This window comes from Arachis ipaensis, chromosome B2 (genome assembly GCF_059453495.1).
Source record: "Arachis ipaensis isolate K30076 ecotype BB chromosome B2, ASM5945349v1, whole genome shotgun sequence".
NCBI classification, from domain to species: Eukaryota; Viridiplantae; Streptophyta; class Magnoliopsida; order Fabales; family Fabaceae; genus Arachis; species Arachis ipaensis.
This window is the reverse complement of record NC_142437.1, coordinates 47340248-47412336: the sequence shown is the minus strand read 5'-3', so window position 1 is coordinate 47412336 and position 72089 is coordinate 47340248. Positions and strand designations below refer to the sequence as shown.

Here is a 72089-nt window from a genome sequence, read left to right as displayed (position 1 = left end):
TGCCATTTGGGCTGTGCAATGCCCCTGCTACTTTTCAAAGGTGTATGCTTTCTATATTTTCTAACATGGTAGAAAAATTTTTGGAGTCTTCATGGATGATTTCTCTGTCTTTGGCAATTCATTCGATACTTGCTTGCATCATTTAACTCTTGTCTTGAAAAGATGCCAAGAAACTAATCTGGTCTTGAATTGGGAGAAATGCCATTTCATGGTTCTTGAAGGGATAGTTCTTGGGCATAAGGTTTCAAGCAAAGGTATAGAAGTTGATAAAGCTAAGATAGAGATCATAGAGAAGCTTCCTATACCAGTCAATGTAAAAGCAGTGAGAAGTTTTCTTGGGCATGCTGGTTTTTACAGGAGATTCATCAAAGACTTTTCAAAAATAGCTAAATCATTAAGTAACCTGCTAGTGGTTGACAGTCCCTTCGTCATTGATGATAGCTGTAAGCATGCCTTTGAAACTTTAAAAAATAAACTCACTACAGCACCAATCATCACACCTCCAAATTGGGAATTGCCTTTTGAACTCATGTGTGATGTAAGTGACTTTGTAATTAGTGCTGTATTGGGGCAAAAGAAAGACAAGCTGCATTATGTTATATACTATGCAAGTAAGGTGTTGAATGAGGCACAGAAAAATTATACCACCACTGAGAAAGAGCTCTTAGCAATTGTATATGTATTTGATAAATTTAGACAATACTTGATTGGTTCAAAGGTTATAGTATATACTGATCATGCTGCTCTCAAGTCTAAATAGGATTCAAAGCCAAGGCTTATTAGGTGGGTGCTACTGCTGCAAGAATTTGACATTGAAGTAAGAGATAGGAAAGGAAATGAGAACCAAGTGGCAGATCATTTGTCAAGACTACCACAAGAAGCCAACCAAGATACACCACATCTAGTGAATGAAAGCTTTCCAGATGAACACCTCTTGCAAATTCAACAAGCCCCTTGGTTTGCAGATATTGCAAACTACAAGGTTGGAAGGAAAATCCCCCAAGAATTCACCAAGCAACAAGTGAAGAAGCTACTCAATGAAGCCAGGAAATTCTTATGGGACGAGCCATTCTTATTCAGGAGGTGTCCAGATGGAATGATTAGAAGGTGTGTTCCTGAAAATGAAATGAAAGATATACTGTGGCATTGTCATAGCTCAGCTTATGGTGGTCACTTTGGACCAGAGAGGACAGCTGCCAAGGTGCTTCAAAGTAGATTTTATTGGCCAACCATATTAAAGGATGCCAGAGAGTTTGTTCACCAATGCAATGAATGCCAAAGAGCTGGAGGATTAACAAGGAGGAATGAAATGCCTCAAAACTTCATTCTGGAAATAGAGCTATTTGATCTTTGGGGCATAGATTTCATGGGCCCTTTTCCCCCATCATACTCCTTCAAATATATACTAATAACAGTAGAATATGTCTCAAAGTGGATGGAGGCCATAGCAACAACTACATGTAATGCACAGATTGTCCTTCAATTCCTTAAGAAGCACATTTTCACTGGATATAGAGTGCCTAAGGGTCTAGACAGTGATGGTGGTAGTCATTTCTGTAACAAAAAAATGGAGAACCTATTTCACAAATATGGGGTAATTCATAAGGTAGCTACACCCTATCACCCACAGACCAATGGCCAAGCAGAGGTTGCAAATATGGAGTTGAAGAAGATTTTGGAGAAAACAGTGGGAACCACTGATAAACTCCAATTTTGTGGTTTATGTTGTGCTTAATATGTGGGGAATTTTATCACCCTTTCCCACATTTATTCAATGAAATAGCATGGTTTTGCAATTCTCCCTTGATTTGTGCTTAAATGTGAAAACATGCTTTTTAGGCCTTAAAATAGCTAAATTTAATTCACTTTAATTCCATTCGATGCCTTGATATATTTGTTGATTGATTTCAGGTTCATAAGTCAAGTATTGGATGGAAGAAGTGAGGAGAAAAGCATGCAAAGTGGGAGAACTCATGAAGAAATGAAGGAACCGTAAAGCTGTCAAGCCTGACCTCTTTGCACTCAATCGACCATAACTTGAGCTACAGAGGTCCAAATGAGGTGGTTTCATTTGCGTTGGAAAGCTAACATCCGGGGCTTCAAAATGATATAAAATTTTCCTTATGTTGCTTTGCGTATAAGGGCGCGCACGTGCCATGTACGTGTGCGCACCGATGTTGCTCGTGGCCCACTAAAGATGAAATCGCTGGGGCCGATTTCTGAAGCACTTTGGGCCCAATCCAACCCATTTTTGATGCTATTTCATGCAGAATTCAAGCTTGGGAAAAGGGGGAGCAATTGTTTGGTAGTATAGCATCTTGTAGAGTAGTTTCTAGAGAGAGAAGCTCCCTCTTCTCTCTAGAATTAGGTTAGGTTAATCTCTCCTAGATCTAGGTTCAATATCATCTTTTCATCTTGTTTCCTTTATGATTTCTTGCTTCTACACTTTCATTCTCTTAGTTTGTGATGTTAATTTTACTTTTATGCTTCTTTTATGTTCATGGACTCATGTTGGATTTGGATCTCTTTAATGCAATTTAATATTTGATGTTCTTTTAATTGTTGAATTGAGTTGTGATTTACTTTCCTTACAATTGGTAGTTAGTAGATTTTATTGATTCTTGTAATTTATGATGTTTACTTTTATTGCACACTAAGTATTTGATAAAATGTTCACACTAGTTTTTGAGTAGTTTTCTTTACTCTTGGCCTAGGCTAAGGGAATTGAGTGACCTTGAGTCATTGGGTCTCAATGATTTGGTGATTTGAGAACCTTTGGTGATCAATTTGATACTCATTGACACCAACCCATTACTAATCTAATTAGTAGATAGGTTGGGACTTATGGGTTGATGTGATCAAACCTATTTGACGTACTTCAAGCCTAGGAGTAGATATTACGTACTTAAGACTTTTGGAAGTAGATTTAATAGGTTGGTCTCTCATAATTGTCAATATATGGTTTGTAGACAAGGATGGTAATCTCAATTACCTGTCTTAGCCAAGTGTACTTTCCTTTATTTTATTAGTTGTTGTTATTTTACCTTCTTGTCATTTACTTTGTGCTTTTATATTTTCTTGCAAATTACAAAAATCAAAACCCCTTGATCTTCATAGCCAATAATTGAGCACTTCATTGCAATTCCTTGTGAGACGACCCGGAGTCTAAATACTTCGGTTTTTTCTTATTTGGGGTTTGGTCCTTGTGACAACCAAAATTTTTTATGTGAGAATTGTTTGTTGGTTTGGAGCTATGCTTACAACGAAGTTCTTATTTCTATAAGAGAAATTCTAAACCGACACGACAATTTTCTTAAATCAAAATGGCGCCGTTGCCTGGGAGTTGTAATGGTGTTATATTATTGGCTATTGCATATATGTTAATAGGCTTCTTTGTTAGTTTCACTTGTTTTAGGAGTTAGTTTTTATTAGTTCTTACTAGTTTTGTTTTTATTTTCTCTTGCTATTATGAATTCTCACCACTTTGGCTATGAGTTTGGTTCAAATTATGTTATAGAAAATGGGAGCTACAATGAGGATGTGCATCAAGGATGGAACAATCAAAGGTGGGAGGAGCCTCAAAGGATTGATCATCCTTCTTGGCAACAACAACCTACGGATTCTTATGTGTATAATCCTAATCCTAATGCATATCAATCTAATGGATGTAGTGACCCTTATTGTGATTGTCAACAACCACCACCACATGCCTATGAACCACCCCCTCAACCTAATTTTAAACCACCTTACTCACAAGCCCTCTACCACCAAACACCTCATTATGACCCTAATTCTTATCCACCATACCAACCACCTTATGAACTATATGAACTATACATGGAACCACCACCATTCTAACACAATTACTCTCAAGAACCACCTCAATATACGCCATCTCCATACCCTTGTCAAGATGAACCAACTTCCAATTATGAAACCTCTTTCCCAAACAATGAAACTTCTTTTTCCACACCACCTCCAATGGATGATCCTCTCCAAGAATGTGTTAGTTCTTACATTCGAAGGCAAGAAGAGAACCAAAAGAAGTTTAAAGAGCTAGAAGCCAAGATGGCTATCCTAGCGGAAGTCGTTAGCAATATGGTCTTCTCCCGCCTAAGCCTATGCGGTCAAGGAACTCCCATTGTTGAATGTGGAGAAGCAATTAAGGAGCATAGAGAGGGAGTGAGTTTAGAGCTTCAAGGTGAAGAAGAGAAGTTGAAGCAAGAATTGTCACAAGGGGAAAAAGTTGAGATAAATGAGCCGGGAGAAGTGGTTGAAGACCTAGGAGATGTTGGAAGTCTATGGGAATGTAGAGTTAAAGAGCCCTCTTCCAAGACACTTGATGTTGATGTTGAGGAGGGTGTACAACCTCCAAAGCATATTATGATTGAAAACTTTGAAGAGGTTGATCAAGAGATGGATTCAATCATTGAAGAGTTCCTATCTACAATTGAATCCTCTCCCATTGGGCTTGAAATTGAGGTCAAAGAAGAATATGCACAACCTCTCATGCCTTTGGTGAGCAATGAAGAAGAAATTGAATTGGAAGCAAGCCACCAAGAGGAAGAGGTTGAAGTTGAAGAAGCTCGCAAGGAGGTGGAGGTAGCCAAGAAGGAGCACAAGGGCTAGACCTCGCATTGGCTAAGTGTGGGGAGGTCCCCCTTCCTAAGTCACCATCATCCAACACAACATTCAAGTGGGTAAAATTCTTATCCCTAAGCTTTTCTTTTCCACTTGAATATGGATTGATTGAAAATGATGGTCAACTTAGAGCTCTTTGTGGAGTTAAGAGTAGGAGAGAGTTGTGTAGTGGTTGGAAACATCACTCTAAGTTCATAATTGTTGCATGCTCAAAGTTGAATGGCAATGGTTGGTGTAGAACCAAACTGCATGGGTCTAGGAGAATGTTTGGATGCTTAATTGAGAATTCACAAGCCTTGTCACCCAAATTTAACTATGGTAGTCAATGGGAAGATGGGTGCAAGAACAAGGTTTGGGACCCTGGTATTCATCTCAAAAATCAGAATTCTTGGGGCCTTGTCATCTACCTAAGTGGTGCACGAAAATTTGTATGTCAATGTCAATATTACTATTTCTCACAAATTCGCACAACTAACCAGCAAGTGCACTGGGTCGTCCAAGTAATACCTTACGTGAGTAAGGGTCGAATCCCACGGAGATTGTTGGTTTGAAGCAAGTTTTGGTTATCTTATTATTCTTAGTCAGGATACCAACAACAGTGTTTTGTAAGTTCAATTGTGAAAAGTAAAAAGGCATAAAATAAATACTTATTGTGCAATAATGGAGAATATGTTGGAGTTTTGGAGATGCTTTGTCATCTGAATTTCAGCTTTTCTCTTGTACTCCTCTTCACACACGCAAGGCTCCTTCCATGGCAAGCTGTATGTAGGGTGTCACCGTTGTCAATGGCTACTTCCCATCCTCTCAGTGAAAATGGTCCAAATGCTCTGTCACAGCATGGCTAATCATCTGTTGGTTCTTGATCATGTCGGAATAAGATCCATTGATCCTTTTGTGTCTATCACTACGCTCAACAGTCACGAGTTTGAAGCTCGTCACAGCCATTCAATCCTTGAATCCTACTCGGAATACCACAGACAAGATTTAGACTTTCTGGATTCTCATGAATGCCGCCATCAATCCTAGCTTATACCACGAAGATTCTGATTAAGAAATCTAAGAGATACTCATTCAATCTGATGTAGAACGGAGGTGGTTGTCAGGCACACGTTCTTGGATTGAGGAAGGTGATGAGTGTCACGTATCATCACCTTCTTCATAGTGAAGCACAAATGAACATCTTAGATAGGAACAAGCGTGTTTGAATGGAAAACAGAAATAATTGCATTAATTCATCGAGACGCTGCAGAGCTCCTCACCCCCAACAATGGAGTTTAGAGACTCATGCCGTCAAAGAGTACAAAGTTCAAATCTAAAATGTCATGAGTTACAAAATAAATCTCTAAAAGTTGTTTAAATACTAAACTAGTAACCTAGGTTTACAGAAAATGAGTAAACTAAGATAGATAGTGCAGAAATCCACTTCTGGGGCCCACTTGGTGTGTGCTGGGGCTGAGACTTGAGCTTTACACGTGTCTAGACTGTTTCTAGAGTTAAATGCCAGGTTGTAACCTGTTTCTGGCGTTTAACTCGAACTTGAAACCTGTTTCTAGCATTTAACGCCAGAATGCAACATGGAACTAGCGTTGAACGCTAGTTTACGTCATTTATCCTTGAGCAAAGTATGGACTATTATATTTTGCTGGAAAGCTCTGGATGTCTACTTTCCAACGCAATTGAGAGCGCGCCATTTGGACTCTTGTAGCTCCGGAATATCCATTTCGAGTGCAGGGAGGTCAGAATCCAACAACATCTGCAGTCCTTTTTCAGCCTGAATCAGATTTTTGCTCAGCTCCCTCAATTTCAACCAGAAAATAACTGAAATTACAGAAAAACACACAAACTCATAGTAAAGTCCAAAAATGTGATTTTTATTTAAAAACTAATAAAAATATAATAAAAAGTGACTAAAACATATTAAAAACTACCTAAAAAACAATGCCAAAAAGCGTATAAATTATCCGCTCATCACTAAACTTGCTTGAGAGCATTGTGCGCCTAATTTGGGATCCCAGTGGACATTGGAGATGCAAACAATGGTGGGGATTCAAGGATGAATTCAAGCATAAACCACCCTAGCAAAGACCCCCACCAAATGTCTAACTTAAGGACTTAAACTAAAAGTGCTAGGTGGGAGACACCTCACCATGGTAAACTCTTTCTATTCTCTTGTAAATATAATCAATGGATGAATTGGGTTGCCATTGTTAGGTAGTTTTCTTCTTTGCATACTCTTGTTTTAATATTTTGGTTGTTGGTTTGATTGATTAGATTTGTGCCTTAAGTTGTAGCTTAGTTGTTGTTGAGTAGTGTTTTGCTTGTAGTATAACTTTCATTTTTAGTGTGTTTAAACATTTTTTCAGAAACCAAAAAGATTTGTTGTTAAATTTTAGCTTTGAGTGTTTTAGAATGCTTGTAGATTAGGAGAGTGCTCTGTTTCTGTAAAAAAATAAAAAAATAAAACAAAAAAAGCGGCATCCGCGCGCAAGCGTACTGCGCGCACGCGCGTCAGTGGTGCATCTCACACTCCTGGTACAAAAACCAGAGAGTTGTGCCAAAGTTGTGCATATTCTGTGCCCGCGACCTGACGCGCAAGCGTACGTGACGCATCCGCGACGGTTGCCAACTTCACATCCACGCGTATGCGTGCTATGCGTGTACGCGTTGCTTGTCCCGCCTACCCACCCAGGCGCACGCGCCGCCCTCCGCGCCTTGTTTTTCCCCTATTCTGCGCTGTTTTCTTTCTCCTTTCTTCTCTTCTTTTCCTTCTATTTTCTTCCTCTTTCTTTCTTCTTTTTTCTTCCTTTCTTACTTTCTTTTCAAAATTTTCACTCTTTATTTTTCTTATTTTCATCTTCTTTTATATGTTGCATTTGCATATTATCATTCGTTGCATTTTAATTTTGTTTTTATAGTTTGTTCTTATTTTATTTTCTAAGTTTCTCATTTTAATAATTGTGATGAATTTTCTTACTCAATTGTTGAGAATTTCTTGGTTAATCTTGGTGCCTCTTGACTTGTTTGATATTGATGGGTAATGAAATTTCAAATTCAATGCTTAACCCTTGATGATCCTTGTATCCTTTGTGCATTGATATGAGCTTACATGTATTTCATGACCCACTCTTTCTTGTTTGAACTTGATGCTTGACATGATCTTCATGTCATGTACCCATGCTTTGACTTTTCTCTTGCATCAAGTATTAGTTGTTATGCCCTTTGCCTATATTGCTCTCTCACTTACATGCGTAGCTAACATGTAGTGAGAACCCTACTCTTATTTGGCATTAGCCCCCGCCTATGTTCTACTTGCTTTGATATCTTTGATGTAGGCTTAATTATCCTTCTTTCTCTTTTCTTTTAGGTTGGCCACCAAGAAGGAAAGAATTGGAAAAGCTTCTAATGGGGCAACAAACAAGCTCACCACACAACTTTTTGAAGGAGCTCATCAATAGTAACAACCCGTCCACCTTGCTCTTCTTTGCATGCACCAAGGACGGTGCAAATTTCTATGTGTGGGGAGGTCATCCGACCGACCTCCATGGGTAACAATTTCTTTCTTTCAACACCAATTCTTGATTTCCTTTGTTAATTAGTTGTTGCATTGCATGATAGCTTGCATGTTAGTTAGAATTTGTACATATTTCACCATTTCTTTTTATGTTAGGACTACTTGGTTAGGGTGATGATTTATTTTCCAAGAAACTATTTTTAGGCCACCCTACCAATTTGAAAAAAAATTTTGTGATGAACTTGCTTGAAGAATTTATTTTGGAACATGGTTTTTGAGCTAAGAACACAAGCATGTGAGTTTTGAGCCTAATTGTGTGGTTACATCATATAACCACTTATTTTCATTCTTGTGTGCATTATTCTTTTTCTATGATTGTAATCTTTGATTTGTTTGATTCTTTATGTCCATTGTTCCATGTAGACATGCATTTATATGATTGAGGCAATTATTTCATTTAGCTCACTTACCCAAATAGCCTACCTTTCATCAACCATTGTTAGCCAAATTTGAGCCTATTTAATCCCTTTTGTTCTTAATGTTAGCACATCACTACCCCTAAGTGAAAAATAATAAATGTCCTTGATTGGTATCTTTGATTAGCTTAGGCTAGTGAGGGTGTGCATTAATTGGGTATGGAAAACTTGGGACATTGGTTGAGGTAAAAGTGTATTTTGTATTTTTGTTGAAGATTTTTGGGATTGGGGACATGGTTATGCATTAAATATGTAAAACTATATGTATTGATACGTTTGTATATACTTTTGAAAAAAAATGTGTGTAGAAAAAAATATAGAAAAAAATAAAAGAAACAAAAATAAAAAAAAGAGAAAAAAAAAATAAAAAGGGGACAAAAATGCCTCAAGGTAAAGTTCAATAAAAATCAATGCATATGGAATGTGAATTAAAAAGAATGCAAGAGTTTGTGAAAAAGTGGGAATCATGGGTAGCTAGGTTGTGTATAAGAACTGTATAGGTTGGTATATGTGTTTAGTGAGAGCTTAGGTTAATCAAAGATTCAAATTTCAATCTCACTTGACCATATCCATCCTACCTTAACCCTAGCCCTATTACAACCTATGAACAAGTCCTCATGATGAATGTATGCATGCATTGAATAATTGTTGATTGTTAGATGAAAAAAAATCATGGAAAGCATGATTAGAAGAGAATTGAGTGAATCGACCCTATACACTTGAGCGACTAGAGCGGATACACTTTCGGTGAGGGTTCGATGCTCAATTCCTTGTTTCCGGCTTTCATGAGCTTTCTTCTTGCAAGTCTATTTGAACCTTATTTTGATATTTGAATTGGTAGGATTCATGAAGCATCATATGATCTTAGCCCAACTTATTCATACATGTTCTTGGGGATTGATTTACTTTTGACCAAGTAGGTAGAATCATTTTGCATTTAGTTATATTCATATAGACAGATGCATATAGTTTATTTGCATTGAAAAAATGTTTATACCTCTTTTCTTGTCCTTCTCTATTCTTAGCATGAGGACATGCTTAGTTTAAGTGTGGGGAGATTTGATAAAACCCAATTTTGTGGTTTATCTTGTGCTTAATTTGGGGGATTATATCACCTTTTCCTACATTTATTCAATGAAATAGCATGGTTTTGCGATTCTCCCTTGATTTGTGCTTAAATGTGAAAACATGCTTTTTAGGCCTTAAAATAGCTAAATTTAATTCACTTTAATTCCATTCGATACCTTGATATGTTTGTTGAGTGATTTCAGGTTCATAAGGCAAGTATAGGGTGGAAGAAGTGAGCAGAAAAGCATGCAAAGTGGAAAAACTCATGAAGAAATGAAGGAACCGTAAAGTTGTCAAGCCTGACCTCTTCACACTCAATCGACCATAACTTGAGCTACAGAGGTTCAAATGAGGCGATTCCAGTTGCGTTGGAAAGCTAATATTCGGGGCTTCAAAATGATATAAAATTTGCCATATGTTGCTTCGCGTATAGGGGCGCGCACATGCCATTTACGCGTGTGCGCCGATGCTACTCGTGGCCCACTAAAGATGAAATCGCTTGGGGTGATTTCTGAAGCACTTTGGGCCCAATCCAACCCATTTCTGATGCTATTTCATGCAGAATTCAAGCTTGGGCAAAGAGGGAGCAATTGTTTGGTAGTATAGCATCATGTAGAGTAGTTTCTAGAGAGAGAAGCTCCCTCTTCTCTCTAGAATTAGGTTAGGTTAATCTCTCCTAGATCTAGGTTCAATCTCATCTTTTCATCTTGTTTCCTTTATGATTTCTTTCTTCTACACTTTCATTCTCTTAGTTTGTGATGTTAATTTTACTTTTATGCTTCTTTTATGTTCATGGACTAATGTTAGATTTGGATCTCTTTAATGCAATTTAATGTTTGATGTTCTTTTAATTGTTAAATTGAGTTGTGATTTACTTTCCTTGCAATTGGTAGTGGGTAGATTTTATTGATTCTTGCAATTTATGATGTTTACTTTTATTGTACACTAAGTGTTTGATAAAATGTTCATACTAGTTTTTGAGTAGTTTACTTTACTCTTGGCCTAGACTAAGGGAATTGAGTGACCTTGAGTCATTGGGTCTCAAAGATTTGGTCATTTGAAAACCCTTGGTGATCAATTTGATATCATTGACACCAACCCACTACTAATCTAATTAGTAGATAGGTTGGGACTTATGGGTTGATGTGATCAAACTTATTTGACGTACTTCAAGCCTAGGAGTAGATATTACGTACTTAAGGCTTTTAGAAGTAGACTTAATAGGTTGGCCTCTCATAATTGTCAATATATAGTTTGTAGACAAGGATGGTGATCTCAATTTCCTATGTCTTAGCCAAGAGTACTTTCCTTTATTTTATTAGTTCTTGTTATTTTACCTTCTTATCATTTACTTTGTGCTTTTATATTTTCTTACAAATTACAAAAATCAAACCTCCTTGATCTTCATAGCCAATAATTGAGCACTTTATTGCAATTCCTTGTGAGACGACCCGGAGTCTAAATACTTCGGTTATTTCTTATTTGGGGTTTGTTCCTTATGACAACCAAAATTTTTGATGTGAGAATTGTTTGTTGGTTTGGAGCTATGCTCACAACGAAGTTCTTATTTCTATAAGAGAAATTCTAAACCGACACGACAAATCTCATCTATCAACCACAATAATGGATTGGGCCGGAAAGCTAGAAGATGCTTTTTGGGCATAAAGGACAATATTTAAAACTCCTATTGGGAAGTCCCCTTTTCAGTTATTGTATGGCAAGTCTTGTCACCTCCATATGGAGCTTGAACATAAAGCTTTATGGGCCACTAAACTCCTCAACCGTGATTCTCAAGCAGCAGGAGAGAAGAGACTACTGCAACTAAATGAGTTGGATGAGTTTAGATTGGAAGCTTATGAGAATGCTAAGATATACAAGGAAAAAGTTAAGAGATGGCAGGACAAAAGAATCTCAAAAAGGAGTTCAAACCAGGACAGCAAGTACTCTTGTATAACTCCAGGCTAAAGGTTTTCCTTGGCAAACTCAGGTCCAAATGGAATGGCCCCTACTTGGTGACAAGGGTTCATCCTTATGGAAGCCTTGAACTTCTAAATGAGGCTACAAAGGATACATTCATAGCAAATTGTCATAGAGCAAAGCATTACTTGGTAGACCCTTGCAACAAAGAGGAAAGCATTCATGAGCTGGGATGAACAATGATGAAGGACGTCAAGCTAATGACGATAAAGAAGCGCTTATTGGGAGGCAACCCAACCTGAGGTAGTTTCTTTTCATGGTTATTTCAATAAAGAGTGAAGTAGATTTCTCTACATTGCAAGGAGCTAAGTTTGGTGTTGAACACCAAAACAATGTAAGAGTGAATGTGTGGTTCTAAGTTTGGTATTCCACCAAGAATTTCATTAAGAATGCATTACAGTCTTCTGCAAGATTTATCACTAACTCCAAACAATCAGAGAAATTACTTAGCACTTGCTTAGTTCTAGTTCATAATCTGTTTTCTTTAATAAAAGCACAAGTTTCCATGTATGTGATTGATCTGATGCATAATATAACAGACAGTGGCAAGAAACTAAGTTTAGTGTTCACATACCAAAGTAAGTTCAAAAACTTACCACAATGCATGCATGCTAACCGTCTTTCAAGTGCTTGGGGAACAAGCAACTTCCAATAACTTTGCAGGAATTCAATCAATCTCTTGGAAGAACTGTGCACCATCATCCAATGACACTAAGAAGGATACAAAGGCTGTAAATGATAATGACGAGGGGAGAGCTAGAAGATGCCACCAAGAGTTTGTATTGTTAATTAATTCCCTCTAATTTGAAGTGCTCTAAATTGGAAGTCTAAATGTACCCTGCTCACTAGTATTAGTTTAATTTGATTGCATTATGTTTTTGATTACTGAATGTGCTAGTCTAAGTGTCTGATTCATTCCCATCCTACTTGAATTGATGTCTTGTGCCCTTCTGCATAAATAAGAGAAGTGTTTGAAACAGAAAGTAAAAGTCCAATGTAGTAGGAACTAGAATAGGGATCAATGGTGGTATGTGCTTGAATAGATTAGCATAATAAAGCTACAGGATAAAGAATGTCTGTTTTTGGTTTTAACTTAAGTGCTGATGCGAATCTTTTAAATATCCTTGGAAGAGAAGAAAAGTAAGAAAGAAAGAAAAAAAAAGCCTAGAATTGGCAACAAACAAATGAAAGAAATAAATAATAAAGCTAGACACCAATAACTTGGACCTTAAGACACATGCCTATGTTGTCTATGTACTAGGATCTGCTTGGATGATTAGGTTCTAAGGAGTGTTTCAACACTTGGTAACTTGGGTTAACTAACTTGGGATTATCAACCAAAAGTCCACTATCAAGAGCAACCTAGTTACAAGGTAGTTACTAACCCAAAGAGGTGCTGGGCACCAATGTCTTAAGAAGAATTGTGAGCTAAGTGTGATAAACCCCAATTTCGTGGTTTATCTTGTGCTTATTATAGGGGATTTTATCACCTTTTTCCACATTTATTCAATGAAATAGCACGGTTTTGTAATTCTCCCTTGAATTGTGCTTAAGTGTAAAAACATGCTTTTTAGGCCTTTAAATTGATGATTTTAATTCACTTTAATTCCATTCGATGCCTTGATGTGCTCGTTGAGTGATTTCAGGTTCATAAGGCAAGTATTGGATGGAAGAAATGAGGAGAAAAGCATACAAAGTGGAGAATGCATGAAGAAACAGATTGGGAATGTATCAATGGGCGTGCACGCGTACAAGGTGCGCGCGCAAAAGTGGTTTTGCATAGAGACGTGCACGCGTACAAGACGCGTCCGCACGGATGAAGAAACAGCCAATCGACGTGCACGCGCACATGGCGCGTACGCGCCGATACTAGCACGTGACCCATTTAAAGGCAAAATGCTGGGGGCGATTTCTGAGCTACCCAGGCCCAAATCCAACTTGTTTCTGAGTGTATTTCATGCAAAATTAAAGTCCAAGCAAGGGGGGAGCAATTAGTTAGTCAACATGAGCCCTTAGTGAGTTTGCTAGAGATATAAGCTCCGTCTTCTCTCTAGAATTAGGTTTGGATTAGGTTAATTTGTCTTGGATCTTGAATTAATTACTTGATTTCATCTTGTTTCTTCTACAATTTCTCATTTCTACATCTTGATTTTCTTAGTTGTAGTGTTAACTCCTCTTTTTGCTTTCTTTTGTGATGATAAACTCATGTTGGATTTGGTTTATATTTAATGCAATTTGATGTTGATATTTCTTTCATTGATGAATTAAGTTGTTGATTTACTTTCCTTGCAATTATTAGTTGTTAGATTCGTCATTCTTGCACTTCTACCATGCTTTCCTTTATTACCCACCAAGTGTTTGACAAAATGCTTGGTTGGGCTTTAGAGTAGACTTGAGCATTCTTGGCTTGGAAGGAGTAATTAGGCAATCTTAAGTCATGAAAACCCAACCTATGTTGGTGATCTAAAATTGTTAGTTAATATCAATTCCATTGACTCTAACCTCTTACTAATCCAATTGGTGAGTTGATTAGGACATTTGGATTGAGATTAGCTAATCTTGTTAGACCTTCTCTCATGGAAGATAACCTATATCTTCTTCCATCATTGGGAATGACGTAATAAGATAAATTCTTGTTAAGCATTGCTATGATTAATGACTAGGATAGAAAGCTTATGATCTCAACCCTTGCCATGAATGTCTCTCTTCACTTATTGCTTTTCTTTATCTTGCTTCCTCTAATCACATGCTTGATTTACCTTTTCTTGTTCCTCTTATAAACCAAAACCCCCTTCCCCCTTCTTAGCCAATAATTGACCATTGATGCATTTGCATCTTTGCTATATTAGCTAGTTAGTTTAAGTAGTTTTAGCTTAATTTCATTCATTTTCTTTGAAATAAACAAGCATTTTAATGAGTTTCATCTCCATGCATTCAAGTACTAAGAACTAGGTGAATTTTAGCCAAATTCATGCAAATAATTCAAGGAGCTTATAAATGAATTGATGTGAATGAATCTCTTGAAATTGATTGCATAGAATGGCAAGACTTTGAGGAAGTTTCTTTGGTTAATGATAGGTAATGAAGCAAGAAGGCATTGGAGCAAGAATTGGAGCAAGAAAGATTGGGAAGACAGCAAGCTCGGCAACTTGGGAGAGGTATGCACGTTGCCAACACTGGATACTATTGGCGTGTTCAATGGCAACGCCAGGAAGCCTTGGATGGAGCTAGGAGGTAGCCATGAGCATGTTGCCAACTTAGAGTTGCAAGGGCGTGTTCATTGGCAACGCCAGCAACTTAGGCAACCTTGGAGGGCAACCCACATTGCCAACGTGAGAAGAGGAAGGCGTGTCCAACAACAACGCCTACCACAGGAGGTCTTAGCCCTGGAAGGAGGCAATCCACGTTGCCAACGTGAGTGGGTGAAGGCGTGTTTGCCTCCAACACCAAGCAAGCTTGTCAAGCCTTGGAATGAAAAAGCAAGTTGCCAACTTGGGATTGCATGGGCATGTTCATCAACAACTCCAGCAGGCTTGGCAACCTTGGAATGAACCTGCACGTTGGCAACTTGGTGGAACAAGGGAGTGTTTGCCAAAAAACGCTGGTGAGCTTGACAGCCTGACCTTACCTCCTTCAATGGAGTATATCTTGAGCTACAAAGCTCCAAATGAGGTGATTCCAATAGCATTTGAAAGTGGACATCTAGAGCTTTTCAACGATATATAATAGTATGGGTTTTACATTCGTTTGAAGCTTCAAAAGCTGGCTTCATTTATAGCTTCAGAATTTGAAGGCGTTGGCAATTGGAAGAACGAAGGCGTGTTCACCAAAAACGTGTGTGATTTTGGCAGGCTGATCTGACCCTCTTCAATGGAGCATAACTTGAGCTACAGAGATCCAATTTGAGTACTTCCAGTTGCTTTGGAAAGCTGACATTTAGAACTTTCCAACCATATATAATAGTCTTTAGTGAAGCACAAAATTGAAGCTCAAATCATAGACAACTTTAAGCTCCAAAAACAAAGCACAAGAATTGAATCCAAGGAGCAGGAAGCACGTTGGCAACTTGGAAACCAAGTTGGCAACGCCCTTGTAAGAAGCTCCAGCCCTGGGAAACTTACATGCACGTTGCTAACTTGCAATTGCATAGGCGTGTTTGCCAGCAACGTGCTCATTAGGCCAGAATTGCCAAGACATGCCCCAACAACGCCTGCTATCCTAGCAGCCTGACCTTGCCCTCTTCAATGATACATAACTTGAGCTAGAGAGATCCAATTGAGGTGCTTCTAATTTCATTAGAAAAAGGACATTAAGAGCTTTCCAAAAATGTATAATAGTCCATATTATATTAGAGGATTGGAGCTCAAACCATGGACAACTTTAAGCATCAAAACTGAGTTCAAGAGGGAGGAGGCCAAGTTTGTGGCAACAACTTAGGCTAGCAACCCCCAGCACTAAGCCCCAGCCCAGGAAACCAAAAAGCACATTGCCAACATGCTATAACACTAGCGTGTTTGCTAGTAACGCCGCTCACTGGGCCAGAATTGATGACAACTTGCTCTGCTTCCTCTATTCTTTACAAAAGCTAGCAACTCCACTATAATGAGCTAGCAAAATCAACAAGAGTGAGGCCCAAATTGCTAACCCAAATTGAGGATCTCTAGGAGCTCTTTGGACTAGTATAAATAGAGAAGGATTTTGTACTTTAAGGGGACTTTTTGGAGACTTAGAAATTTTTACTTTTTACACTAGCACTTGAACTTTTACTGCATTCTCCATTTTCGGGAAGAGATACCCGAAAGCTATTTTGTCTTTATTGCAACTTACAATTTCAGTTTTAAAAAGTTCTTCATACTTCTTCTACTTCTTCTTCTTCTTCTTCTTCTTCATTCTTTTACAATTTTTGCTTCATGTCAATTAATGCATTTACTAGTAAATTTAGAGCTATGATTTATTAAACCCCATTTTCATTAGGGGGAGGAGCTCTTCTTAGTTGAATGAGTTGATAATTCTTCTTTTCCTTTTCAATTCAAGTGGTTCATCCAAGAGGAAACTCTTGTTCTTCAAAGATTTAATCACCATCGAGAGAGGGATTGAATCTATGTGAATTATGTGGTGAACTTGAGAAAGGAGTCACATAACTCAGTTTAGAGTTCATCCTTTCAGAATTTCCTTGATTAACATACTTTGGATTGGTATGTGAGATGTAACCACCCTTAGTTGAGATCCTGGAAGTTGTGTGGCATGAAGGATTAGTTAATTGAGCTTCATCTCTTCTCATGAGCAATTAGATCACGAGAGTGGTAATTGATTATGTGGAGAGAAATTGAGTTGCCAAGAGATTGGAACTCAATTACCTACAATGTGCCATGGATCTTTACCCATGATTGAGAAGGAATTGAGTAACATCAATTTAGGAAACTTTGCATCTCTAATCCCTAATGATCTCTTCCATCATTAATTCTCATTTCTTTTGTTCTTTAGTTATTTTGAATACCCATTACCCAATCCCTTTTTACATTCAAGCAATTTAACATTCCCGCTATTTAGATTCAGTTTCAATTACTTGCAATTTACTTCTCTGTTCTCTACAATTCAGCACTCTAATTTCTTACACTTTACGTTTTATGTCATTTAAGTTTCTTGCAATCTAAGTTTCTATTATTTACTTTCAGTCATTTAATTTTCCTTCACTACTTTAGTTCTTTAAATTTCTTGTCATTTAATTCTTTGCCATTTCTGTCAAGTGTTCAAATCTCATGAATCAAAACAATGTTCTCTTAACTAAAATACCATTTGCAATCCTCGTGAGACGACCCGGAATCTAAATACTTCGGTTAATTCTTATTTGGGGTTTGTACATGTGACAAAACCACATATCTTAATTTGATGTGAGAGTTGTTTGTTGGTTTGGAGCTATGCTTACAACTAAGTAATTCCTTTCTTCAGGAAGAAAATCTAGACCGACAACAATTTTCGCAACCAAATTAAGGGCGCCGTTGCCAGGGATAGCAATGGTGCTATGTTATTGGCTATTGTATATATTGTGAATAGCTTGATTTTTGGTTTGTTTGTTGGCATTTGCTAGCTGTAGGACTTTGTTTTCTGTGTTTCTTGTTAGTTTTGTTTTTGTCTTCTCTTATCACCATGAATTTTCATCACTTTGGCTATGAGTGTGATTCAAACTATGTTGTAGGAAATGAAAGCTTCAATGAGGATGTGCATCAAGGATTTGGAAATCAAAGATTGGAGGAGCCCCAAGCTTATGGACAACCTTCTTGGCAACAACAACCTTCGGATTCTTATGGGTATAATCCTAATCCTAATGCATACCAATCCAATGTGTGTGATGACCCTTATTATGATTGTCAACCACAACCACCACATGCATATGAACTCCATCCTCAACATAGACCTCCACCTTAGTCACAAGCCTTTTACCACCATTTACCTCCATATGACCCCAACCCATACCCACAATACCAACCACCATATGAACCGCATCTAGACTCACCACTTTTCCAACACCAATACTCCCATGAACCACAAAGTCCATACACACCACCTCAAGGATTTCACCAGTATGAACCACCTTCCAATTATAACAACCTTCCCTCAAACAATGAACCTTCTCTTCCACCATCACCTTTCGATGAAGCCCCCATGTTGGAATTGAGAGATCTTGAATCTCATATCTTAAGGCGACAAGAGGAGGATGAAAAGAAGTTTACAGAGTTAAGAGCAAAACCGGCTATCATGGTAGAAACCATTGGTAACATGGTCTCATCCCGCCTAAGCCTATACGATCAAGGCACTCCCCTTGTTGAATGTGGAGAAGTGATGAACGGATAATTTATACGCTTTTTAGCATTATTTTTAGGTAATTTTTAGTATAATTTAATTAGTTTTTACTATGTTTTTATTAGTTTTTATGCATAATTCACATTTCTGGACTTTACTATGAGTTTGTGTATTTTTCTGTGATTTCAGGTATTTTCTGGCTAAAATTGAGGGACCTGAGCAAAAATCTGATTCAGAGGATGAAAAAGGACTGCAGATGCTGTTGGATTCTGACCTCCCTGCACTCGAAATAAATTTTCTGGCGCTACAGAAATCCAATTGGCGCGCTCTCAATTGCGTTGGAAAGTAGACATCCAGGGCTTTCCAGCAATATATAATAGTCCATACTTTGCCCGAGTTTTGACGATACAAACTGGCGTTCAAATGCCAACTTCCTGCCGTATTCTGAAGTTAAACCCCAGAAACAGGTTACAAACTAGAGTTAAACGCCACAAACAGGCTGCAACCTGGTGTTTAACTCTAAAAGAAGTCTCTACACATGTAAAGCTCAATGCTCAGCCCAAGCCCACACTAAGTGGGCCCCGGAAGTGGATTTCTGCATCATTTACTTATCTCTGTAAACCCTAGTAACTATTTTAGTATAAATAGGACTTTTTACTATTGTATTCAAGGTCTTTCTCATTCTGGTTCCCCTCTGGGGCCGAAGCCAATGAACACCATTATCACTTATGTATTTTCAACGGTGGAGTTTCTACACACCATAGATTAAGATGTGGAGCTCTGCTGTTCCTCATGAATTAATGCGGAGTACTATTGTTTTTCTATTCAATTCAAGCTTATTCTTATTCCAAGATATTCACTCGCACTTCAACCTGATGAATGTGATGATCCGTGACACTCATCATCATTCTCACCTATGAACGCGTGCCTGACAACCACTTCCGTTCTATCTGCAATTGCTTGAGCGTGTATCTCTTAGCCTCCATTCCGAAAGATCGGAGTCTTCGTGGTATAAGCTAGAATTATTGGCGGCCATTCCTGAGATCCGGAAAGTCTAAACCTTGTCTGTGGTATTTCGAGTAGGATCTGGGAAGGGATGAATGTGACGAGCTTCAAACTCGCGAGTGTTGGGCGTAGTGACAGACGCAAAAGGATCAATGGATCCTATTCCAACATGATCGAGAATCGACAGATTATTAGCTGTGCGGTGACAGCGCACTTGGACCATTTTCACTGAGAGGATGGACAGTAGCCATTGACAACGGTGATCCCCAACATACAGCTTGCTATGGAAAGGAGTATGAATGATTGAATGAAGGCAGTAGGAAAGCAGAGATTCAGAAGGAGCAAAGCATCTCCATACGCTTATCTGAAATTCTCACCAATGAATTACATAAGTATTTTTATCTTATTTTATATTTTATTTAGATTTTAATTATAAAAACCTAATAACCATTGAATCTTCCTGACTGAGATTTACAAGATGACCATAGCTTGCTTCAAGCCCACAATCTCTGTGGGATCGACCCCTACTCACGTAAGGTTTATTACTTGGACGACCCAGTGCACTTGCTGGTTAGTTGTGCAGAGTTGTGAAAAAGAATTGAGATTATGAAAGTGCGTACCAAGTTTTTAGCGCCGTTGAGATCACAATTTCGTGCACCAAGAAGCAACCAAAGAGCTTAGTGAGGGAGTGAACTTGAAGCTCCATGGAGAAGAGTAGGAGTTAAAACAAGAAGTACAACAAGAGGAGGAGGTGGAAATTAGTGAACAAAAGGAAGTAGTGGTTGGATGTTTAGGATATGTTGAGCACATAAAGGAATCTCAAGTTGAAGAGCCCTCTTCCACGAAGTTTGGAAGGGATGTTAAAGAGGAGAGTGACGTTGAGGAAGTGGATAGAGAGTCGAAGGAAATTGATCAAGAAGTGGATTCCATCATTAGTGATTTTTTGTCCACATTGATCAATCCCCTTGATGATCTTGTTGAGCCTTCTTCAAATGAATTAGAAAGCAATGTTGAGGAGGACGTGCAACCTCTAAGGCATATTGTGAATGAAGGATTGGAAGAAGTGTCCCAAGCAACAAGCCCCCCTATATATGATGATTCCGCATCAACATTTGACCCTTTTGAGCTTGAAGAGTCCTTCCCCACTATGCTTGGAATTGATGACGAGGTAGACTTCACTAAACCTCCTATCTATGATGAGAGTGATGGGGAAGAAATAGAAGAAATTGGTGAAGAAGAATGTGAACTTGAGGAAGCTTGGCAAGAGGAGGAACTTGAAAAACCTTGCCAAGTGGTGGAAGCCTCTAGAAGAGGATGGACGGGAGTAGAGCGTGCTTTATCAAGATCTTTGGGAACTCCTCCACCTAGGTTGTCATCCAATCCTTCGTTTGAGTGGGTAAAACTTCTAACTCTCAGCTTTATTACCCCACTTGAATATGGTTTGCTTGAAATGGATGGCCAACATAGGACGATTTGTGGGATTAAGCGAAAGAGGAGGATGTTTAGTGGTTGGCATTGTAAATCTAGACTTGTTATGGTTGAAAGATCAAAATTGAAGAGCATGGATTGGTGTAGTTCTCAATTAAATGGGTCTAGGAGGATAGCTTGGTCCTTTCATGAGAATTCGGCTTTCTTATCACCCGGATGGAATCAAAGCGATCAACTAGAAGATGGGTGCAAAGATAAGATATGGGACCCTGGATCACACCATAAAAACCAATTTTGGGAACTCATCTTGGAGAGAACCTCACCAAAGCTGGGTGAAAATGGTTGGAACTGCTGACAACCCATTGAAGGACAAGCACTCTTGGAGGTTCAAGGATGAATACCGGCATAAACCGCCTTGACAAGGAACCTTCCAATTGTCCAACTTAAGGACTTTAACCAAAAGTACTTGGTGGAGACACCCCACCATGGTAAACTCTTTCCATTCTTTTGTAGATATAATGAATGAATGAATTGGGTTCCATTGTATATAATTTCTTTACTTCTTAGTATATTTTGCTTTGCTTGCTAAGGTGTTTATAAATTCTATGCTGTAACTAGGGATGATTCTCTGATTTGAGTTTTTGCTTGGATTGCAAGTTTTCTCGATTTGTCTGAAAATCCCCGAAAATTCAAAAAACATGTTTAATTTTGCATCTTAGCTAGTTTTAGAGTCTTAGAGGAGATTGGGAGGATTATGAGCTCTTCTTGGTGCTCTTGAAAAAAAAAAAAGAGAAAGCCAAGCACGCGCAAGCGCACAATGCGCGCGTGCGCGTGGCTGTGCATTTCGCACTTTCTGGGCCAAGGACCAGAGAGTTGTGCCACTTTTGGGCCAACTCTGGGCCTAAAGCCATGCGGACGCGTGCATGGTGTCCGCGTCCCTTTGTGCTCCCCTACCCACGCGTAGGCGCACCCGGCGCCTCCGCGTCCCATCATCGTTCAACTCATCCACGTGAAAGCATACAGTGCGCGTGCGCGTCGATGCGTTTTTCATCACCCAGGCCAAGGACCGGAGAGTTATGCCAACTCTGGGCCCGTTTTGTGCCTTTGGCACTGCTCACCCGCTCGGACGCGCACCGTACGCATCCGCGCCCATTCCCAATTCTCCCATTCACGCGCAGGCACATATGACGCCTCTGCGCCACTTCATTATCCTCTCACCCACGCGGACGCACACAGTGCGCGCTCGCGTGGATTCAAAACTTACTACCCCATGGGCGCAAGAGCCCTAGCGCATTTGCGCAGCCCTTCATCCCTCCCCAACATCTCTCCCTCTTCTTCCCTCACTCTTCCTTCCCTCCTTACTTCTCTCTTTTTTCATACATTTCTCACTTTACCCCCCTTCTCTATTCCGACCCCAACTCCACTGCCATCAACAGCCGCGACCCCATTCTCGCCGGCAAGCACCCAACAACCACCACCGACCCTTCTTCTTCTTCCTCCACCCAAGGACCATACTCAACCTTGCTCAAAACCCTGTTCACCCATTCCCCTCTCCTCTCTGTTCTCACGGATCACCACCATCCATCGCCGCGAGCTCCACTGTGCCGCCACCATTCCTGGGCAGCGTCACCGCCCTGCTGCTTCTTCTTCCCTTTCTTTTCCCAAATTCTTTTACCCTTTGCTTCTACATTTCAGGTTCCATACCCTTCCCCTGTTTTGTTCTCTATTCCTTTACTGCTTAATTGATTTTGTTAGTTAGTGTTAGAATAGATTACTGTTTAAATTTTGTATGCTAGGTTAGATAGAGATATATGCTGTTAGGTAGTTAGGATGTGGTTAGAAGATTCTAGGCCTGATAAGTGTGCCGTTTGTGTTTACTTGTTCAATTGTTACACGCTGCATGATGAGTGATGTGCTCTGTTTTGTATGTTTGGTTTCACTGCTGTGTTGATTTTGCCTACTGCTTAAGCCTATTCCTTTTGTTTCTTGTTGATGTTTTGCTGCTGAAAGACTGGCTTATTTGTTCAATTCATATGAACTCATATATGGTTTTTGTGTTTTTAATTGTTAATGAATTCATATGGAATCTGAATTGATTGTTTGGATTTGGGAAATGGCCAATTCACTACTGAAATGCTGTCGGATTTTCCCTAACCATGTTTCATGAAATAACATTGTTTTAATTGATGCAACAAGCTTCTATTTGACAAAGTTCTGTGTAAATAGAATCTTGTTCGCTAAATGGATTTGGAAATTTTCTCTTGAGCTTCCCTGCAAGTTTTGGTCATGCTTATAACTTTCCTTGCTTACTTGTGATGTCAACTTACTTCTATGCATTGAATAGTTCAAGTGAATTTTCAACTTGACTACGAACTTGAAATTCCTTGGAGATTTTGTGCCTCTTTTGAATAAACTCGCAAGTTTAAAGGTTTTTAATCTATATGGCTAATTGATTCATCATGTTCATACCTAATTTGCATTAAGTCACATAGATCATGAGCAATTCCATTCTTGTTTCAACTTGTGATTTTTATGCCTCACTGAATTTGGTGTTTGAATGTTTCTTGATTAAATTGTTTTTCAATGTTAATGACTTTAACAACACCAATTAAAGCGAGCCTAGTGACTTTTGCATTGATTGTTGATTCACTTTTAATAAATTGCTTCTTCTGCAATCTTGTATTTCATCATCAATGACTAAATGTCCCTCATGATTTTAAGTCTGATTACAACATACTTTGTGCTTTTCTTTTGAATTGAGCCGGTAGCCATCATATCACTGATTTTTAAACTCATTTCTAACTCTAACTTGTTTAACCAACTAACTTTTCTTTTTGTTTTTTTTTCAACTTAACTCTTTTGATCATTCTTGCTTTGAACTCTTGGTTTGTGACTTGGTTTGAATTCTGAATTCTGTTACTTGCATTCCAAGAATTCTATTTTTTTCACTCACTTCATGAGTATGCCTTACTTTAAGTGCTATACATCTACTTGGCTAATTGCTTATATCATATCATATCTATTTTTTAGGATGTCAAACAAAGGAAAAGCTATAGCCACTACTTCAAAGAAGAGAAAGCGCTCTAAAGCCTCTACCCTTTCTCTTTATGCTAATTATGCTAAGAATCCGCTGAATGATGTGGACAAAGAGAATCAGATGCTCCCATCCACTGACCCAATCAAGTTTCCCAACCTCTACTGTGAGCTTCGCTTCCCTAAATACCAGAAGACGAACCTGAACATTGAAAAGAAACAAGTCCTTCCTAATGATGTGAGACGCGCCATCAACAGCCGTATTCTGGAGTTAGGCTTGGACTTTGTTGATAGAGATTTGGGGAGGATAAACACTTCGTGGGGGAAGGAATTCTACTGCAACTTCTTTCGTGCCACTCTTGATTCAGTCCACCTGAGGGGTAGAGAGATCATGATCGCTGAGGCAGCTATTGGGGAGGCATTGCTTTGCCGACCTCGTACTGGTAACCCATGCGCCTGTCAGCAGGCAGAGGTAGCTATCCACTGCATGATTTTTGATTATGAGGCACTTAAGTGCGTGATTGCCACACCTGACGCCCCTTGGGTGATGGATTTTAGGAACAAGAAGCCCAAGGGGATGCTTTTCACTTATCTGTCGAGAGAGGCTAAGACTTGGCAGCATATATTTGCCCATTATATCTTGCCCACCACTCACTTTTCAGAGATTCCGATGTATATGCTAGTTCTTATCGGCTGTCTCATTGAGGTGAAAGAGGTAGACTTCCCCCGGTTGATCAGCCAGAGCATGTGGCGCGCTCACATTTGTGGCCTGCTGCCATTCCCTACATTGGTCACCAGCATGGTTGAGCTAGCTGATGTCCAGTGGAAGGACGACGACGTGACACCACCACCCCCAGATGATGACGACAAGGAGGTTACTATTCCATGGGGTGGGTGGGTGCACGAGAAGCCTCCACCCAGACGCCGTTCTTGCGCCAGAGTAGTGGTGGAGGGAGCTCAGCCTTCTTCATTAGCAGCAGCAGGACCCTCCTCTACTTCAGCAGCCGCAGCACCCGTGCCACCACCGCCAACACCTAAGCCGACATACCTGTTGGTACAGTGCCTATTTCGCTTCATGGAGCGCAACGAGCGTCGCATCATGCGACGTCTCGATCGCATAGACCAGGTGTTCGTATCACAGGGTATTGAGTTACCTCCGCTCCCAGCTCTCCCACCTCCGACGAGCAGGATCAGGAGGAGGAGCATGCTGAGGAGCTGACTCATCAGGATGCACCACCAGAGACATAGGCCACCACAGAGGCTCAGCAGCCCCCTGAGGACTCACAGCTAGTACTACAGCCTGAGCCCGAGCCACAGCCCGGCGCGACTGTTGACCCCCATCCCGAGCTTCAGTAGTAGCATCGAGGACGATGCTTCGTCCTAAAGTGTGGGGAGGTTACCGTTCGTGACCGGTGGATAGCATTTTTGTGGTGAACTTTCAGACATTTATCTTCTAGTTTCTGCTACTTTATTTTATTTTGCACTTTATCTTTGAGATCATTTTGGGATTATTGTACATATTTGCTATTGTGGATACCCTTATTTTAGTTGTTGCGCACCTTTATTATATATGTGTATATTACATTTGGGCTTTTGATTGTGATTAGAAAAATATTTTGGATTGTTAAAACCTAGTTGACCCTTTTTGTATAAGAGATGTCTTTTGATTAAAAAGAGGGTAAACTAGGGAAAATTTTTTAAATATTGTAAATCACAACCTTGCATTAGAATAAGCTTAGTCAATATGATGAAAACTAGTGAGAGTGTTCATCATTAGATTTTGGGAAAGTTGGGTACATTGGATAGAGATAAAAGCATGCTTTGTAGTTTTGTGAAAATCTTGAGAATTGGGTATACACTCATATATTAATCATGTGTAAACCATATACATTGATACTCTTGTACATATTTAAAAAAAACAAAAACAAAAGAGAAGAAAAAGAGTTACAATAAAAAGGGAACAAATTGTACCAAAGTTTAAAGTTCAACAAATTCAATGCATATGTGTGGTGATCAAAAAGAGAATACATGAGTATGTGTGGAAAAGTGAAGAATGGATAGCTAGGTTGTTTAGAATCATATAAGTTGTCATAGGTTAGGTGGGAAGTTTAAGTTAATCAAAGATCCAAATCTCAAACTCACTTGACCATATACACCATACCTTAACCCTAGCCCCATTACAACCTATGGGAAGTCCTCATGATATTTGTATGAACTCATAAAGTAATTGTTGATTGTTAGATGAAAAACAAATCTTGGAAAGCATGATAGGGGGAGAATTGAGTGAATCAACCCCATACACCTGAGGGCCTAGAGCGGATACACATCCGGCGAGGGTTCGATCGCTCAATTACATGTTTCCACCCGTGATCATCTTTTCTTGCAAGTTTGTAAAATCTTTCAATGATTCAATCCAATTGTGGTTTACTTTGATTTCTATTGCCTTAGCCCTTGTGCTTGCATTTGTATTCTTGGAAATTGATTAATTTTGACTAAGCCATTGCATTCATGTAAATAGGTTGCATATAGATAGATTGCATTTAGTTAGTTTGCATTGAATAAATGTTGATACCCTTTGCTTCTTTCTTGATTTAAGCATGAGGACATCCTTAGTTTAAGGGTGGGGAGAGTCGATAAACCCCAATTTTGTGGTTTATCTTGTGCTTATTTTAGGGGATTTTATCACCTTTTTTCACATTTATTCAATGAAATAGCATGGTTTTGTAATTCTCCCTTGAATTGTGCTTAAATGTAAAAACATGCTTTTTAGACCCTTAAATTGATGATTTTAATTCACTTTAATTCCATTCGATACCTTGATGTGCTCGTTGAGTGATTTCAGGTTCATCAGGCAAGTATTGGACGGAAGAAATGAGGAGAAAAGCATACAAAGTGGAGAATGCATGAAGAAACAAAGATTGGGAATGTATCAATGGGTGCACATGCATACAAGGCGCGTGTGTGCAAAAATGGTTTTGCATAGAGACGCACACGCGTACAAGACACGTCCGTGCGGATGAAGAAACAGCCAATCAACGCGCACGTGCACATGGCGCGTACGTGCCGATAGTAGCACGTGACCCATTTAAAGGCAAAATGCTGGGGGCGATACTAGCACGTGACCCAACTAGTTTCTCAGTGTATTTCATGCAGAATTGAAGTCCAAGCAAGGGGGGAGCAATTAGTTAGTCAACATGAGCCTTTAGTTAGATTTCTAGAGAGAGAAGCTCCGTCTTCTCTCTAGAATTAGGTTAGGATTAGGTTAATTTGTCTTGGATCTTGAATTAATTACTTGATTTCATCTTGTTTCTTCTACAATTTCTCATTTCTACATCTTGATTTTCTTAGTTGTAGTGTTAATTCCTCTATTTGCTTTCTTTTGTGATGATGAACTCATGTTGGATTTGGTTTACATTTAATGCAATTTGATGTTGATATTTCCTTCATTGATGAATTAAGTTTTTGATTTACTTTCCTTGCAATTATTAGTTGTTAGATTTGTCATTCTTGCACTTCTACCATGCTTTCCTTTATTACCCACCAAGTATTTGACAAAATATTTGTTTGGGATTTAGATTAAACTTGAGCATTCTTGGCTTGAAAGGAGTAATTAGGCAATCTTAAGTCATGAAAATCCAACCTATGTTGGTGATCTAAAATTGTTAGTTAATATCAATTCCATTGACTCTAACCTCTTACTAATCCAACTAGTGAGTTGATCAGGACATTTAGATTGAGATTAGCTAATCTTTTTAGACTTTCTCTCAGGGAAGATAACCTATATCTTCTTCCATCATTGGGGATGACGTAATAAGATAAATTCTTGTTAAGCATTGTGGTGCATGGCAGAAGTTAGGCCAATTAAGAGATTATAATATAATAGAATAGCATTGCAAGTATAGCTCTTAACCAGCTAAAATCCGCCTCACCAGTTTAAAAAGAGTGCCACAAAAAATTTTTAATAGAAAAATACTGGGAGTATGAATCCCAGGTCGTCTCCCAACGAGTTGCAAGAATGTATGCTATTTTATTAATTAGGAAATTTCCACGAGAGTTTGAGAGTTGAATAATGAGCAATTAAATAATTGTAAATTAAAGTAATAAAAACTAAGAATGATTATTAATATTCTGAATAAAAAAGCCTTGACTGGGGGAATGATTAATTGGAAGTTCTATCCCTGTTGGGATCTCTTAAGTGTAGTATTAAAAGGGTTGTTGTTTTCACTTAGTTAACCCTTACTAAATAAAGAAAAGTCAAGCGATTGAGCTAACCCTTATTCGCAAATCCTAGTCCTCTCCCTTAGGAAGGTCTAGCATTAGTGATGGGATATTTTTGTGGAAAAACGAATTTCTCCAAAACACCCAAAACTAACCGGCAAGTGCACCGGGTCGCATCAAGTAATAAAACTCACGGGAGTGATGTCGATCCCACAGGGATTGATGGATCAAGCAACTTTAGTGGGTGATTAGTTTAGTCAAGCTAACACTGAAGTGAATTGTGTGAAATTGTAGCCAACAGAAAGTAAACGACAATGAATTTAAAGTTGCAGAATGTAAATTGGCAAGTAACTTAAAGAGCAAGAAATGTAAATTGCAAGAATCTTAAATTGCAAGAAAGACAAATTTCATTAAATGTAAAGGGGAGTGGGTGCAGAGAAATTAAAGAGAGCAATAGATCAAGCAACTGGATGTTTAAATTGCAGAAAATGTAAATGTGCAGGAAATGTAAATTGGAAGCAATGCAACAGGAAGTAAAAATTGCAGAGAAGGGAATTGTAGCAGAAAGTAAATCAGCGAGAAAACTCAAATCAATTGTGAAATCTAGAAAGACAAGTGAAGATCTCAGGGGATCCAAGAGACTAGAAAACAAGTCTAGATCTCAAGCCCTTCCTTGATTTAACAGCAGGCAGATTGAAGAAGAAATGAAAATGAAAGCAGTAGGAGAACTTTGATTTAAATTGCAATTCACTGAAAATATGGAGCAAGGCAAAACGAAGAGAAATCTCAAAGGGAGAATGAAACAGAATTCCTTCAATTCTCCACCCAAGATTCAAAACAAAGATGAAAATTAAAGAGAGAGTTCTCTAATCCTAATGCTCCCTAGTGGAGCCAGCCTCCCCTCCTCTCTATTCGGCTTCCTTTCTAAAATGAGAATGATGCTTTATATAGGCATTTTTACAAAATGAAAATGAAATTCAAAACAAATTACAATTAAAATGAAATTTCTATTCTAACTATCTCTTGTGCCTTTGAGTGGTGTCAATTGGGCCCTTGCTCTTGATGGAATTGGGTTGATAGAGGCCTTGGTTAATTGCTCTTGGAGTATGGAGAAGAACCGAATTGAACCGGGTTGGAATCATGAAAGCTTGAGTAAAAGTTGGAGTAAAAGTTAGGGTCTAACTTTTGCTCCAACTTTTCACATCAGCACCCTTGTTTTGCTGATACAAACGTTGGGGCAAAAGTTAGGGGTGTAACTTTTGCTCCAACGTTGGCCCCCTTGTGTGCATGTGTGGGGTGCTACTTTGTCCTCTTGTCAACGTTGCCAATTTCATGACAACTATAGACTATTATATATGGTTGGAAAGCTCTGAATGTCAGCTTTCTAACCCAATTAGAATCACCTCAATTGGACATCTACAACTCAAGTTATGCTCCTTTGAAGAGGACAAGGTTGCTGGCCTTGGTGTGCAGCGTTTGAGGTAAAGTTTGCCTCAAACGTGGTCGAAAATGCCAGTTCTGGAGGCTCAAACATATTGTCCACCCCATACTATTATACATTGTTGGAAAGCCCTGGATGTCTACTTTCCAATGCCATTGGGAGCACATCATTTGGAGCTCTACAGCTCGAGTTACACTCCGTCGAAGGTGCAGAGGTCAGTTGGCCTCACTGCCGGTTGCCACCATGTTCATTTATGCTTATTGCGGGGCAGTTTTCTCCCTCAATTTTAGTGTCCACCATGCAGTGCCATATATGCTTGGAAAGCTCTTAATTCCTACTTTCCATTGCTTTTTGAATCACCTCATTTGGAGCTCTGTAGCTCAAGTTATTCTTGTTGGAAGTATACCCCTTGCACACTCATGGCGCCAACGTTAGCCAAAAAGTTAGAGGCTAACGTTGGCGCAAAATTTTGCTCCCCTTTTGTATTCTTCATGTGCCAACGTTAGCCCAAAAGTTAGAGGCTAACGTTGGCGCAAACTTTTGGTGGCCAGGGGGTGTTTTTCTCATGCCAACGTTAGCCACAAAGTTAGGGGCTAACGTTGGCGCAAACTTTTGGTGCCCAAGGAGTCACTTTCATGTGCCAACGTTAGCCCAAAAGTTAGGGGCTAACGTTGGGGCTAACTTTTCACCCAAAAGTTTGTGCAAAAGTTTGAGGCTAACTTTTGGTCCAGCTTTTTGCTTCCTGGTTCATTTTCACTTATTCCATTGTCCTCTCTTTACTCCTAGCCATTCCTTCTTGCTTCAACCTTTCTCCAAGCTTTCTTCACCTATCATTAATCAACCAAACACATCAAAGCTATGCTCAAAATCATGAGATATTCATTCTTTCATAATATGTGACAATTATAGCATAAAACCTCATGAAATAGCATGAATTCATACATGGTTGATTAAATCAAAGGAAGCATGAAAATCTACCCAATTGGCTTGCTTATGGCTCAAGAAAGTGCATAATTCAATTGAAAACAAAAGAAAAAGGCTAGTGAAACTAGGCTAAGATGACTTGTCATCAGTTAGTAAATACAGAACTAGCCAACAATTTCCAATTTAATCAACACTTAATCCTTCCAACTCAAATGTCTCCTTTTAATCAACCCCCATGTCAAGTATGGAGTCTACTCCATTGACATGAATATAACACTCATAAAAATAACAGAAGACATGATGAATTAAATTAAAATAAGGATTTAGATTGATTAAAAATAAAAGTAATTCTTTGCACTAACAATTCATGAAAATAATCCAATTACTGCTTTAAAAAAGAATTAAGAATATGGAATAAATAAAAGAGTAAGTAAGGAAACAAACTAGAATAATGTCTTCAACGGAGGTAATGACTTCTTGAATATCCAAAAGCAAAAGCAATAAACTATGAATGTAAAGAGAATCTAGAGGGGAAGTAATCCTCTCTAAATTTAGATCTAAAAACCTAAAACTATCCTAATGAGAAAATGTGAAATTGTCTAAAGTTGGGTATCTAATCTCTGTCTACGTGTAAAGAGGTGTGTTTCGAGTCTCTGCATGTTCCCTGGCTTTATTCTGTGTTTCTGGGCCAAAAACTGGGTCAAAACGCGACCCGAAATTGCCCCCGGCGTTTTCTGTTAATTATGCAGATCGCGCAGGTCACGCGTACGCGTCGTCCACGCGTTCGCGTCATTCAGTGATTTTTCTTATCACGCGATCGCGTCGTCCACGCGTTCGCGTCATTCGTGCAGACTCCAATCCACGCGTACGCGTCACTGCATTTTTCTCTATTCCACGCGTTAGCGTGGCCATGCGTGCTCGTCGGTATCCGCTGGTCATCTCCTTAGTTTCTTGTGTTCCTTCCATTTTTGCAAGCTTCCTCTCCATTCTCGAAGCCATTCCTGCCCTATGAAGCCTGAAACACTTAACACACGGATCACGGCATCGAATGGTATAAAGGAGAATTAAAATATACTAATTAAAGATCATTAGAAAGCAAGTTTTCAATCATAAAACAATACTAGGAAGGGATTGTAAAATCATGCAAATCATATGAATGAGTAGGTAAAGGCTTGATGAAACCATTCAATTTAAACAGAAGATAAACCATAAAATAGTGATTTATCAACCTCTCCACACTTAAACATTAGCATGTCCTCATGCTTAGCTTAAGGAGATAAATAAATAAGTAGGGAAAAAGTAAGACTCATGCAATGCAATGCAACCTATGTATATGAATGCAACTATATGATTTTGTCTACTTGGTTAAAAATATATAAGTAAGTTCTTCAAGACAAAAATAAATTAAATTCCACTAATTAAAATTCATACAGTAAAAGTAAGTAAACTTGTAAGAAGACAGCTCATGAAAGCAGAGAACATAGAATTAAGCATCGAACCCTCACTGGTAGTGTATGTGCACTCTAGTCACTCTAGTGTATAGGGTAATCACTCTACTCTTCTCTAATCATGCTTTCTAAACCTTGTTCTTCACCTAACCAATCAACAAGTATTTAATGTACCAATGCAAACATCATGAGGTCTTTTAAAGGTTGTAATGGGGCCAAGGTAAAGGTGAGGGTATATATATATATGGCTAAGTGAGCTATAAATTGAATCCTTGATTATCCTAAGCTTTCACCTAACATGCATACTCTATTTTCTTCTTAAATCATCCTTAGGTTTCCCAAAATTTTCCCACTTTTTGTTTTACACACTCATGCATCAACTTTTCTCTTAACTTGTATCACATATGCATTGGTTTTTATTGAGCTTAACTTAGCATTGGGGTAATTTTGTCCCCTTATTTATTTATCTAATTTCTTATTTAATTGGATTTTTTTGCATCATAAAAATAACATTGCCAATGCACATGGATTTATGATTTTTCTTAGTTTCACATGAGTATGTACCCAAATTTTCAATATTTTATCATGACACATTCCCTTATTAACCCATGATCTCACAATTTTCCCATACTTTATTAACACACAATTCCTATCTTATGCTAACCAAAGATTCAATTTGGAGTATTACTTGTTTTTCTACTTAAGGCTAGTAATGTGGTAAAATATAGAACAAATGGGATTAAATGGCTCAAAGTGGATAACAAAGATAAATGGAAGGGTAGGCTATTTGGGGTAAGTAGGTTAATAAAATAATGGCCTCAATCATATACATGCATATAACACATTAAATATTGGACATATAGGAGGGAACAAAATATAGATTACAATTATAGAGAAGTAAGCACACAAGAATAAAATTTTATGGTTAAATAATGTAACCATGTCATTAGGCTCAAATCTCACATGTTTGTGTGTTCTAGCTTTAAACCATGTTCTAAATACAACTTCCAAACAAGTTTAACACAAAAGTTTTTATTTAAATTAGTGAAAATTTTTTTTCAAAAATAGGGTCTTAAAAAGAAACTTTATTGATTTTCAACCAATTAGAACATGCATGCAAATAACCTATTACTATGCTATTTATCCTAATAAAAAGAAAAATAAATAAATATCATGTTTTATTGGTGCTATGGAAGAAAGATTACCTCCGGAAGTCAGGTACTGACCGACCTCCCCACACTTAAAGCTTGGCACTGTCCTCAGTGCCATTAGTCAGGAATAAAGGGGGGCTGGTAGCAGCATCTCCATAATCGGGACCATCATGGCTCCCTGTGCTGGTAAATGAAGTGGAGTCCGGGGTGTCTGGGTCTTCTTTAGGTGGGTGGTTACCAACAATCAGCTCCTTGAGGTATGTAAATCTGCGCTTGTTACGGCGCTCTCTTTGCTTTTCTTTCCGGTCAAGCCGGTCTAATCTCTCAAGTATCTGATGGAGCAGTTGGTTTGTTGAAGGTGCTTGTGATGTGGTAAGAGAAGGGGTATCTTCTGCTGGTTCTGTGCTTCAGTTGATAGTGGCTGCTGGAGGTCTGATATACTTTCCGTTAGGGATGTATTGATCATCTCGTGGAATCATGGCCTTGGTGTCCCCAGCTCTGTAGGAGACTCCGGCTGCTAAGACTAGAGCTGAAACTAAGGCGGGAAAAGGTAGATTGCCCGCAATCTGTACGTGTCCCATAGCATGCCGAATGTGTCTTGGTAAATTGAGGTGCTGGTCTGTAAGGATACACCAGAGTAGAACAGCCATGTCTGCAGTGAAGGAGGACTCGTGGGTGCTTAAGAAGACGTAATGGGATATGATCTGTGCCCATACTCGAGCCTCCATGGTGAGTGCTGAAGCCAATATGCTCTTAGGTCGAGATCTATGGTATCCATAAATCTATCTGCTGCCAGGTTGTGCTATAACTCTGAGAACGGCGTCCCAGTCAAATTGATATGTCTGGCATTTGAATAAGGCTTCTTGGAATGCGTCCAATCCTTCTGGAGCAGGGGGAAGATTTAAATCTCGATGAATGGCCTCTTCTGTTATGGGAACTTGCTTCTGACGGACATAGACAAACTGCATGGTTGGCATGTGAAAATTAGAGTAGAATTCAACTACCCATGAAAGATTAACCTGCCGTGGCTGTCTCTGTAGGAATTCCCATTGTCTTCGTTCAATTCGGGGCTCAACAAATTGAACAATGTTGGTCGTGAGGATGAGAAGGTATTCGTTATTATAATTTCTTTCAGCTAGGATAGGGAACATCTGCTCACAGTAGCGGTTAGGGAACCGCGCAGTGTCCTTTGCTGGAAAAGCTTTCTCTTTTTCATCGACCTTGATAATCCTCTTGATTCATTTTGTTGATGGCCTTACTGCTGTTGAAGATGGCTCTGCGGCTATTGTTCTTTTAGTTCCTTTCCTTGCTAGTGGTTTGGGAGTAGCTTTCTCTTTACCTTTCCTGGTGGCCATCCTGAAAAAGGAAAAAGAAAATAACTTTAAAAACTTAAGGGTTAGAGCAAGGAAGAGAAGGGTACAGGTGATAATCAATGCACGGTAAAGAAGGATGTCATTAACACATGGTCACGAATCCATGTGAAAAGTTCATCAATGGAAATATAGCAAGTGAATTTGGTGGCTATTTAATGCAAGATGTTTATTGGCATGCGGGCAAGGGCATGAGTAGCATAGATCAAGCATTCAATGTCCAAGTTAGATTACCAACTCTTTCAAACTAACAATCTGTTTGTATTGACAATTATAAAGGGGTTTTATAAAAAACAGGCATAGTGAATATGTCATACGGTTTTTTTTACAAACACATAGCATGCATGGTGAATATGTCATTGAAAGTATTAACTTGAACATGCAAGCAACCCTTTAAGAAGTAATATAAATTGTCAAACAATTCCACAATAATTCACAAGAAAAATATAAAAGAAAATAATTACCCAATTAAATTTGTAACACCAATTGAAGGAATAAAAAGAAAGGAAAAGAAAGAAAAAGAAAATATAGATAATGAAAGTAAAAGAAGAAGTAAACATAAATAAAAATAATGGAAAAGTAAAAATAAAGAAAGAAAGAAAATAACCTTGATAATGGATGTGAAAAATAAGGAAGGGAGAAAGTAAAAAGTGAGAAAGAATGAAGAAGGAAGAAGAGAGAAGAAAGAAATAAGAAGGGAAAAGAAAAGATTTAGATTTGGGAAAGAAAAGATAAGATATTTGGCCGATCTGGATAAGCTGTGCGTCGCATGTGACGCGGACGCGTGGGTCACGCGATCGCGTGGCCTGATTTGCGCCATTGGCGCGAGTGTAGCCGTGCGTTCGCGCAACTCTCTATTTTAACTGCATTTTGCCAAAAATCTGGGTGACGCGTTCGCGTGGGTGACGCGCTCGCGTGAATGGCCATATTTTCAAAACGACGCGGATGCGTCGAGCACGCGTTCGCGTGATAGGGCTTGCGCTTCTAGCATCATTCTAGCCCAACTCCATCATATCTTACTGCCATATACCTCTTTACATCGATTTTTGCAGGGCCACGCGTTCGCGTGCGTGACGCGGATGCTTGGGGAGGCTATTTTGCAAACGACGCGAGCGCGTCAGCGACGCAGTCGCGTGGGCATATTTGTGCCTAAGGCACGCCTCCAGCCACGCTTTTGCATGACTCTCTGCTTCTTTTCTTCTTAGTTTCTAATGTACTATGACGCGGACGCGTCAGCGACGCTTGCGCATCGCGTGCCCCCTTTTTTTTTATATATGCAGAATGCAAATGCAAATGCAGGCTATATGCAGCTATATGCAGAGATTATGAGAAGAGTCATTAACAAAAATAAAAATAGAATAAAGTAAAATAAAACTAAGACTGAAACTGAACGATCATACTATGGTAGGTTGTCTCCCACCTAGCACTTTGCTTTTACGTCCTTAAGTTGGACGTTCTTCAAGCTTATTCTGCTACTGTTGATGGGTCTTCCAAGAGGAAGACCTCTAGTTCTTTGTGATCCTTAATCTTCTCTCCATGATAAAGCTTCAGGCGATGTCCATTGACCTTTAGGAATTTGGATCTAGAAGGATGATGGAGGTGAAAAACTCCGTATGGCTCTGCCTTTTCTACTCTATAGGGACCTTCCCATCTTGATCCCAGTTTGCCTGGCATAAGCCTCAGTCTGGAGTTATAAAGAAGAACTAACTCCCCTGGTCTGAATTCTCTCCTTTTTCTGTGTTTGTCATGGACACCCTTCATCTTCTCCTTGTATCGTCTGGAGTTGTCATATGCTTCTAGGCGAAGATTCTCTAACTCTTCTAGTTGCAGCTTTCTTTCAGCACCAGATTCTTCAAAACTCATATTGCATTCCCTTACAGCCCAGAAAGCCTTGTGTTCCACCTCTACTGGAAGGTGGCAAGCCTTTCCGTATACTAAGCGGAAGGGGCTCATCCCGATAGGTGTTTTGTATGCTGTTCTATATGTCCAGAGTGCATTTTGTAGCCTTGCACTCCAGTCTTTCCTATGGGGCTTTACTATTTTCTCGGAAATGCGTTTAATTTCTCTATTAGACACTTCTGCTTGTCCATTGGTCTGGGGATGATAAGCGGTTCAGTAATCCTGTTAGTCTCCTATTACAAAAGTGAGTGCCTTGATAGCTCACGATTGCTCGTGGTGATCCAAAGCGACAGATAATATGATTTCTAACAAAGGAAACAACAGTGTTAGCATCATCAGTACGGGTAGAAATTGCTTCCACTCATTTAGAAATGTAATCTACAGCTAACAGTATATAAAGGTAACCATTAGAGTTTGGAAATGGACCCATGAAGTCAATGCCCCAAACATCAAAAATTTCACAGAAAAGCCTAATTTGTTGAGGCATCTCATCCCTCTTGGATATATTACCAAATCTTTGAAATTGGGAACAATATTTACAAAATTCAGCAGCATCTTTAAAAAGAGTAGGCCACCAAAATCCACAGTCTAAGATTTTTCTAGCTATTCTTTGAGGGCCAAAGTGTCCTCCACTCTCAGAAGAGTGGCATGCCTCTAAAATGGACTGGAATTCTGTTTGAGGTACACCTCCTAATTACCTGGTCAGCACCACACCTCCATAAGTATGGGTCATCCCATATATAATATTTTGTCTCGCTTTTCAGCTTGTCCCTTTGATATTTATTAAAATTGGGAGGGAAAGTATGGCTAACTAGATAATTAGCTACAGGTGCATACCAAGGAACTACTTTAGATACTGCTTACAAACTATCAAATGGAAAAGTATCATTGATAGGAGTAGAGTCATCCTTAATATGCTCAAGACGACTCAAGTGGTCTGCCACTAAATTCTGGTTACCACTCCTATCCTTAATTTCTAAATCAAATTCTTGTAGCAATAGTATCCAACGTATTAGCCTTGGTTTGGACTCTTTTTTAGCTAATAAATATTTTAGAGTTGCATGGTCTGAGTATACTACTACTTTAGTACCAAGTAAATAGGCTCAGAATTTTTCCAGAGCAAAAACAATAGCAAGAAGCTCTTTTTCAGTAGTAGTGTAATTAGATTGAGCAGCATCTAAAGTTGTAGATGCATAAGCAATTACGAAAGGGTCCTTACCTTCGCGCTAAGCCAATGCTGCTCCTACTGCATGGTTGGAGGCATCACACATAATTTCAAATTGCTGGCTCCAGTCTGGTCCTCTCACAATTGGGGCTTGAGTCAGGGTGATCTTTAGTTTATCAAACGCTTTCATGCAATCTTCACTGAATTCGAACTCAATATCTTTCTGTAGAAGTCTGGATAAGGGTAATGCTACCTTACTGAAGTCCTTAATGAATCTCCTATAAAAACCTACTTGGCCAAGGAACGAACGGACTTCCCTCACAGAGGAGGGATAAGGTAAACTAGAAATGACATCTACCTTTGCTGGATCTACAAAAATACCAGTTTTAGAGACAACATGTCCTAGAACAATCTCTTGTTTTACCATAAAATGACATTTTTCAAAATTCAATACAAGGTTTGAACTAACACATCTGTCTAATACTTTAGGTAGACTATCCAAGCAAAGGTCAAATGAATCACCATATATGCTAAAATCATCCATAAATACTTCCAGAATATAAGTGTTTGAATATGATGGTGGGAAAGGCCCCATGAAGTCAATACCCCATACATCAAACAACTCAATCTCTAAGATCCCTTGCTGAGGCATGGCATAACCGTGAGGCAGATTACCAGCTCTCTGGCAAATGTTACAGTTACGTACAAACTCTTGGGAGTTTCTATAGAGAGTAGGCCAGTAGAAACCACATTGGAGAACCTTTGTGGTTGTTCGCTTACCTCCAAAATGTCCTCCATATTGTGATCCATGGCAATGCCATAGGATCTTCTGTGCCTCTTTTCTAGGCACACATCTACGGATTATTCCGTCTGCACATCTCTTAAAGAGATATGGTTCATCTCACAAGTAGTACTTTACATTAGAAACCAATTTTTTCTGCTTACTGTACTCCTTGGGTATGAATCTCACAGCTTTATAGTTTGCAATGTATGTAAACCACAGTACTTCCTGAATGGCAAAGAGTTGCTCATCCGAAAAAGTTTCAGAGATCTCAGTAGGAGGGAGGGACGCTCCTGCTATTGGTTCTATCCGGGAAAGATGATCAGCAACTTGGTTCTCTGTCCCTTTTCTGTCTCTTATTTCTATATCAAATTTTTCAGAAGCAACACCCATCTTATGATTCCGGGTTTTGAATCCTGTTTTGTGAGGAGATATTTTACAGCATCATGGTTAGTGTACACAATCACTTTTAATCCTACTAAATAACATCTGAACTTGTCAATGGCATAAACCACTGCAAGCAACTCCTTTTCTGTGGTTGTGTAATTCTTTTGCGCATCATTTAAAACACGGCTAGCATAATAAATGACATGCAGAAGCTTGTCATGCCTCTGTCCCAATACTGCACCAATGGCATGGTCACTGGCATCACACATTAGTTCGAATGGTAATGTCCAGTCTGGTGCAGAAATGACTGGTGCTGTGACCAACTTAGCTTTCAGAGTCTCAAAGGCCTGCAAACACTCTATGTTAAAGATAAATGGTGTATCAGCGGCTAGCAGATTGCTCAGAGATTTTGTAATTTTTGAAAAATCCTTTATAAATCTCCTATAGAATCCTGCATGCCCCAGAAAGCTTCTAATTGCCTTAACATTAGCAGATGGTGGTAATTTTTCAATTACCTCTACCTTAGCTTGATCCACCTCTATTCCCTTGTTCGAAATTTTGTGCCCAAGGACAATTCCTTCAGTCACCATAAAGTGACATTTCTCCCAGTTTAAAACCAGGTTAGTCTCTTGGCGCCTTTTCAAAATAAGTGCTAGATGGTCAAGACAGGAGCTGAATGAGTCCCCAAATACTGAAAAGTCATCCATGAAGACTTTCAGGAATTTCTCTACCATATTAGAGAAGATAGAGAGCATGCACCTCTGAAAGGTTGCAGGTGCATTGCACAGACCAAATGGCATCTTTCTGTAGGCAAATACTCCAAATGGACATGTGAATGCTATTTTCTCTTGGTCCTGAGGATCTACTGCAATTTGGTTGTAACCTGAATAGCCATCCAAAAAGCAGTAGTATTCATGACCTGCTAGTCTTTCTAGCATCTGTTTTATGAATGGTAAAGTAAAATGATCCTTTCTGGTGGCTGTATTGAGTCTTCTGTAGTCAATACACATACGCCACCCTGTAACTGTTCTTGTGGGAAACAGTTCATTCCTTTCATTATGAACCACTGTCATACCTTCCTTCTTGGGGACAACTTGGACAGGGCTCACCCAAGGGCTATCAGAAATAGGATAAATGATGCACGGAAACTTGTCTCTCAACAAATTTCCCTTAAGCAGGTATACCAAATTTTCGTCAAGTAAAAACTCACAATAGAGTGAGGTCGAATCCCACAGGGATTGATTGCTCAAGCAACTTTAATTAGAGGAATGTTCTAGTTGAGCTAAGCAGAATTTGAGTTGAGAATTGCAGGAAATTAAATGGTGGGAAAGTAAATAACAGAAAATGTAAATGCTGGAAATAAAGAGCAAAATGTAAATGGCGGAAAATAAATTGCAGAATCTTAAATGGGGAATTGGGAATATGAGCATAAAAGTAAATGGCAAATGATAAAGAGAATGGGTAAGAACAGAAATGGGGGGTTCATTGGGCTCAGGAGATGTTGTATTCTCTGGATCAAGTTCATTTTAATCTCTTCCTCAATCAATGCATTCATTGATCTCCTTGTCATTCTTAAGTGATTGAATTCCAATTCCTTGGCAACCCAATCTCTAAAATCTTGATCAATAGCCAATTCCTTGGTCTAATTGCTCATGAGAAGAGATGAAGTATGGTTACTGATTATACCACATGTATTTTCAAATCAAAGTGTTGGTAGGATTATATGTCACCATATCCATCTAAACCCCAATTTGGTCCAACATGAGAAAGCATTTCTAGCATGATCTCTTTATTCCTCTTCCAAGGTCCGAAGAGATCCAAGTATGAATAGCTTTTTTTCCAAGACAACTACCCAATAGGATGAAGATTGAAAGCTTTCTAGTAAAATCAAGAGAAAAGAAAGAAGAAGAATAATGAAAACTATTATTGATCCATCAAACTACAACAGAGCTCCCTAACCCAATGAAAGGGGTTTAGTTGTTCATAGCTCTGGGAATGGAAAGCATAGATGGGAAATACATTCTAAAAGTAAAACAAGAAGTTGCAGTAAAATTTTACAGAGAGTAGTTCTCCAAAATGCCAAAAGCTTCTTCTACTAGTTCAAAACTACTCCTATATATACTACTTTTCTGATCTTCTAGTTGGCTCTTCAAGTCTTGGATATGGGCCTTTGGATCTTTGAGTTGAAGCAGTTATCATCTTCAGTGGGCTTAGGTTTGCTTGCAAAAAAAGTGTGAGTTAGGCATGGACATTAGTTAGGACGTTAGTGGTGTTAACATTAAGTGAAAATGTGGGTTCGAGAACGTTAGTGACGATCACCTTTTTCACTAACGTTCCTAACCCAAAATGGTCCACGTTAACTTCAACGTTAGTGGCACTAACGTGACCACTAACATTGCCTCTTGGTCATTCGCAAACGTTTTTGGCATTCACCTTTTCCAATAACATTTGCTTGTTGCCATTCCTCCCTACGTTAGAGTCCACGTTAGTGTAGCTAACGTGACCCTTAACGTGGGCATGCCTCAGCTTCGAGAGTGTTAGTGACACCTACCTTTGTCACTAACGCTCCAAATGCCCCTTCCCACGTTAGTGCCTCACGTTAATTGTATTAATGTGACCACTAACGTGGTGGTGATTGCCATCTCCAGCGTTAGTGACAAAGGTGAGTGTCACTAACGTTGGCTCATCATTTCTTTCCTGCACGTTAGCTTCCACGTTAATGTAATTAATGTGGCAACTAACGTGGCTAATAGTGGCTTGGTCCAACGTTAGTGACAAAGGTGAGTGTCACTAACATTGGCTCATCCTTGCTCCTCCCATGTTAGAGTTCACGTTAATGTAGTTAACGTGACTCTTAACATGGCCAATTGTATCTTTTGGAACGTTAGTGGTATTCACTTTTACCACTAACGTTGGGGCTTTCTTTTTCCTCCATGTTAATGTAGTTAACGTGGACACTAACGTGGGCTATGATGGCTCACGAAGGCGTTATTGGTGTTCACTTTTCTTATTAACGTTGCAAGCTAGCCTCCATTCCACGTTAATGGTCACATTAGTTAGACTAACGTGCCTATTAACGTGACATCTTCCTTGCTTCCTTTGTCCTGAAATCAAGTAAGTAAAGTGCATCAAAGCTAGGTTCTAACTCATGAGATCATGCATCATCCATTTTGTCATTCAATTCATGCATAATTCTCATAAAATCATGTAAAATTCACAATGTTTGCTTGAATCAAGATGTAAGTGATTATCTATCCAAAACTTGCTTATTAACTAAGAAAATGCATGAAACTACCCTAAAACAGTGAAGAAAAGGTCAGTGAAACTGGCTAAAGTGCCCTGGCATCACAACACCAAACTTAAAGCTTGCTTGTCCCTAAGCAAGTACTGAAACATGAGAATGATAAATGAAATGACAAGAGAGATGAGTCATTATTGTGGAAGTCATGTCCTTGGTTTTATGGGGTTTCATGCATAGCAACTTAGGTTCATTCCTTTACTGGCTTTCAAACCTTTATCATGCCCTGGAATACTCACTTGATTACACCCTTTGAGACTTTTATTTATTGATCCTTTTGTCTTTTCAAGGTTTAATTGTGTTCTTAGACTAGGTGCTTTGTGAGGGGGCGACTCTTTAAGATAAGCTTTCAGCCATCACTCCTGAACCAGTTGGTTCAAGGTGCTGGGTGTTAAGACACCCCTAAGGACTTACTCCCTCAAGTCTCTTTCCCCCATACATACACACCACAGGCACATGGTTTGTTATTTTCTTACTTGAGACCTTGGTGTCCAGCACCTCTTTGGGTTACTAAGTGTTCTGTAGCAAAGGTTACTCTTGATAGTGGACCTTCAGCTGATAATCCCGGGTTAGTTAACCCAAGTTACCAAGTGATAAGGCACCCCTGAGAGCTTATTCATCCAAGCATATCCTTTACACAGGAGCACCACAGACACATGCCTCAAGATTCAACCCTTGGTGCCTAGCCTTATTTCTTACTCTTTTTCTTTATTTCTCAACTTTCATTTTTCTTTCCCTTTTTCTTATTAGGATCTTGTTATTTAGCTAGTCTCATAGGTTTTGTTTCAAGTATATGATTTAGGACAGATAGTTGCCTTCCTACCTTGTTGGTGAACCAACTTAGCTAAGTAATTACTACACCACAAGCTTAAAAACTTAATCCACAAATTGAACATCACTCTGGTCTTTCATAACATCTCTTTTTATTTGACTTAAAGGACAAGCATACAAGTGAGCAAGGTGAAAATGCAGCAGTAACATTAGACTAGCAAGCATAGACCTAAGCAATGCAAACTTAAAGGCAGAATTGAAAATGCTAAACTACCATGGAAACATGTTCTATTTCATACATGATTTTCCTTATTTAAAACTTGAAAAAGATAGGACAATGAGGGAACTCCACCACCTTTTACTCACGGGGCTGCCCATGCTCTTTCTCTTGTTTGTCCTCTTTATGTCTTTCTTGAGTGCTTGAACCCCCACTTTCCTTGCTTTTTCCAATCAACTTTTTCCAGAAGCCAGCATCTTCCATCTTCTTTTTCAATGTTTCCTTCTGCTGTTTCACCTTCCTTTCCTCTTGTTCTGTTAGATCTTTTTGGACTGTATCATACCTAGGGATTGCAGAATGCAAATTATGCATATGCCTAGACATATAGTTCAACTTGGCTTGAGTGTTTATGTTGAACTCTTCCCTATGTAGTTGTCATCCTTCATTAAGCACGCTGAACTCATTGAATGATTTCGTCTGAGCTAGCTGACGTTGGTTGAGTTCTTGAAGGCGTTTATCTTGATGCTCTTGCCTTTCAGTCACTTGATTGATGGCTTGAGTGAGCTGGGAGTAGTGTTCCTGTTGCTGCTCCATTTATTATTTCTGCCACTCTCCTTGTTGATTCATCCAGTTAGCAAGTAGTTCTTCCTGACGATCCATCCATTGGGATTGAAGGTGTAGTTGTTGCTCTTGCCCTTCCATATATCTCCTTGCCAAGTCCTCAATGGCTCCTTGAATGTGGCCCAGATTTATATTGGTTGGATCATAGTACTTTTCTTGCTGGTATTCTTCTTGATGAGATTCTTCTTGGTGAGGTCCTTCTTGTGATGTTCTTTTCCCTATTTGAGGCCTTCTTTGTTGTTGGGCGGGTGCCATATAAGTTATACGCTGGAGCGTAACTAACCTCCCATGGTTTACTCAATGTGGATTGCTGTCTTCAAAGACCACCTTGGCTCTCTTACATAGTCTCACAATGGTGCTGGGGTACAAAAGCCGAGCACTCGGATCACTCTTTTCGGCTACCTCTTGGATTCCCTCAGCTATAATTTCATGTACATTGATGTCTCCATCGCTCATAATGCAATGTAGCATGGTAGCTCGAGCAATATTGACTTCAGAATTGTTTGAGGCTGGGAGGATAGATCTTCTCACAAGCTCAAACCATCCATTGGCTTCTGGGATGAGGTCTCCTCTTCTAATGAACCGTGGTCTCTTATCTGCATGCCTCTCCCAATCTGATCCTATGACACACATGTCATTCACAATTTCTTCAAGCTCATCATTGTCGGGGCCATTACTTATTCTTGCTTTATAACTTGGCTTATCAGAGGGTTGTGATCTCAGACGAAGAGTCCTCATTATAGCATTGGGACTGAAATCTATCTCTGTTCCTCTCACGTAACTTTTAAAGGTAGGAGCCTTGGTATTGTCTTCTCTGGCTACATTGGCATAGAACTCTTTAATGAGATTTGCATTTATTTTTGTTTCTGGGTTCGTGAGTTCTTGCCAACCCCTCTATTCAATCTTCTCTCCAATCTGCAAGCACTCATCATAGTTGAATTGGAACGTCAGCTCTGGCAGTACTTTCTTGTGCTTGATACGTTCGAATTGAAGCTCATGAAAAGTGGTCTTGAACCTTCCTTCGTCAAAAGGAATGCTCTCCATTGATGTCTTTTCCTTTCGCCTTTTGGAGCTTGATGATGCCATGAGTAACTTTTGATATATGAAGGTGTTGAAGGGTGTGGATGGCTGATGGAATTCGGCTTTGTTAGGGTAAGGTGTAATTGAGGGAGTGGGTGAGAGTGTCTTTGATGGTGTAAGAGGTGTTGGGTTCCGAAAGTGAGAAATACAAAGAATGGGAATTGGAATGTGAAGGGGTACGGAATAAGAACCACTTATATAGAGAAGTGGTGAGTAAATGAAAGGTGTGGATTGATGGTGTGGGTGTATGATGAACGGATGGGGTTTAACATGGGATGAGCACAAGGATCATCAACTTTATGATGGGGTTGGTTCGATTTCCAAGCGTGTCATTCTTCCAATGTTGCAAGGCAACATTTCCCAATGTATTCCCCTTGAAGACATGTGTATAGTCCTCTCCTTTTGAAGTGGCTGAACCCTCCTCCTTCAATTGTCCCATTAATTCTCCTACAAAAGGAATATGATTAATGAATTTGTGGATGATGGCGGCAAAATTTTTTTAAAAAAATGGGATAACTACTTTTTAAAGTTTTTTTTTGTTTCTAACTAAATGAGTTCTATTCATGAATGCAAACCAACTAACTATTTAATTGTCCATGTATGCAATATTGGTGACACCAAACTTAGTTTGTGGCCATGTGGTGTACAAAGTTTTGTTCAAGGCTCTAAGAGTGACATGATATGAATTGTGTTTATGCTCTCTTAGTAAGCCTTGAACACCAAACTTGTTCTTCACTATGTGCTGCATAAAAGGATTCATTCAAGTATATGACAAAGTTGATTTGGAATTCATCAACCTTGCATTATTAACTACTTTAAAAGCATATAAAACATGGGTTACCTCCCATGAAGCGCTTCTTTAGCGTCACTAGCTTGACGTTGTGACTTTGTCAGGGTGGTTGGTAATGCTTCAAATCTTCCCCCCTCGCAGTAAATCTATCTCCATTGGCTTCATCAAGGATCTCCACATGTTCTAAGGAGAGAATTCTGTTGATGGTGAAAACTTTAGGTAGCTGAGATGGGATGGTGGGGAGATGAGGTGGGATAACTAGGAAATAAGCTGAGATCACTTTATCCCCTGGAGAGAAATCTTCTGTAGGGATCTTCTTGTTCCTCCATCTCCTTGGTGCCTTCTTCTTTGTTTCTTTTGATGTCGCCCTGCTCTTTGTGGCCTCTTTTTCCAAGGAAATTTTGTTGCTGGTCTCATATGACTCTGGTGGTTTGGTTCCTCTTGGATTTCCTTTAGCTGTTGCACCTTCTGATTGTTTTGCTTACTAGCCACAGGGATTTCCAGGTGTACAGTTTGTGTTTCAATGCTTGTTTCTTCCACCAGTGCCTTGTCATGCTCTTCCCTTGGTTCCTTATTTTCTTGATCTGCTTCTTGTGAGGGTTTGAAGACATTGAAGGCGAGTTGTTCATCATGTATCCTCAGTATTAGCTCTCCTCACTCCACATCTATAAGCACTCTGGCTGTAGCTAGGAATGGTCTTCCCAATATGATTGGGTGAAGGTGACTCTCTTCCATTTCCAATATGACAAAGTCTGTGGGAAGGAAGTAGTTCCCAACTTTCACCAACACGTTTTCAACCACTCCTACTGCTTGTTTTTGAGTTTTGTCAGCCAGCCTGATGACTACGTTTGTGGGAATTAGCTCATTGATCTGCAGCTTCTTCATGAGGGATAAAGGCATTAAGTTGATGCTTGGTCCCAAGTCACAGAGTCCTTTATCAAACATTGTTTCTCCTATGGCACAGGGGATGTGAAAACTCCCTAGATCCTTTCTTTTTGTAGGCAACTCTGGTTGAATGAGAGCACTGCACTCCTTATTCATCACTATTGTTTACCCTCTTTGAGTGAGCTTTTCTTGGTCAGCAGCTCCTTCATATACTTAATGTATGAGGGCATTTGTTGGAGAGCCTTGATGAATGGTATGTTTACATGGAGAGACGCAAACATATTAAGGAAATTTGAGTATATTCTCTTTTCTACACTACCCTTGAGTCTTTGGGGAAAAGGTGCATAGAGTTTCAGCATCTCTTTCTGTGTAAGTTTGGTTTCTTGGTGACCTTCTTCCTGCTTCTCTTACTTTCTTTGCTTCACCTCTCGGGTTTTTCTCTGTGTCACTTGGGAAGCTGTCAGTAGGTTTGGGAATCTTCTTAGAGAGGTATCCCACTTGAAATTCTAGCCTCTTGATGGTGTCTCCCTGGTTTTTGATATTGGCTTGCACCTCCTCCTTGAACACCTTGTTATCTTGGAGTTCCTTACATATGCCTTCAAGTAGAGTCTCAATCCTTGAGAGTCTATCTTCGGATGATGGTGAGTTGAGATTGGAGGGGTGAGAAGGGCCATTTTAGTTTTGATATGGATGTTGAGAGGTGTTGTTAGGTGGGTGCTGATATGATCTCTGTGTGGAATGTTGGTGAGCTGCATTGTTGTTGGGGTTGTGACGTCTCTGATCTTGGCCTTGATCTTGTTGATTTCCCCACCCGAAGTTTGGGTGGTTCCTCCAACCAGGATTATAAGTTTTGGAGTATGGATCATGGTTTTGCCTAGGTGAGTTTCCAATGTAGTTGGCTTGTTCCAACTCAGCTGCTTGGTGATCATCTTGGTTTGGGCCAACAGTGCGTCCACATTGTTTAGCTCCATTACTCCTCTAGTATTGCCTCTTTCGGAAGCATAGAAGTAATCATTCTCAGCTACAGTCTCAATGACATCTATGGCTTCTTTAATGATCTTCTTCTTGTTCAGAGACCCCCCAGATGAGTGGTCTACTGCCTTCTTTGATTCATAAGAAAGACCTTCATAGAAAATGTGTAACTGCTCCCATTCATTGAACATATCTGGCGGGCACCTTCTTGTCAAGTCTTTAAACCTCTCACATGCTTCATATAGAGTTTCACCATCTTGTTGCCTGAAGGTTTGTACCTCAGCTCTCAACCTGTTGATTCTTTGAGGAGGATAGAATCTCACCAAGAATTTATTCACCACATCTTCCCAGGTTCTTAAACTCTCCTTCGGGAAAGATTCCAGCCATTTAGATGCTTTGTCCTTGAGTGAAAAGGGGAACAAAAGCAATCTATAGGTGTCAGGATGAACACCATTAGACTTCACAGTATCACATATCCTTAGGAATGTGGTTAGATGTTGATTAGGATCTTCTTGGACACTTCCTCCGAATGAACAGTTGTTCTGAATAAGGGTGAAGAGTTGTGGCTTTAGTTCAAAGTTATTGGCATGTATGGTTGGCTTTTGGATGCTACTTCCACAGTTTCCTGGGTTTGGATTTATATAAGAGCCCAGAACTCTTCTCTCTTGTCCAGCATGATGCATTGGACCTTCTCTGCCATGGTTGTGAGCCTCTTCTTCATGATGGTTCTCCATATTCTCATCCATGTTTGGTTCAAAATACTCCTCCTCTTCCTCAGCACCAACAACTCTCTTTCCTCTCGCTTCCCTCCTTAATCTAAGGAAGGTCCTCTCAGGTTCAGAATCAAAGGAAGTTGAAGCCCTGCTTCTTCTACCTATCATACAACCAATAAGGCACAAGCAAGAGAGAAAATAAATGCAGAGAGTTTCTTGTTAGAAATGCTGTTAGTGTGAGTGATGCAATGTATCAAACAGTTAGTGGGTCAGTGAACTGAATTGTAAAAAAATGAAGATAACACCACAAACGGGTAAGGGGTAAAGGGAAGAAAATAACTAAAACTGAAAGTAAATCACTCAAATAGAAATTAAATCAAACAAAAGAAAAATGCTCAATCTAGTTATCCACCAATTTAATCATTGTTGATACAAAATCAATCCCCGACAACGGCACCATAAACTTGATGCACGGAAACTTGTCTCTCAACAAATTTCCCTTCGGCAAGTATACCGAATTGTCATCAAGTAAAAACTCATAATTGAGTGAGGTCGAATCCATAGGGATTGATTGGTCAAGCAACTTTAATTAGAGGAATGTTCTAGTTGAGCTAAGCAGAATTTGAGTTGAGAATTGCAGGAAATTAAATGGCGGAAAAGTAAATAGCAGAAAATATAAATGCTGGAAATAAAGAGTAAAATGTAAATGGCGGAAAATAAATTGCAGAATCTTAAATGGGGAATTGGGAATATGAGCATAAAAGTAAATGGCAAATGATAAAGAGAATGGGTAAGATAAGAAATGGGGAGTTCATTTGGCTCAGGAGATGTTGTATTCTCCAGATCAAGTTCATTTTCATCTCTTCCTCAATCAATGCATGCATTGATCTCCTTGGCAATCTTAAGTGATTGAATTCCAATTCCTTGGCAACCCAATCTCTCAAATCTTGATCAATAGCCAATGCCTTGGTCTAATTGTTCATGAGAAGAGATGAAGTATGGTCACTAATTATACCACATGTATTCCCAAATCAAAGTGTTGGTAGGATTATATGTCACCATATCCATCCAAACCCTAATTTGGTCCAACATGAGAAAGCATTTCTAGCATGATCTCTTCATTCCTCTTCCAAGGTCCGAAGAGATCCAAGTATGAATAACTTCTTTTCCAAGACAACTACCCAATAGGATGAAGATTGAAAGCTTTCTAGTAAAATCAAGAGAAAAGAAAGAAGAAGAATAATGAAAACTATTATTGATCCATCAAATTACAACAGAGCTCCCTAACCCAATGAAAGGGGTTTAGTTGTTCATACCTCTGGGAATGGAAAGCATAGATGGGAAATACATTCTAAAAGTAAAACTAGAAGTTGTAGTAAAATTTTACAGAGAGTAGTTCTCCAAAATGCCAAAAGCTTCTTCTACTAGTTCAAAACTACTCCTATATATACTACTCTTCTGATCTTCTAGTTGGCTCTTCAAGTCTTGGATATGGGCCTTTGGATCTTTGAGTTGAGGCAGTTATCATCTTCAGTGGGCTTAGCTTTGCTTGCAGAAAAAGTGTGAGTTAGGCATGGACGTTAGTTAGGACGTTAGTGGTGTTAACGTTAAGTGAAAATGTGGGTTCGAGAAGGTTCGAGAACGTTAGTGACGATCACCTTTTTCACTAACGTTCTGTTCATACCCTGGGTCGAGCTACCCGACCTGGGATGATTGGCGATAAAGCGACCAACCTCTTCAGGTCAGACTACCCGACCTCTTCTAAAAGAGCTCAGCCAAATCGACAGGAAAGCCCAATAAAGGGCCCAAATAGAGGAACACGACCTAAATCCAAAGGCAATCCCAGCCTACAGAGATAAAAGCGGTTCCCTTGAAGATAAGCTGACTTCATCCAAAACAGGATAAGATAAGATAATATAACTAACTTATCTTATCAGAAAGGTCAGCCCACACTACTATAAATACACTGGAGCACCCAGGTATAAGTCATACTCTGATTCTACTAAAAAAACCTGTCTAATACCCATGCTAACTTAAGCATCGGAGTCTCTTGTAGGTACCCCCCACCCTCCGGTGGCCAAGGATCAGCAGTGCAGCAAGTCCAACAAGTCGGACACAACAGCTCCGGCCGCCACCAGCCAGCCGGACACGTCATCTCTGACCAGTACAGAAGATCTCATCCGAGATCGACCTCCAGTTTCAGGTAACCCTCGGAACATTGGCGCCGTTGCTAGGGAACCTGGAAGTCATCCCATCACCATGGCGAACAACCATAACAACGACCACGTTTCAGGTCTAGAAGAGAGAACACCGCACAAGAACATGGATGTCACGATACAAGACACTCCAGAAATCAACAAAGACAAAAACTCCCCAAATACAGGGGCAATAGAAGCGCTACTAGATCGCCTAAAACAACTGGAAAAAGAAACTCGACAACAACGGGAAATAGGAAGGGATCTACAAAGAGAGGTACGGTGACGTCGGGAGTTGGAAGAGAAACTACAGCAATTAGAAGCCGATCTCAAATCAAAAGCCCCTCGGGCCAATCTCGAAGAAAATTCACGCAAAGAGCAAGACCCGTTCACCAGGGAAATCATGAAAACCAAAATTCCAAAAGACTTCAAACTCCCGGATATGACCCTGTATAATGGCACCTCGGATCCCAACCACCACCTCAGTAACTTCAGAAGCAGAATGTACCTCACCGACACCCCAGATGCTGTTCGCTGCAAAGCCTTCCCAACAACTTTCACAAAGATAACGATTCGATAGTTCGACAACCTACCCCCAAAGTCCATCTCAAGCTTCGATGACCTAGCTAAAAAATTCCTAGCCAGATTCTCCATTCAGAAAGATAAAGCCAAGCACGCCCCCAGTTTACTAGGGATCAAACAAGGAGATCGGGAGAGCCTCCACAACTATATGGAGAGATTCAACAAAACATGCATGGACATACAAAGTTTACCCACAGAGGCCGCCATCATGGGACTCATCAAATTATATCGATTCCTGGCCACCCGAGATGATGATCAAAGAAAAAGACGAAGGGATGAAGATACCGAACGAGCAGAACGATCACCTCGGACACCAGAAAGACACGTCCACATGATACATGGCGGATTCGCAGCAGGAAGGATCTCCAAATCTTCCCGCAAAAGGTATCTCAAAGAAGTATGTCATGTCGAAGGAGAGGAGGAAGCACTCAACATCCCAGCGATAACATTCACTAAGGAGGACGCATCCGGCATCATCACAGGACACGACGATCCCATGGTCAACACCATCATATTAGCAAACGCCAACCTACACCGGACCTTAATAGACCAAGGGAGTTCTGCCGACATATTATTCAAGACAGCCTTTGATAAACTCGGCTTAGAAGAAAAAGAACTTAAGGCATATCCAAACTGTCTGTTCGGGTTAGGAGATACCCGGTTCGACCACTAGGATATATATCACTACATACAACCTTCGGAAAAGGAGACCAATCCAAGACCCTCAAAATAGAATACATCGTAGTCGATGTAAGTTCAGCTTACAATGCTCTCATAAGTCGGACAACACTCAACCAACTCGGCGCAATAGTCTCGACCCCACACCTATGTATGAAGTTCCCAACGCCAAAAGGGATAGCCACGATAAAAGCTGACCAAAAGATGGCACGTCGCTGTTATAACGAAAGCCTAAACCTCAGAGGCAAAGGAGAAGAGTTCCACGTAATCGAGTTGGGCAGAGTTCAACGACGAGAAGATCTTCGCCCCCAACCAGAAGGTGAGATAGAAAAAATTCAGATCGGGGACACCTCGGAAAAAACAACTAATATCGGCACAATCCTCAAATGAGAATTAAAAGAATTGCTAATACAATTCTTATGAGATAATGTCGATCTCTTCGCATGGAAAGCCGCGGACATGCCAGGCATAGACCCTAAGCTAATGTGCCACAAGTTGGCGGTCTATCCAAGATCTCGACCGGTGCAGCAGAGACGAAGAAAGCTTGGGCCAGAGCGATCCCAGGCCGTGGAAGAGCAAGTACAAGCACTGCTGGAAGCCGGATTTATAAGAGAAGTCAAGTACCCACTATGGCTAGCCAACGTCGTCTTGGTGAAAAAGTCGAATGGGAAGTGGCGAATGTGCACCGATTACACCGATCTTAACAAAGCTTGTCCAAAAGACACATACCCACTTCCAAGCATTGACGCCCTGGTAGATGCTTCCTCTGGATATAAATATCTCTCGTTTATGGACGCATACTCGGGATACAACCAAATCCCCATGTACCCACCAGATCAGGAAAAGAACTCGTTCTTAACACCAAAGGCAAACTACTGCTACATCGTGATGCCTTTCGGTCTCAAGAACGCAGGAGCTACTTATCAAAGGCTAATAAATAAAGTCTTCTCAGATCACATCGGAAAAATTATGGAAGTTTATGTGGACGACATGTTGATAAAAACACAAACCGAAGATACATTATTATCCGACCTGGCTCAAGTGTTTGACACCATAAGGAAACACAACATGCGACTCAATCCCGCAAAATGTACCTTCGCAGTAAAAGCAGGCAAATTCTTAGGTTTCATGCTCACACAAAGGGGAATTGAAGCAGACAAATGTCAAGCCATACTCAACATGAAGACCCCAACCTGTGTCAAAGAAGTACAACAACTCAACGGGAGATTGGCCGCCCTATCCCGATTCTTAGCAGGAGCTACGATAAGATCTCTCCCCTTCTATGCTACTCTAAGAAAGGGAAAATAGTTCGAATGGATGAAAAAATGTGAGCAAGCCTTCAAAGACTTTAAGGAATTCATAGGACGGCCACCTATCCTATGTCGACCATGAGAAGGAGAACCGCTCATATTATATCTCGCAGTAGGGAGCCGGGCAATAGCCTCAGCACTAGTAAGAGAAGACGAAAATGGGAAACAACTCGTCTACTTCATTGGCAAGGCACTACAGGGACCTGAGCTGAACTACCAAAAAATAGAAAAATTTGCCTATACTCTTATCCTAACATCTTGACGACTACACCCGTACTTCCAGACTCACACCATTAAGGTTCGAACTAACCAGCCCATAAAAGGAATATTGCAAAAAATAGATTTAGCAGGCAGAATTCTACAATGGGCAGTCGAGCTGTCAGAGTTTAACCTCAAATATGAAGCTCGGACGGCCATCAAATCACAGTATCTGGCCGATTTTATCGCAGAATTCACAGATGCCCTAGAAACCCCCACAGAATGGAATCTTTACGTGGACGGTTCTTCAAATAAAACTGGAAGCGGTGCGGACGTAATAATAGAAAGCAACCAAGGAACCCAGGTTGAGCTCTCCCTCAAGTTCGGGTTCCCGGCCTCAAATAACCAGGCGGAATATAAAGCGTTATTAGCTGGTTTGAAGCTGGCTAAAGAGGTCGGAGCTCAAAAACTCAACATTTACAACGATTCACAAGTGGTCACATCACAAATAACAGGGAGCTACCAAGCCAAAGATCCCACCATGAAAAAGTATTTGCATAAAACCAAGGAATAGCTCGGACAAGTTGGAGAGTATAAGATCTGCCACATACCCCGCGAACAAAATGCCCGAGCTGACGCACTCTGAAAGCTAGCCAGCACCAAACCAGGGGGTAACAATAGAAGCCTCATCCAGGAAATATTGCAGAACCCGTCAATCTCGGAAGAGGAAAAAGTCCTGACTATAACAAGTCAGGACCAAGGATGGATGACCCCTATAGCCAACTACCTCAGAACAGGAACGCTCCCCACAGAAGAAAAGGAGGCAAAGAGGTTAAAAAGGGAGGCACAGTACTACACCATCATAAACAACATCCTGTACAAAAGAGGAATCTCAACACCTTTACTAAAATGTTTGCCAACCTCCAACACAAAGGAAGTGCTAGAAGAAATACACGGCGGTATTTGTGGCAATCATCTCGGAGCACGAGCTCTCTCCAAAAAAAGTACTCCGGGAGGGATTTTATTGGCCAACTCTACAGAAAGAAGCCACAGAATTTGTAAAGACATGCCCACCATGTCAGAAACATGCCAACTTTCACATCGCCCCGCCAGAAGAGCTCATCAGCGTGACCTCGCCTTGGCCATTTGCAAAATGGGGACTCGATCTTCTCGGCCCCTTCTCACAGGGATCAGGACAAGTTAAATTCCTCATAGTAGGGGTAGATTACTTTACAAAGGGGATCGAGGCAGAGCCCCTGGCCAATGCCACCGCTCAAAGAAGCCGGAAATTCTTATATAGAAACATTGTCACAAGGTTCGCGGTTTCATATTCAATAACCACAGACAATGGCACCCAATTCACAGATGCAGGCTTCAGAAAACTAGTAGCCGACTTGAATATAAAGCACCAGTACACCTCCGTTGAACATCCACAAGCCAATGGGCAGCCCGAAGCTGCTAACAAAGTCATATTGGCCGGATTAAAATGGAGATTACAAGATGCAAAGGGAGCCTGGGCAGAAGAGCTTCCACAGGTCCTGGGGGCATATCGAACAACGCCACATTCCACCACGAAGGAATCCCCCTTCCGATTAGCATACGGAATAGAGGCGATGATTCCAGTAGAGATTGAGGAAGGGTCGCCCAGAGTAGTTCACTACAATGAGGGAGCAAACTCCCAACTTCAGAAAGAAGAGCTCGACTTGTTACCCGAAATCCAAGAAAGAGCTCGGATCAGGGAAGAAGCCCTAAAACGCCGAATGGCTTCCAGATATAATCAAAAGGTAGTGCCGAGAAGTTTTGCAGAAAATGATCTCATCCTAATTCAAAATGATATCGGAACAACTCGACCAAGAGAAGGAAAGCTGGCAGCAAACTGGAAAGGACCTTACCGAGTTGTAGAAGTACTTGGAAAGGGCTACTACAGACTATCTGAACTCGATGGACGAGAGCTTCCCAGGTCATGGAACGCCTGCAACCTCAGAAGGTACTACAGTTAGAAAAGATAAAAGATCTCACCATTGGATGCACTCTTTTTCCTGAAAAGGTTTTTTAATGAGGCACCAAGTTGAGACTCAGACAATCCCATATGTATATATTTGCACTTTTCCTTTAAATAAAATATATTTTAGATATTCTACAAAGATTTCAAGATGCATTAATCTGAAGCATTCATCGTCCGATTATAAAGCAGCAGATCGGCAGAAAGTGAAAAACAATTTCACTGCACGATCATGATAAAGACAACCGTCCGATAAAGGTGAAAACACGATTCACCCAAAGGATGATTTAGAGATGACAACCACTTTCTATAAATCGGCAAAGATGAACACAGAATAATGTAAGAAGTTATCGAAAGTAATCTAAAAAAGAACCTGACGAGGCCTTACGGATTGCTAAAATAATAACTTAAAGACTGGCCGACGTTGAGAAGTCGGACCAAGTCAACCCAAGTTATAAGTAAACCCTGGAAAGAGGTCTGGCCAACCCTATTAAAGAGGATTACTTTAACTTAGAAGAGCTCGACATGACAAAGTCAGCCCAAAATGAAAAGTTATAAAAGTAATCCCTGAAAGAGACTCGACAAAGGTCCAAGAAAGAGGATTACAAAAATAACTTAAAGGAGTCCGATATAACGAAGTCGGACTCCTACTACTAACAAGTTATAAAAGTAATCCCTGAAAGAGATCTGACAAAGGTCCAAGAAAGAGGATTACAAAAATAACTTAAAGGAGACCGATATAACGAAGTCGGACTCCTACTACTAACAAGTTATAAAAGTAATCCCTGAAAGAGATCTGACAAAGGTCCAAGAAAGAGGATTACAAAAATAACTTAAAGGAGACCGATATAACGAAGTCGGACTCCTACTGCTAACAAGTTATAAAAGTAATCCCTGAAAGAGATCTGACAAAGGTCCAAGAAAGAGGATTACAAAAATAACTTAAAGGAGACCGATATAACGAAGTCGGACTCCTACTACTTAAAAGTTATCAAAGTAGTCCCTGAAAGAGATCTGACAAAGATCCAAGAAGGAGGACTACAAATAACTTAAAGGAGACCGATATAACCAAGTCGGACTCCTACAACTGGAAAGTTATCAAAGTAATCCCTGAAAGAGACCTGACAAAGGTCCAAGAAAGAGGATTACAAAAATAACTTAGAAAGAGGTCGACCTAACGAAGTCAAACTCCTACAAAAACAAGTTATAAAAATAATCTCTGAAGGAGACCTAGCAAAGGTCCAAGACACAGGAATACGAAAATAGCTTAGAAGGGACCAACGTTAAGAAAGCATACAAAGCAAAGAAAACCAAAGAAACAAGTTGGACCCCCACAACCACGACCTCAAAGGATTCAAGCTACAAATAACAAAACAAAAACAACCCAAGGAGGTCGAGCCGCAAGATTTCGACATCAGCAGAAAACAGAAAAGATGCCTAGTCAAAAAACTACTTTTTACAGAGTTATAAGGCCTCGAAAGGCCACCAAAAACTACTATCAAAAAGATAGCGAGCTATTGTTTATTTTTGAAAATAAAAGTTTCTAGATAAGCAACTAAGAAGTATCAGCAAATAAATAAAAGAGCTCTAAAAAAGCCCACAAGCCGGGCCAACTACACAAATTTTAAGAAAAGATCAACAAGCATCAGGAGCGTTCTTGGCAGCATCAAGACAAGGAGAAGGAGGGCGAGTTTGGATCGGCACAGCATCCACAGTTCCATCCTCCCGATTCAGGATCTGGCAATCCAGGTCGGGCACAGCGGGAGGAACCGAAGAGGTCGGCACTTTAGTAGAAGGCACAGGAGGAACGACATCATCATCATCACCCTCATCATCAGGGACAATCTTGCCATCCCTGACAATATTATCCAGGCTAAAAAGGGTGAGGTCAGCCTCGGGAGCAATAACCTGAACTTGCTCCCTCAAGTTCTCATAAGCAACAGTCACGCTGCCAACGAGATGACTTTAGAGCTCAGCATAATCTTCCCGAACACTGTCAAGCTCGCCCCTCAGGCGCATCACTTCCCGATAAGATGAAAGGTAACTCTCCTTGTGCATCAGGACTGCGTACTCAGCCAACCTCAAAGAAGCTGCCAATGACTGAGAGCTCGCCTCCTCATTCTTCAAGTCCTTCTCCAGCTTGGCTACCTTCATCTCAAGCTCCTCCTTTAGCTCCTTCATCCGATCAAACTCCTGTTTCGTCTCCTCCATAAACGCTTTAGTAGCGTGGAGAGGGAGATTCTGAGCAGTCCGATATATGGCAGCCGACATGTACGCCATCTTCACATGATTTCGGGCCATGAATTCCAAGGTCAAAGGGCTCAGCAATCTTTTGTTTTTTATTGGGAGGAGCAACAGAAGGAGCAGCAGAGGTGACGTGAGGATCTACCAAACGAACTCGGGGTGTAGGGATCGCCTTCTTCACCCCGGCGGAACTCTGCACCGATGGCTTCTCGCGCACTTGGGAGGATCCCTCCCCAGCCGCCTGGGCAGCAGCATTTCTGGTAGCAGTCGCCCTCTGTGCCCTCTTATAAGCTTTCATGGATTCATTATTCTTCATTGCCTCTGCAAACAAAAAGAAAACTCAGCTACAAGTCAGATAAGTCGGAAAAGACAGCTACAAGCAACATAAACAAAATAATAAAAGAAACACAAGATACCCAGTTCAGTTTGAAGAAGAGGAGGATTGGTTAGAAATTTCTTTGTGTCAAGATGGGGAGGTTGACCCTAGCGTTCTTCCAAGATAGTCACAAAGGCTCGCTCAGCCTCATCCAACATTTCCCACGAATACCTGGAGACCCTCACATCTTTTTGCCATTCTAAGGGAAAAGCAGGTTCATCATTCTCATCTAGAAAAAAGGGCCGAGCACCTTGGGTAGAACGGACCTTGAAAAAGTAGTTTTTAAAATCACGGGACGACTCGTCAAACATGGAAAAATCCTTCTTCCCCTGGGTAGAACGAAAGGAGACCCAGGCCGACTTCTTTTTTACCACACCGGGCTTAGTTAAGACAAACAGATAGAAAAAGAGAGATTGGGAAGTAGGAATACCAAAACCATCGCACAGCAATTGGAAAATTTTAATAAAACCCCAGGAATTGGGGTGAAGTTGAGAAGGGGCAACATTACAAGACCATAACAGGTCGGTTTCGAATTTGGTAAAAGGAAGGGTCATACCCAGCTGACCAAAGAAAAAATCATAAGCATAAAAGAAAGGGCGACCATCAACAACTCGAGTCGAAAAGCAGACTCTCTCGTCAGAAGAGGGAGGGACAAGTTCATAATTCTTCTCATCACCAGAATTACTACAGACACAGTGAAACTGCCTAAGCTGAGTACAAAATTCAGAATCAACCAGCGAGACACACATAAGAACCATGGAGTCCACCCAATTAGCCATACCCGCGGGAACCTGGGAAGGCATTTCGACAACGTTATTTCGGGAAGACATGAGGTCAACTAAATCCTACAAAAAGAAAAGAAGAATGGATTACTCAAAAACATCTCGAACAGAGGGCAAAACATCTCGACGGGCAGATAAACAAAAAGGGAAAACCCCAAGACTCAAGACAAAGGTCTTGGGGCATCCCTTGGAGGTAGTAAACAAGCAAGGTTTTCAAGTTATTTCTACAGCCTACATCCCAACACTCATCAAAATAAAATCCAGAAAGAAAACAAAGGAAGCAAAAACACAAAAGGGCCACACTTCTACAGTTTACCAGCGAAAAACACTACTTCTACAGTATATCAGAAATGTCAAAAAAGGCCAAGCAGCAAAGGCGCAAACTTTCTTTTGAAATCAAGCAAAAAATCATCAGCCAAGGCACAAATAGAAACGGCGGCAACATGCAAAAGAAAAAGATTCAAGCAACAAGAAAAAGATTCGCACCAAAAAGCAAAGAAATTCCAGAGCATGCAACAAGTCAAGCATTATAAAAACAGAAAGATCCAAACTTTCTCCAAAAAGAAGATCAAAAGGAAAACCCCATCGCAAAGTCAAAAACAACGAGGAAAATACGAAATGGGACTAACCTGGAGACGGAAGAAGGTTCGAGGAAGAGTGGAAGCGCAGAGACAAAGGCTGCCCAGAAAAATGCCAAGCGACGAAAGCAGAAGCGCAAGCGAAAGACAGAGAGCAGATGAGAGAAACAGAAAACGAGAGAGTAAAAGGAGAAGTTACGAAGAAAAAATGAAGAAGAGAAACCGTTTTTGATCGTGAAATTCAAAATAAAAGCTAAGAGAGAATGAAGGGCAAATTAATGCGAATTAAATGCGGATATTAAAACCGCTTGCATTCCCAAAAAAGTGCTAATTCAAAAGCGCGCGCTTTTAGAGGAAAATGGTCTACATTCAAAAAAGACTTTACAAAGAAAGGAATCGACAAATGCTTGAGTTCGACTTTAAGAAGGACCGAAGTCAAAGACTCGACCTCAAAAAGAAGATCGAGCACAAGCAGGGGCACTGTTCATACCCTGGGTCGAGCTATCCGACCTGGGATGATTCAAGAAAAAGCGATCAACCTCTTCAGGTCAGACTATCCAACCTCTTCTCAAAGAAATTGGCCAAATCGACAGAAGAGCCCAGTTAAGGGCCCAAACAGAGGAGCACGACCCGAATCCTAAGGCGGCCTAAGGCTATAGAGATGAAGGCGGTTCCGTTGAAAGATACGCTGACCTCAACTTAAAGATAAAGATAAGATAAGATAACTAACTTATCTTATCCAAAAGGTCACATCACTGTTCCGAGGATTACCTGAAACTGTAGGTCGATCTCGGACGAGATCTTCTGTGCTGGTCGAAACCGATGTGTCCAGCTGGTGAATGGAGGCCAGAGCTGGTACGTCCGACTTGTTTGGACTTGGACGTGCTGCTGATCCTCTGTCACCGAAGGGTGGGGGGTACCTGCAAGAGACTCCGATGCTTAAGTTAGCATGGGTATTAAACAGGTGTTATGTAGAATCAGAGTATGAGTTATACCTGGGTGCTCCAGTGTATTTATAATGGTGAGATGTGACCTTTCGGATAAGATAAGTTAGTTATCTTATCTTATCTTTATCTTTTCAGTTCAGGTCAGCATATCTTCAACGGAACCGCCTTTATCTCTATAGGCTTGGGCTGCCTTAGGATTTGGGTTGTATTCCTTGAGTTGGGCCCTCCTAGGGGCTCTCCTGTCGATTTGGCCGAGTTCTTCGTAACGAAGTCGGTCCTCTTGACCTTAACAGGTCAGTCGCTGCATCGTCGATCATCCCAGGTCGGATAGCTCGACCCAGAGTATGAATAGTGCCCCTGCTTGAGCTCGGTCTTCTTTGTCGAGGTCGAGTCCTTGACTTCGGTCCTTCTCGTAGCGAAGCTGAACTCAAGCATCTTGTCGACTTCTTTTGTAGCAGCTTTTGAATGTAGAACGTTTTCCTCTACAAGCGCGCGCTTTTGCATTAGCGCTTTTTTGGGAATGCAAGCGGTTTTAATATCCGCATTTAATTGACATTTAATTGCCCCGTTTCCCCTAACTTCTCTATTTTTGAATTTTGTACTCAATAAACGGTTTCTCTCCTTCCCTCTTTTCGTAACTTCTTCACATTTCATCTTTCATTTTCTTGCTTTCAACTTTTTGATTTTTCTGAAGCTTCTACCTGGAGTTTGCCATTTCGCGTTTTAGCCTAGCAACGTTTGGTTTGTCACTTCATTTTTTCGTGGGAGAAGGGGTGATTCTGGTTTTCGCCTTCCGCTTCCTTGCTTTTCTTCGCAGTTTTCTCTTATTTCACAGGTTTGACTCTTCTTCCTTCCTTCCTCTACGCCATTTTTGTGTCTGTTTTGAGAAAGTTTGAATCTTTCTGTCTTTTTGCTGATCACTGTGTGTCTTGTAATTTCTCCATCTGTTGCTTGATACTTTAAGAACTTTGCATGTTTTGTGAATGCTTTTTTGTATTTGAAGCTTTGGAATGATGACTTTGTTTGATTCTAAAAAAAGGTTGCGTCTTTGACGATTTCTATTTGGTAGGTTCGATGTTGGTACTTGTTCTTTGCTGATGATTTTTTGCTTGATTTCGAAAAAGTTTGTGCCTTTGCTGTTTTTCCGCTGATAAACTATAGGAGCAATGCTTTTCCTGATAAATTGTAGGAGGGTGGACCTTTTGCATTTTTGCTTCCTTTGTTTTCTTTCTGGATTTTATTTTGATGAGCGTTGGGATGTAGGCTGTAGAAATAACTTAAAGACCTTGCTTGTTTACTGCCTCCAAGGGATGCCCCAAGACTTTTTGTCTTGAGTTTTGGGGTTTTTCCTTTTTTGTTTATCCACCCGTCGAGATGTTTTGCCCCCTGTCCGAGATGTTTTTAAGTAATCCATTCTTCTTTTCTTTTTGTAGGATTTAGTTGACCTCATGTCTTCCCAAAATAACGTTGTAGAGATTCCTTCCCAGGTTCCCGCGGGTATGGCCGATTAGGTGGACTCCATGGTTCTCATGTGTGTCTCGCTGGTTGATTCTGAATTTTGTGCTCAGCTTAGGCAGTTTCATAGTGTCTGTAGTAATTCTGGTGATGAGAAGAACTATGAACTTGTCCCTCCCTCTTCTGACGAGAAAGTCTGCTTTTCAACTCGGGTTGTTGATGGTCGCCCTTTCTTTTATGCTTATGATTTTTTCTTTGGTCAGCTGGGTATCACCCTTCCTTTTACCCAATTTGAAACCGACCTGTTATGGTATTGTAATGTTGCCCCTTCTCAACTTCACCCCAATTCCTGGGGTTTTATTAAAATTTTCCAATTGTTGTGCAATGGTTTTGGTATTCCTGCTTCCTAATCTCTCTTTTTCTATCTGTTTGTCTTGACGAAGCCCGGTGTGGTAAAAAAGAAGTCAGCTTGGGTCTCCTTCCGTTCTACCCAGGGAAAGAAGGTTTTTTCTATGTTCGACGAGTCGTTCCGTGATTTTAAAAACTACTTTTTTAAGGTCCGAGCTGTTGAAGGAGCTCGGCCCTTGACATTGGGATTTTTGCCAGTAAAGAATGTCATAAAAATAGTCGCGTTGTAGATATAGTCTCTAAACCGACAAAAATCCCTTCGTACAAATGTTTTGGTTGTCACAAGTAACAAATCCCTTTGAAATTGATAATCAAGTATTCAAACCTCGGGTCGTCTTTTCAAGAAATTGCAGGGAGGTGTTCTTATTATTGATTATGAAAAAGTGTGTTTTGGGGGAATGTTGAGTTTGGGCAATGGGCACAGGTATATTTAAATGACAAGTAAAATAAATTAACAATAATAAAATCTCTTGGCAAGGTATGGAGAACTGGAGGTCCTATCCTAGTTATCCTTATCGATTGTGATGAGAATTGGATTCTTCCCCCACCTTATTAACCTCTAACTATGAAGGTAAGTTAAGTGGACAAATTAATTCCAATTTTCAATCAACAATGAGTTTGATAACTCAAGAGTTACCAATGTCTCAACCAAAGCCAAGAGAGAAAAATCCAAATTATTTATATAATAAAAAGGAGCAATCATAAGTCTGAAATACCTCAAAAAATATATTAAATAGAAAATCAATCTAAACATAGAGAGTCATAAACAAAACTGAGAAAAGAAAGAAAAGAACATTGAACCTGGGATTGAGAGTCACTCTAAAACTAAGAGAAATCCTAAATCCTAATCCTAAGAGAGAAGAGAGAACATCTCTCTCTAAAAACTACATCTACTCCTAAAATTGTGAATATGAGAGCCTCCCTATGAATGGATGCAACCCCCCACTTTATAGCCTCTAATCTGTGTTTTCTGGGCCGCGAACTGGGTCAAAAACAGCCCGGAAATCGCTGGAGAAGAATTCAAACACGCTGATTTCCGTCACTACGATGCGGCCGCATGGATCACGCGGTCGCATCGCCTAGCATCAGGGGAATTATATCATATTATATATCAAATCGAAGCCCCGGACGTTAGCTTTCCAACGCAACTAGAACCGCGTCGTTTGGACCTGTGTAGCTAAAGTTATAGCCGTTTGAGTGCGAAGAGGTCAGGCTGGACAGCTTAGCAGTTTCTCCAACTTCTTGTATTCCATCCACTTTTGCATGCTTCCTTTCCATCCTCCAAGCCATTCCTGCCCTATAATCTCTGAAAACACTTAACACACATATCAAGGCATCTAATGGTAATAAGAGAGGATTAATAATAAGCAAATATAAGATCAAAGAAGCATGTTTTCAATCAAAACACATAATTAGGAAGGCAAATGTAAAACCATGCAAATAGTATGAATAAGTGGGTAAAGAGTAGATAAAAACCACTCAAACGAGCACAAGATAAACCACGAAATAGAGGTTTATCAGGCCTTTTTCCTGGATGAGAATGATGAACCTGCTTTTCCCTTGGAATGGCAAAAAGACGTGAGGGTCTCCAGGTACTCGTGGGAGATGTTGGATGAGGCTGAGCGAGCCTTTGTGACTATCTTGGAAGAACGCTGGGGTCAACCTCCCCATCTTGACACAAAGAAATTTCTAACCAATCCTTCTCTTCTTCAAACTGAACTGGGTATCTTGTGTTTCCTTTATTATCTGTTTATGTTGCTTGTAGCTGTCTTTCCGACTTGTCTGACATGTAGCTGAATTTTCTGTTTTATTTGCAGAGGCAATGAAGAATAGTGAATCCATGAAAGCTTTTAAGAGGGCGCAGAGGGCGACTACTGCCAGAAATGTTGCAGCCAAAGCGGCTGGGGAGGGGTCCTCCCAAGTGCGCGAGAAGCCATCAGTGCCGAGTTCTCCCGGGGTGAAGAAGGTGATCCCTACACCCCGAGTCCGTTTGGTGGATCCTCACCCTACTTCTGCTGCTCCCTCTGTTGCTCCTCCCAATAAAAAACAAAAGACTGCTGAGCCCTTTGACTTTGATGCTCCTGATTTTAATACCATTGAATTTGTGGATCAGCAAATCGGTCCCTACGGCGCTCTCTCCATGGACGATGTGTCCATCCTCCGTCACTTGGAATTTATGGCCCGAAATCACGTGAAGATGGCGTATATGGCGGCTGCCATATATCGGACTGCTCAGAATCTTCCTCTCCACGCTACTAAAGCGTTTATGGAGGAGGCGAAACAAGAGTTTGATCGGATGAAGGAGTTGAAGGAGGAACTTGAGATAAAGGTAGCCAAGCTGGAGAAGGACTTGAAGAACGAGGAGGCGAGTTCTCAATCACTGGAGAGTTATGTTGCATCTTATCGGGAGGTGATACGCCTGAGGAGGGAGCTCGATAGTGTCCGGGAAGATTATTCTGAGCTTCAAAGTCATCTCGTTGGCAGCGTGACTGCTGCTTATGAGAACTTGAGGGAGCAAGTTCAGGTCATTGCTCCCGAGGCCGATCTCACCTCTTTTAGCCTGGACAACATTGTCAGGGATGGCAAGATTGTTCCTGATGATGAGGATGGTGATGATGATGTTGTTCCCCCTGCGTCCTCTGCTAAAGTGTCGACCTCTTCAGTTCCTCCTGCTGCGCCTGACTCGGATTGCCAGATCCTGAACCGGGAGGATGGGACTGTGAACGCTGTGCCGATCCAGACTCGTCCTCCTTCTCCTTGTCCTGATGCTGCCAAGAAGGCTCCTGATGTTTGCTGATCTCTTTCTTGTAGTTGGCCCGGCATGTGGGCTTTTAAAACTTTTTTATTTATTTACTGACGCTTTCCTAGTTGCTTTTCTGGCAACTTTTATTTTGAAAAACAAAAAAAGGTATCTCACCATCCTTAGATTTTGCTGGCCTTCGAGGCTTTTATAACTGTTGTAGATTTTATATAATGCCTTTTGTTTTGACATTTTTTCTGTTTTCTGCTGATGTGTGATATCTTGTAGCTCGACCTCCTTGGGTTATTTTGTTGTTTGTAGCTTGAATCCTTTGAGGTTGTGATTGTGGGGTCCAATTTGTGACCGATTCCTTTGCGTTGGTCCCCTTTGTTATTGTAATTCTCTTTTCTGGACCTTTGTCGGGTCTTTTTCAAGGATTGCTTTGATAACTTTTTGGTAGTAGGAGTCCGATTTGGTTATGTCGGTCTCCCTTAAGTTATTTTTTGTAGTCCTCTTTCTTGGATCTTTGTCAGATCTCTTTCAGGGACTACTTTGATAACTTTTTAGTAGTAGGAGTCCGACTTGGTTATGTCGGTCTCCCTTAAGTTATTTTTTGTAGTCCTCTTTCTTGGATCTTTGTCAGATCTCTTTCAGGGACTACTTTGATAACTTTTTAGTAGTAGGAGTCCGACTTGGTTATGTCGGTCTCCCTTAAGTTATTTTTTGTAGTCCTCTTTCTTGGATCTTTGTCAGATCTCTTTCAGGGACTACTTTGATAACTTTTTAGTAGTAGGAGTCCGACTTGGTTATGTCGGTCTCCTTTAAGTTATTTTTTGTAGTCCTCTTTCTTGGATCTTTGTCAGATCTCTTTCTGGGACTACTTTGATAACTTTTCGTTTTGGGCCGACTTGGTTATGTCGGGCCCTTCTAAGTTAAAGTAATCCTCTTTAATAGGGTTGGCCAGACCTCTTTCCAGGGTTTACTTATAACTTGGTTTGACTTGGTTCGACTTCTTAATGTTCGACCAGTCTTTAAGTTATTATTTTAGCGATCCGTAAGACCTCGTCAGGTTCTTTTTTAGATCACTTTCGATAACTTCTTACATTATTTTGTGTTCATCTTTGCCGATTTGTAGAAAGTGGTTGTCATCTCTAGATCGTCCTTTGGGTGAATCGCGTTTTCACCTTTATCGGACAGTTGTCTTTATCATGATCGTAAAGTGAAATTCTTTTTCACTTTCTGCCAATCTGTTGCTTTATAATCGGACGATGAATTCTTCAGATTAATGCGTCTTGAAATCTTTGTAGAATATCTAAAATATATTTTATTTAAAGGAAAAGTGCAAATAAATACATATGGGATTGTCTGAGTCTCAACTTGGTGCCTCATTAAAAAACCTTTTCAGGAAAAAGAGTGCATCCAATGATGAGATCTTTTATCTCTTCTTAACTGTAGTACCTTCTTAGGTTGCAAGCGTGCCATGACCTGGGAAGCTCTCGTCCATCGAGTTCAGACAGTCTGTAGTAGCCCTTACCAAGTACTTCTACAACTCGGTAGGGTCTTTTCCAGTTTGCTGCCAGCTTTCCTTCTCCTGGTCGAGTTATTCCGATATCATTTCGGATTAGGATGAGATCATTCTCTGCAAAACTTCTCGGCACTACCTTTTGATTATATCTGGAAGCCATTCGATGCTTTAGAGCTTCTTCCCTGATCCGAGCTCTTTCCTGGATCTCGGGTAACAAGTCGAGTTCTTCTCTCTGAAGTTGGGAGTTTGCTTCCTCATTGTAGTGAACTACTCTAGGTGACCCTTCCTCAATCTCTACTGGGATTATTGCCTCTATTCCGTATGCTAATCGAAAGGGAGATTCCTTCGTGGTGGAATGTGGCGTTGTTCGATATGCCCATAAGACCTGTGGAAGCTCTTCTGCCCAGGCTCCTTTTGCATCTTGTAATCTTCGTTTTAATCCGGCCAGTATGACTTTGTTAGCGGCTTCGGCCTGTCCATTGGCTTGTGGATGTTCAACGGAAGTGTACTGGTGCTTTATATACAAGTCGGCTACTAGTTTTCTGAAGCCTGCATCTGTTAATTGAGTGCCATTGTCTGTGGTTATTGAATATGGAATCCCGAACCTCGTGACAATGTTTCTATATAAGAATTTCCGGCTTCTTTGAGCGGTGGCATTGGCTAGGGGCTCTGCCTCGATCCACTTTGTAAAGTAATCTACCCCTACTATGAGGAATTTAACTTGTCCTGATCCCTGTGGGAAGGGGCCGAGGAGATCGAGTCCCCATTTTGCAAACGGCCAAGACGAGGTCACACTGATTAGTTCTTCTGGAGGTGCGATGTGAAAGTTGGCATGTTTCTGACATGGTGGACATGTCTTTACAAATTCTGTGGCTTCTTTCTATAGAGTTGGCCAATAAAATCCTGCTCGGAGTACCTTTTTGGTGAGAGCTCGTGCTCCAAGATGATTGCCACAAATGCCGCCGTGTATTTCTTCTAGCACTTCTCTTGTGTTGGAGGTCGGCACGTATTTTAGTAAAGGTATTGAGATTCCTCTTTTGTACAGGATGTTGTTTATGATGGTGTAGTACTGTACCTCCCTTTTTAACCTCTTTGCCTCCTTTTCTTCTGTAGGGAGCGTTCCTATTTTGAGGTAGTTGATTATGGGGGTCATCCATCCTTGGTCCTGACTTGTTATAGTCAGGACTTTTTCCTCTTCCGAGATTGACGGGTTTTGCAACATTTTGTGGATGAGGCTTCTATTGTTGCCCCCTGGTTTGGTGCTGGCTAGTTTTGAGAGTGCGTCAGCTCGGGCATTTTGTTCGCGGGGTATGTGGCAAATCTTATACTCCCCAATTTGTCCGAGATGTTCCTTGATTTTATCCAAATACTTTTTCATGGTGGGATCTTTGGCTTGGTAGCTCCCTGTTATTTGTGATGTGACCACTTGTGAATCGCTGTAAATGTTGAGTTTTTGAGCTCCGACCTCTTTAGCCAGCTTCAAACCAGCTAATAATGCTTCATATTCCGCTTGGTTGTTTGAGGCCGGGAATCCGAACTTGAGGGAGAGCTCAACTTGGGTTCCTTGGTTGCTTTCTATTATCACGCCCACACCGCTTCCAGTTTTATTTGAAGAACCGTCCACGTAAAGATTCCATTCTGTGGGGGTTTCTAGGGCATCTGTGAATTCTGCGATAAAGTCGGCCAGATACTGTGATTTGATGGCCGTTCGAGCTTCATATTGGAGGTCAAACTCTGACAATTCGACTGTCCATTGTAGAATTCTGCCTGCTAGATCTATTTTCTGCAATATTCCTTTTATGGGCTGGTTAGTTCGAACCTTAATAGTGTGAGCCTAGAAGTACGGGCGGAGTCGTCGAGATGTTAGGATAAGAGTATAGGCAAATTTTTCTATTTTCTGGTAGTTATGCTCGGATCCCTGTAGTGCCTTGCTAATGAAGTAGACGGGTTGTTGCCCATTTTCGTCTTCTCTGACTAGTGCTGAGGCTATTGCCCGGCTCCCTACTGCGAGATATAATATGAGCGGTTCTCCTTCTCGTGGTCGAGATAGGATAGGTGGCCGTCCTAAGAACTCCTTGAAGTCTTGGAAGGCTTGCTCACATTCTGTCGTCCATTCGAACTGTTTTCCCTTTCTTAAAGTAGCATAGAAGGGGAGAGATCTTATCGCAGCTCCTACTAAGAATCGGGATAGGGCGGCCAATCTCCCGTTGAGTTGTTGTACTTCTTTGACACATGTTGGGGTCTTCATGTTGAGTATGGCTTGACATTTGTCTGGATTTGCTTCAATTTCCCTTTATGTGAGCATGAAACCTAAGAATTTGCCTGCTTCTACTGCGAAGGTACATTTTGCGGGATTGAGTCGCATGTTGTGTTTCCTTATGGTGTCAAACACTTGAGCCAGGTCGGATAATAATGTATCTTCGGTTTGTGTCTTTATCAACATGTCGTCCACATAAACTTCCATAATTTTTCCAATGTGATCTGAGAAGACTTTATTCATTAGCCTTTGATAAGTAGCTCCTGCGTTCTTGAGACCGAAAGGCATCACGATGTAGCAGTAGTTTGCCTTTGGTGTTAAGAACGAGGTCTTTTCCTGATCTGGTGGATACATGGGGATTTGGTTGTATCCCGAGTATGCGTCCATAAACGAGAGGTATCTGTATCCGGAGGAAGCATCTACCAGAGCGTCGATGCTTGGGAGTGGGTATGGATCTTTTGGGCAGGCTTTGTTGAGATCGGTGTAATCGGTGCACATTCGCCACTTCCCATTTGATTTTTTCACCAAGACGACGTTGGCTAGCCATAGTGGGTACTTGACTTCTCTTATAAATCCTGCCTCCAGTAGTGCTTGTACTTGTTCTTCCACAGCTTTGGATCGTTCTGGCCCGTGTTTCCTTCGTCTCTGCTGCACCGGCCGAGATCCTGGGTAGACCGCCAACTTGTGGCACATTAGCTTAGGGTCTATGCCTGGCATGTCTGCGGCTTTCCATGCGAAGAGATCGACATTATCTCGTAGGAATTGTATCAGTAATTCTTTTGAGTCTCCTCTTAGGGTCGTGCCAATATTGGTCGTTTTGTCCGAGGTGTCTCCGATTTGAATCGTCTCTATCTCGCCTTCTGGCTGCGGACGGAGTTCTTCTCGTCATTGGACTCCGCCCAGTTCAATTGTATGAAACTCTTCTCCCCTGCCTCTAAGGTTTAGACTTTCGTTATAACAGCGGCGTGCCATCTTTTGATCTGCTTTTATCATGGGTATCCCCTCTGTGGTTGGGAATTTCATGCATAGATGTGGAGTTGAGACTATTGCGCCGAGTTAATTGAGTGTTGTCCGACCTATTAGAGCATTGTAGGCTGAACTTACGTCGACCACAATGTAGTCTATTTTGAGGGTCCAAGATTGGTTCCCTTTTCCAAAGGTTGTGTGTAGGGATACGTATCCCAATGGTTGTACTGGGGTATCCCCTAATCCGAACAGGCTGTTCGGGTATGCTCTAAGCTCCTTTTCGTCTAAGCCGAGTTTGTCGAAGGCTGTTTTGAATAAGATGTCGGCAGAACTCCCTTGGTCTACTAATGTGCGACGTAGATTGGCATTTGCCAGTATGACAGTGATGACCATGGGATCATCGTGTCCTGAGATGATGCCGGATGCGTCATCTTTAGTGAATGTTATCGCAGGGATGTTGGGTGCTTCCTCCTTTCCCTCGACATGATATACTTCTTTGAGATATCTTTTGCGAGATGATTTGGAGATCCCTCCTCCTACGAATCCGCCGTGTATCATGTGGACGTGTCTTTCTGGTGTCCGAGGTGATCGTTTAGTTCGTCCGTCATCTTCGTTCCTTCGTCTTTTTCTTTGGTCATCATCTCGGGTAGCCAAAAATCGATCTAATCTTCCTTCTCTCACCAATTTTTCTATGATATTCTTTAAGTCGAAGCACTCTTTGATGGAGTGCCCTCGAACTCGATGGTATTCACAATATTCCTTCCGGTTTCTCCCTCCCCTTTTGCCTTTGAGTGGTCGCGCTGGGGGGATTTTCTCTGTATGGCAAACTTCTTTGTACACGTCGACCAAGGATGCCCTGAGAGGAGTGTAATTATGGTACTTTTTGATTTTCTCCCCCTGTCGATCTTCTTTCTTTTTGGATTCCTTGTCTTTATCCCGGTAGGGGTTCCCAGATTTTAAGGTTTCTCCCAACCGAGCGTTTTCTTCCATGTTGATGTATTTTTCTGCTCGCTCCTGTACTTCGTCTAATGAGATAGGGTACTTCTTTGATATAGATTGGCTAAATCGTCCCTCTCGTAGGCCATTGATGAGTCCCATGATGGCGGCCTCTGTTGGTAAGCTTTGTATGTCCATGCATGTTTTGTTGAATCTTTCCATGTAGTTGCGGAGGCTCTCCCGATCTCCTTGCTTGATCCCTAGTAAATTGGGGGCGTGCTTGGCCTTATCTTTCTGGATAGAGAATCTGGCCAGGAACTTTTTGGCCAGGTCGTCAAAGTTTGAGATGGACTTTAGAGGTAAATTGTCGAACCATCGGATTGCTGTCTTCGTGAGAGTTGTTGGAAAAGCTTTGCAGCGAACAGCGTCTGAGGCGTCGGTAAGGTACATTCTGCTTCTGAAATTGCTGAGATGGTGGTTGGGATCTGTGGTACCGTCATATAAAGTCATATCCGGGAGTTTGAAGTCCTTTGGAATTTTGGTTTTCATGATCTCCCTGGTGAATGGATCCTGTTCTTTGCGTGAGCTTTCCTCAGGAGTGATCCGAGGGGCCTTTGATTTGAGATCGGCTTCTAATTGCTGTAATTTTTCTTCCGATTCTCGACGCCGCCGTACCTCTCTTTGTAGATCCTTTCCGATTTCTCGTTGTTGTTTGGTTTCTTTTTCAAGTTTCTTCAAGCGATCTTGAAGCGCTTCTATTGCTCCCGGGTTTGCTGAATTTTTGTCTCCGTTGGATTCCGGGGTATCTTTCGGTATGGTGTCCGCGTTTTTGTGCGGCGTTCTGTTTTCTAGATCTGAATCGTGGTCGTTGTCATGGGCGTCCGCCATGGTGATGGGATGACTTCCAGGTTCCCCGGCAACGGCGCCAATGTTCCGAGGGTTGCCTGAAACTGTAGGTCGATCTCGGACGAGATCTTCTGCGCTGGTCGGAACCGATGTGTCCGGCTAGTGAATGGTGGCTGAAGCTGGTGCGTTCGACTTATTTGGACTGGACATGCTGCTGATCCTTTGTCACCGAAGGGTGGGGGGTACCTGCAAGAGACTCCGATGCTTAAGTTAGCATGGGTATTAAACAGGTGTTATGTAGAATTAGAGTATGAGTTATACCTGGGTGCTCCAGTGTATTTATAATGGTGAGATGTGACCTTTCGGATAAGATAAGTTAGTTATCTTATCTTATCTTTATCTTTTGAGTTCAGGTCAGCGTATCTTCAACGGAACCGCCTTTATCTCTATAGGCTTGGGCTGCCTTAGGATTTGGGTCGTATTCCTTGAGTTGGGCCCTCCTAGGGGCTCTCCTGTCGATTTGGCCGAGTTCTTCGTAACGAAGTCGGTCCGCTTGACCTTAACAGGTCGGTCGCTGCATCGTCGATCATCCCAGGTCAGATAGCTCGACCCAGGGTATGAACAGTATCCCATATGATTTTCTTGCTCATCTTGTGTCTCTGAAGCAAATCTCCATGAATTGGAGTGCTCAGAATGTGTATTCTCTTGGTGATATTCCCAGCCCCCATTAGATATTGGTGATGGTGGGTAATATCCCATAAAATTTGTTTGATCATAGGATGAGTTGAACTCCATTTGAATTTTGTAAAACACAACACCAAGGAAAATTGAAATTCATATCTCAGAGATGAATTTCTTAGTGAGGCAATAACTCAAACACCTTGGTTTCAACTTAGAACAGAGAACAAAAATAAAGAAAATGCTTGATCTAAACTTCTCACCCACTTAATCATTGTTGATCTAAATTAATCCCCGGCAACGGCGCCAAAAACT

At 40.7% G+C, this 72089-nt stretch overlaps 1 non-coding gene across 1 annotated transcript; it reads left to right on the top strand.

Moving 5' to 3' along the window:
- Positions 1-47544: 47544 nt before the first annotated feature.
- LOC148573876 (small nucleolar RNA R71) lies at positions 47545-47651 on the top strand. Its single transcript, XR_015906306.1, has one exon. It is a non-coding gene; the product is annotated as a small nucleolar RNA R71 (small nucleolar RNA).
- Positions 47652-72089: the final 24438 nt, after the last annotated feature.